The sequence below is a fragment of the Paramisgurnus dabryanus genome, chromosome 10 (genome assembly GCF_030506205.2).
Source record: "Paramisgurnus dabryanus chromosome 10, PD_genome_1.1, whole genome shotgun sequence".
In the NCBI taxonomy this organism is placed as follows: domain Eukaryota; kingdom Metazoa; phylum Chordata; class Actinopteri; order Cypriniformes; family Cobitidae; genus Paramisgurnus; species Paramisgurnus dabryanus.
The window spans coordinates 6743249-6804196 of NC_133346.1; the positions used below are offsets into that span (position 1 = coordinate 6743249).

The 60948-nt window shown below is 35.0% G+C and overlaps 5 protein-coding genes across 5 annotated transcripts; all 5 read right to left on the bottom strand.

Annotated features, from left to right (window-relative positions):
- Positions 1-2580: 2580 nt before the first annotated feature.
- Positions 2581-4292, bottom strand: LOC135746726 (stromelysin-2-like). The gene is made up of 7 exons (XM_065265396.1): positions 4191-4292; positions 4064-4094; positions 3786-3933; positions 3369-3496; positions 3132-3291; positions 2905-3002; positions 2581-2810 (listed from the first exon to the last, which is right to left on the bottom strand). The coding sequence occupies exons 1-7, from the start codon at positions 4290-4292 to the stop codon at positions 2707-2709; spliced, it is 771 nt and encodes a 256-aa protein (XP_065121468.1). The 3' UTR covers positions 2581-2706.
- A 15564-nt stretch (positions 4293-19856) lies between these two features.
- On the bottom strand, positions 19857-28884 carry LOC135743266 (stromelysin-1-like). The gene is made up of 18 exons (XM_065260887.2): positions 28528-28884; positions 26384-26532; positions 26169-26294; positions 25924-26085; positions 25638-25782; positions 25324-25448; positions 25087-25246; positions 24887-24988; positions 22710-22752; positions 22385-22629; positions 21930-22078; positions 21729-21854; positions 21489-21650; positions 21155-21374; positions 20745-20872; positions 20503-20662; positions 20298-20395; positions 19857-20194 (listed from the first exon to the last, which is right to left on the bottom strand). The coding sequence occupies exons 1-18, from the start codon at positions 28791-28793 to the stop codon at positions 20091-20093; spliced, it is 2670 nt and encodes an 889-aa protein (XP_065116959.2). The 5' UTR covers positions 28794-28884; the 3' UTR covers positions 19857-20090.
- Positions 28885-33074: 4190 nt separating this feature from the next.
- On the bottom strand, positions 33075-36999 carry LOC135743274 (collagenase 3-like). Its single transcript, XM_065260900.2, has 10 exons — positions 36848-36999; positions 36502-36743; positions 36269-36417; positions 36059-36187; positions 34341-34502; positions 34134-34263; positions 33920-34047; positions 33671-33830; positions 33468-33571; positions 33075-33366 (listed from the first exon to the last, which is right to left on the bottom strand). Exons 1-10 carry the CDS (start codon positions 36962-36964, stop codon positions 33254-33256), a joined length of 1434 nt encoding a protein of 477 aa, XP_065116972.1. The 5' UTR covers positions 36965-36999; the 3' UTR covers positions 33075-33253.
- Positions 37000-40240: 3241 nt separating this feature from the next.
- Positions 40241-43451, bottom strand: LOC135743280 (collagenase 3). Its single transcript, XM_065260915.1, has 10 exons — positions 43322-43451; positions 42980-43218; positions 42587-42735; positions 41878-42003; positions 41621-41782; positions 41405-41531; positions 41174-41307; positions 40934-41093; positions 40744-40847; positions 40241-40650 (listed from the first exon to the last, which is right to left on the bottom strand). The coding sequence occupies exons 1-10, from the start codon at positions 43421-43423 to the stop codon at positions 40550-40552; spliced, it is 1404 nt and encodes a 467-aa protein (XP_065116987.1). The 5' UTR covers positions 43424-43451; the 3' UTR covers positions 40241-40549.
- Positions 43452-46945: 3494 nt separating this feature from the next.
- LOC135743287 (collagenase 3-like) lies at positions 46946-51791 on the bottom strand. The gene is made up of 10 exons (XM_065260926.1): positions 51686-51791; positions 51333-51571; positions 49188-49336; positions 48491-48616; positions 48240-48401; positions 48028-48154; positions 47797-47930; positions 47550-47709; positions 47363-47466; positions 46946-47261 (listed from the first exon to the last, which is right to left on the bottom strand). The coding sequence occupies exons 1-10, from the start codon at positions 51785-51787 to the stop codon at positions 47161-47163; spliced, it is 1404 nt and encodes a 467-aa protein (XP_065116998.1). The 5' UTR covers positions 51788-51791; the 3' UTR covers positions 46946-47160.
- Between the last annotated feature and the right edge of the window lie 9157 nt (positions 51792-60948).

Below are 60948 nucleotides of genomic sequence, written 5' to 3' on the forward strand. Positions count from 1 at the left end.
AAACAATGCAATCTTTTTTTTTTTGAATTAGGTTTGTTAAAAGTGTGATTGAATGATGTTGGTTCATTTGTGCAAACATGTATTTGCTATGACAATGAAAATATTTGAAAAACAGTTATAAACAAATATTAATGCAATACTAGTTTAAATCTTAACTCCTGAGTGTAGCAGAATTAAATTACTATTTTACTGTATGAAGACACATAAATGACAGCTTAATGATTTTTTTTCTTTTTAACAACCTGTTGTTACGTTTTAAGGTTTTAGCCTTATACATCAGATTAGACACATTTAATTTTATGAATTTGTAAATGTAGAAAAGTTTTTTATAAACATTTATGGTTTTAAAGATATTTTGGAGCGTCTAACCCCACCCTCACCCTTACCCTAAACCCAACCACTTCTCAACCATATAAAACACAACACGCAAGTAAAAGTACATTCAGGTATTTATTGCATAAAACAGTATAAAAGTATTACAAACCATTCGCATTGCAAACCTTTCGCACTGAAGCCATACGATTACTTTATATGAAGAACGCACAGTCAGATCTCATTCAAACCAAGCGTGCCGCACAAGCCCTGAAAAGTGAAGCCAAAACGTCTCGATCGCCCCCCAGTGACTGGTCCCAGTATAGGTCATAAACCCCGCCTCCCCATGTTATTCAATGGGACTTGGGACCAACAAAAAAAATTAATTACACTTCAATTATCTTTTTTCCGAAGCTGGTTTCTGTCATTTACTGTAGTTTTTATCACGCTGATGTAAATTCAAATGTTTGTTTTTAAAATAGGTTTGTGTTTAGTTAGTTATTTAATGATATAAAAACGGTGGTGTCACGTCATGATTGACAGCTGTGATATCGTGTGATATGCGCATTCTACGAGACCGAGGGCGGGGTTTTGACTTCGCGGCTTCCCTTCCTGCTCACTAGTGCGCATGACTGGTCCCGAAATCGCTAGTGCGCAGACTCAAGACCCAAGATGTCAGCGCCATATCGGGACACTTGCGGCTTCACTTTTCACCAATGGAAGAGAGTGAACAGGCGTCGTCCATCTTTTTTTACAGTCTATTGATTCAAACATAGACCAGCATGATATACTGTAGTCGATCACAAGAGCCAATAGCACTTCACATTCTTAGCTAACGATGACACATGAGAGCCAATGCCTTTTCACAATCATAGATGACGTATCAGTGCTTCTTCTAGCGGCAGTTTTTGAATCAGTCTACACCAGATCTGATATTTACAGCGGATTGTCATCACTTTTGCATCTTTTCTTCAAATAAATCGATTGTTTGACCTCGGTACACTTGGTACATTTTGGTAAATTTTTAAGTTGTGACTGGTTTTGTATGCTGTGTTTATATTGTATAATAAATAAATGGGTATGTTACTTGCCTTAAATGCCTAAATAGTGTAATGTGTAATAAAATACCATTAATCCTGGCAGTTTAAATGGAAAATCTTAACCCAGTACATGTCATCATTACAAAATGATACCCCAAAATATAATTTTATACCCTAATATATTAAGTTTCACCTGCTGCCGGTAGAGGCGCTAATTTACTAAATGCATCTATTGGACGTATTTGATGAAATGGACAAACGGCCAAAGCAATCGTATGTGTTGGAGGATATGTTGGAAAATTAACATTTTCATAAAACTACCCAAATCTGGAAGGTGAAATTTCTTCATAATTAACTCTTATTTACAATAAACATGAATTTTGTAATAATATCATACAGGCTGGGTCAGAATAACTGTCCATGTCATTATAAATAAACAAGCTTATAAATGAAAAAGCCACTTAATTAATTCAGATGAGTTACAATCAAATTACAATTTAGAAAAGTCATACAAGGAACCTTACAACAAATGGACTTACTAAAATTTAGATGAGTCATATTATGTTTAGATAGATAATTAATTCAAGTCAAGTTTATTCAAGCTGATTTTTTACAATGTTTCATTGTTCTAAATCAGCTTTATATAGAGACGAAAAAAGAAACCACAAAAAAATGGGAAATATATAGAATAATATATAATCGCAAATTGTATTGTCCTCATAAACTATAATCTAATAAAATTACATATTATTTTTCTTTTATTATGAAACATTTAATGATGAATTCATAATTTAATATAATGTATAACAGGCGTCATATTAAACTAAATATGCCTTAATACACAATAGTTTGCAATAATAACATGAACAGCAGTGTTGATTTTAACAGCCCTTAATTTACTTTCAATAGCTGTGTTTACATTGTAAGGATCATCTTTTACCCTGTTTACATTTTTTTAAGAGTGACTTACTAGTCACTAGTAAGCACTACATGTATTCATCATGAGGATTCAGTAACAACAAATGTTTAATTGATCAAAAAGTGTTTCATTTATTTCTTAATTGGTAAAGATTTTCATAGATTTTTCCACAATGAACAGAAACTTTAAGGAGTGCTTAAACATTTCCTGGACAAGGCTTTAAGCCCCAGACTAAATGCTTACATGAGAACAACTTAACATATCTTTCACTGACATAAGTTATACCAATGCCATTGTTTTGTCTGTTTGTAAAATCTACTTAAATGTGATAATATACAGTAACTAAAGCCTACAGACCCTGTCCAGAAAACCACCCATAAATCATAGTATAAAGATATATAAAGTTAGAATGTATATATTTTCTGTTATTTATGTTTAGTAGCAGTTCAACCAATCATAATTCAACAGAACACGATTCACTCGTTTTGCGCTGAAGTCATACTCAAATTGGCGTGCACCGTTTGAGAAATACAGGTAACCTAAATAAAGAATAGAAAACAATTTATCAAAAAGGGTCTCATAAATAAATAAATATATGGAAATTGTACATTTTTTGTGTAATGTTAAGCTTACCACCATTTTCAAACGCAGCATCCACACGTGACCCAATTCCAGGTATATGAAGCTGAATGTTTTTAGGAAAGTCCGGTATACCTATCTGTTCATTGAAGCTATGCAGTGTTTAAATAGTGTTAGTTTTGATGCAATTGTTTTTAAACACGATTATTAAATAAAACAAGCACAGCAATTATTACAGACAATGTAATGCCACCATTATGTTTACTTTGGTTTTCTCTTACCTCCAATAGTTGCTTCCAACAAAGAAAAGTGTTTCGTCAGTGGATGCCACATATACGGCTGCATCAATCTTTTTCACATAAGAGGGAAACCCAAAGTTGGAAATGGGTTGGGGATATCCAGGATAGACTTCGCTGCCTTTGACAACCCAGTACTGCTGACCTGCAAGCAGATGATCACACAACCCCATTCAATAAAGTCTTATTATACACACAGCTTTAATGAAGTGTGACTTTTACCTTTAAAGAGGACGGTAGTGGTTGTGTCCTTCAATGTATAAGCAGCATCAACAGAATAAATACAGGGCCACAAAGAGCTTATTTTATGCTGTGAAAGTCCACTGTAATATCCTTTCTTCCAGTAGTATCTGATAGAGAGAAAGACAAAGTCAGTTTGAAGATAATATGGGTAAATGTTTTGTAAAATTATGTACTAAAGAAATTAAATATTCATGCGTAATTTTCATATTTCACTTTTATTTATTTGTGTTCCTGTAGCTCAGCTGTTAAAGCATTACATTAGCAGGGTTTATATACATAATCTTACACCTTGCAATGCACTTGTAGGACACTTCAAAACACTTTTATCCAAATCGTTTTATGATGCATTAACATTCTATACATCTATCCCATTTTAAAAGAAGTACAGAAGTATACCTATTTTTAAAGAAGTACAGTTCTCCCAAAATGCTGGTTGCTGCATCAAACACTAAGTCAGGATTGCATGGCTCAGGTGCGTCGTTCAGTCCAGAAAATGGTTTTGGCTCAGACTTTGGCTCAGGTTTATCTTCAGATTCTCCAACCCCTTATACATAATACAAAGAAGAAAAATACTGTTGTATTAATTTACATGGTTTCAAAATCTAATACAAATATAAATCATGATATAATATTGCTATAATATAAAAGCTCAATAGTATCACAAAAGGGCATACCATTCAGAGCCGGGATCCCGAGTCGGTCATCCTGGGGAAGTGTATAGCCATTTGAAAAAAGCAATGATTTTTGACTATTCTACACAAACATCATACATAAGTGTTATAAGGTAATATTGGTATTCACCTCTGCTATTTGACGGTCATCTGGCGTTGTCATCAGTGGGGAAGCGTCACAAAGAGCTAAGCAAACGGCAATTGCCAGAGCGAGAACTGTCAGGTGCTCCATATCTCAGCGCTCTTTTCACAAAAATTCTCAACTTGCAATTCACGTTAATGAGTGGTCTTCCAAACACACAAGAAAGTACAGCAGTCTCTCCTTAGCTTTATCTGCTCTGACGGTCTGGGATGAAGCTTTGGTGTCTTCCAAACCCTTAACTCTTGTGACAAGCTTTTATACTGTAAGAGTACGTCATAAATAAAGAATTACAGCACTTTCGTTAGAATCTGATCACAGCAGGTGTTTCTTAGTCAGGAGAGGTAATTCTCTTACAAAACAACATGAATGATTCCTGGACCAGCCTTAAACTGGGAGTTGTCCCGTGTTCACAGTGTTGTTGTCATGGACGAAACTACATGCTACATGCGCTCCAAGCATAATGATTCATGTCATTGAATTGTTTTTTTTTCAATGAGAAGTCCATATAAAGTTTTAATCTTGTCTGTAAATCGGTCATTCTACAGAAATGTCAATTTTTGGAATGGCAAGATGTCTTACAATGAACTATAAGTTACTAACATTTAAACCTAGACCACATTATTAGATTTTAAATGGTTTTTGACTTAATAAACAATTTTTCCTCATAATTATGGGTACGAGCACTTCTGTGGTGCTTGGAATTCTATATAATTAATTAAAAAGCAAATAATGTCACACTGATGACCCAAGAAAGTGTAATTGTTCAAATAACATTGTTTTTTATTTTAAAACATAAATTGCCCTGACATGGGGCGTTATTGACATTTCAGACCTCTGTGAAATGTGATTCTTATTTGATGATTGTTCTACCGTCATATATGACTGGACATCTGATGTGAACATGTGATACATGTTTTGTGATGTAGAAGTTACTGGCATTCATGTAAGCTATTTTGGAGGACCTACAAATGACCTTACTATACTGTATGAAAACTTTCACAAACTGATTTTCTAGCATGTGAACTGTTCACCTGTCACACACTGAAATTTAAAATTGGATTGGGTAAGAGCTTATTAGAAAATAAATAACGTGAATTGTTATTATAAGTAGAGAATGATCTCATAAATTGTGGTATACATTTATAATAAATGTGGTATAATACATTTTTAATGTGTGATAACTTTGAGACAATGAATTAATGTGTACATAGAGAAACAGTACAGATATTTCTTAGAAAAATTCTTAGACTCATCACACTCCAACTCAATTCACAAAGTCATTAATCATAACCACACCTGGTTTTTAGTATAGTGCTGAGATTGAGTCTCCTCTGTCCCCCTCCTGCTCCACTCACTTCCTCATTGTTATTGTTAGCTGATGACCAATTTTCTATACCACAAACCTGCAGGACACACAACACTAATATCCCACATCCATTTTTTTTCTTTTTTCCACTGACTGACACTGAAGTTATTAAGTAACGGGATTTTACAGCATTTTTGGCTAGATAGCCTATTTCCATTTGTATCTGTCTCTAGCCTTTACAAAAATATTACACTTGAAAAACATTTAAGGTTTAAATATATACAGTAAGGTCGTTTGTAGGTCCTCCAAAAATAGCTTACATGAATGCCAGTAACTTCTGCATCACAAAAATCCCATGACCTCACAAATGTCCAGTCATGTTTGACGGTATAGAACAATCACCAAATAGGAAGCACATTTCACAGAAGTCTGAAATAAATAAAAAACGCCCCACATCAGGGCAATTTAGCCTACTTTATATTTTGAAATGAGACTATGTTATTTGAACAACTTTCCTGGGTCATCAATGTGACATTATTTGCTTTTTAATAAATTATATAGAATTCCAAGCACCACAAAAGTGCTCGTAACCATAATCATGAGGGAAAATGGTTTATTAAGTCAAAAAACATTTCCACCATTTAAAATCTAATAATACACAACTATGAAATATATGATCTAAATGGCATAAAAAGTTGAATAAATATTAATAAAAGAAGATGTTGTATCACTGGTGTTACTTTTAACAAATATCTCTTGTTTTGAAATAAAAATCACACTGATAGCATCACTTGACTTCATTCTTTCCATTTCCTAAAGGTTGATTAAAAAAGGCCCATGTTTCAATGTCTCTTTTCAGTTAGAAGTTAGACTTTTCTCATTGTCCTCATGAGGTCAACCATGGGGTATCTCATGATTTTATAAACTGTTTCAGCAGTAACAACATAAACAAGCATATTTCGTGGTAAACACGTAACTTCCGGTAAACCCTGCTAAGAATAAATAACAACAAATTCTTTTAAAGTAGTTTATTTATATAACAAGCAAAATAAACTACACGTAGATTACCTAGCCTCTTCAACCCTGAGGACCCTGTCCCGGGTCCAGAATTTCGTATTTTGACTTAATATAAAATATTCTTTTAATCTTTGATGCTCCGTCATGGACCCCAGTAACACATATGAGATACTGTTTGAAAGCTTAGAGTCTCTACTTTCTGCAGATATGCATCACTTTGACACATCTTTTACTGTAAGAAAGTTATTTACACTTAATTTACACTATCACCCCCCCATATTTTTTTATATCATTTAATATTCACATATTTCATATTTGTCAAATATGACAAACATGGGCAAGTCTTATATCAAATGAAAGCTCTCATTCTCAGGAATAATGCTACAGCGTTATTTTTGTTCTATTAGCAACACATATCCAACAATCATCGAATGAATAATAAGGTAAAAAATGGTCTTTTGTAAACATATGTGAAACTTGAGCGTGAGCTGCCTCAGATAGCACATATAGCCACAAATTATACACCATCTTTTATTTTAGGTCCTACTCTAAACAATGAGTCCATTCACAGCATTTTCTTTGGTTGTGTGCATAATTAATCCCTTGCTATTTATTATAGCCTATGTGCAAAACAAAAAATTAATATTTATATGAAAAATGTATTTTCACACCCGTCAGTAAAATAAGAATAACTTTTGAATGCGACATGCTAAAGAGATCATTCTTTTTTTGGGTGTTTACTGTCTGCTGCTGATAACAACCAGGGCCCGGTTCCCCGATAACGTTCACTCTTAGCATGCTAAGAAGACTCAAAAAGATATATCTTACCAAAGTTGTTGATGTTCCTAAGTGTGTTCCCCGAAGTGTCTCTTAAGAAGCTTCTTAACACGCTGCCTCTAAGTTCGACATACAATGGCGCTGTCCCAAGTGAAGGTGCTGAATTATTTGCGATCGATCACTCAGGGATTGATTTTCCACTTCACGCGAAGGTGCATTGCATTTTTTTTAACATAGTTTAAGTTATCCGTAAAATATAGACTATTAATTAAATGATCAAATTGTCAGTAATACGGGTAGACGAATCGGGTATCCCTCGCTATTTATCCACCCTCCTTATCCCGTTGTGCCACTTGTGCAGCTTCTTGACATGGGTTTTGACTTTAAACAAATATGTAATACACTTTGATACGAATGTTAAGGTACTTAACAATCAGAATTGATTGGCAAGCAGCTGCAGTATTTCTGTTTAATGCGGTATTGCTTACCATTAATGTTTTCAATATAAAGCAACCTAGTTAGATAGAGAATATGGTCTGGGAAGATCTAGCAGCTCCATAATGATTTGTCTTGGAAGGCGATTTTTTTATATAGCCACGTCAAGCAAAATGTCAAAGATTTAAGGGTTGACGAATAAAAAAATTGGCATGGACTAAACAGTTACGCGGCCGGTGTTGTGTGGAAGTCTGTTCCCCCTATGTTTCCCTTTAGTGTAGTGGTTTTATAGCATTTTTTTCACATTATACGTTTATTCTTTATAAAGTTTTAATGGCTACTGAGATGTGTGCATTTATGTAATGTATCTTGACTGTTCTTGATTGTAAGTCAATTATTTTTACAGTTTGAATCATATTATATGTATAATATATATTTATTATGTTTGGAAACATAACAGTTTTAAAACAAACAGTAGAGAAAAAAAGAAAAGAAAAAGACACGCTATATGTTAAAAGACATAAAACTGTCAAATATGAAATATTTAATAAATTGTATAATAGAATACATGATATTATTGCTTTTTAGTATAACCAATTGAAATCTTTAATCTTTCTAAATAAATTATAAATGTAACGTGATGAAAACGCTATAAACATAGAGGAAACAGACTTCAATGAGGAACAAACACCGGCGCCGTCTTTGATTCATTAGTTCTGATACCAAATAAAGTCAACTGCATAAATAGTCCTGTATGCATTGCAAACATATTTTATTATAAGTCTTAAAAATGTCCATAACATAAAATCATTGTCTGCATACCATAGTTTGACTTGTACTGCGCTGCGCTGATTTCTAAAGACTGCGGCGATAGCGTTTTGCACTCAAACAACGCTAAGAGAGAGCTTACGAATGGTCCAGACCAACCTTACGAAAGTGTGACTTACAGAAGATATACTTAGCGTACGAACATTTTGGGAATTGTGCCATAGAGTTAAGAGAGAGGTTAAGGAATAGGTTAAGAACTACTTAGCGATAAGAACGTTTTGGGGAACCGGGCCCAGAACTGTCTGCAGTCTGCTAGAGCACCCAGAACCAGAGTTATACACTATCAAAGACAGTGTTTACAACATCTGAAAAACAACATAAATAACAAAATTTGTCACAAACAGCAGCTTTTTATGTAACTTCAAAGGGTTTTCTTTAAAATGATATAAAGAAATTGCATTTATTGCACTGTATGTGGTTATGGGGACACTTCAAATGTTTTTAGGCAGAACTTGTATACAAAAAGCGTATTATTCCTCCCATCAGTTGGAGTAAAATAACTTTTGCAAAGATTATGATAGAGAAAAAAATTCCTTTTTCCTCTGTAAGCTGACAATTGCTGAATAAAACAAAACTGTCTGCAGGGACCTGAGATACCCAGGGCCAGAGTTATACACTTTCAAATAAAAACTTTAGAAAAAAACATCAAAAAGCACCTATTTATTTTTGTGTTTATTAGAGGACTGATATCACATACAACCATGTTTAGCACTTTCAACAGTGTTTTATGTAAATTCAAAGGGTTACCTGCAAAATGATACCAAACTTTTGTATGTAAACCTCTGCATGTGGGTATGGGATGCTTTTGAAATTGGGTAGGCCAAATCCAAGCGAAAATCCACAAAATAGCTTCAGGGTGTAAGAAGCTAGAAAACCAAAACATTTGTTATTTTTGATGAGATATTTGTTTAAAATTTCAGTCAGTTAAAGTTTCAGTTAAAGTCACTGCATGACCTACTTTATTGTTAGGGAATTGTACAAAAAATAGAATACAAATGGATTAAACTACTTAATTTAGTTAGAATATTATGATTGACAACATGTGGTTTGATACCTTGCAGTACCAATTTTGAAAAATGTTACCTTCCTAATCAAGATCAGTAACACCAGTGACTCCACTTAAAAATGTGAGTGGCATGAGTATTGCAATATTATGTGTTTATAACTGTTTTAAAATATTTTCATTGTTATAGCAAATACATGGTTGCGCAAATGAACCAACAACATTCAATCACACTTTTAACAAACCTAATTAAAATAAAAAAACATTATCGCATTATTTATTGCATTGTTCTTGTTTTCTGTAATCCAAATACATGTGCTATAAGATTTCATAAAACCTTTAATATTGCCAAATAAGTAAGGTAAAACCAGTGACAAATATTTTTTTATATGCGGTGTTCAAATAAATGTCCAAAAAGACAAACATTAAGCTGTCATTTATGTGTATTCATAAAGTCAAAGGGTAATCTAATAATAGTCTAAGTTTAAATGTTAGAAACTTTTAATTCATTTTAAGACATCTTACCATACCAAAAATAGACATTTCTGTAGAATGACCAATTTCCAGACATACAGTTACAAGATTAAAACTTTATTTGGACTTCTCATAGAAAAAAACAATTCAATGACATGAATCATTATGCTTGGAGCGCATGTAGCATGTAGTTTTGTCCATGACAACAACACTGTGAACACGGGACAACTCCCAGTTTAAGGCTGGTCCAGGAATCATTCATGTTGTTTTGTAAGAGAATTACTTCTCCTGACTAAGAAACACCTGTTTTGATCAGATGCTAACGAATGTGCTGTAATTCTTTATTTATGACGTACTCTTACAGTATATAAGCTTGTCACAAGAGTTAAGGGTTTGGAAGACACCAAAGCTTCATCCAAGACCGTCAGAGCAGATAAAGCTGAGGAGAGACTGCTGTACTTTCTTGTGTGTTTGGAAGACCACTCATTCGTGTGAATTGCAAGTTGAAAATTTTTGTGAAAAGAGCGCTGAGATATGGAGCACCTGACAGTTCTCGCTCTGGCAATTGCTGTGTGCTTAGCTCTTTGTGACGCTTCCCCACTGATGACATCGCCAGATGACCGTCGAATAGCAGAGGTGAATACCCATCTTACCTTATAACACTTATGTAATGTTTGTGAAGAAAAGTCAAAAATCATTACTTTTTTAATGACTATAAACATCCCTAGGATGACCGACTCGGGATCCAGGCACTGTATGGTAAATGCCTTTTTGTGATACTATTGAGCTTTTATATTATAGCAATATTTATTATATTTATATTTGTATTAGATTATGACACCATGTGAATTAATACACCAGCATTTTGTCTTTTTGTTTTGTATTATGTATAAGGGGTTGGAGAATCTGCAGATAAACCTGAGCCAAAGTCTGAGCCAAAACCATTTTCTGGCCTGAGCAACGCACCTGAGCCATGCAATCCTGACTTAGTGTTTGATGCAGCAACCAGCATTTTGGGAGAACTGTACTTCTTTAAAAATGGGTATACTTCTGTACTTCTTTTAAGGGTACTTCTTTTAAATAGGATAGATGTATAGCATGTTAATGCATCATAAAACGATTTGGATAAAAGTGTTTTGAAGTGTCCTACAAGTGCATTGCAAGGTGTAAGATTATGTATATAAACCCTGCTAATGTAATGCTTTAACAGCTGAGCTACAGGAACACAAATAAATAAAAGTGAAATATGAAAATTAAGCATGAATATTTAATTTCTTTAGTACATAATTTTACAAAACATTTACCCATATTATCTTTAAACTGACTTTGTCTTTCTCTCTATCAGATACTACTGGAAGAAAGGATATTACAGTGGACTTTCACAGCATAAAATAACCTCTTTGTGGCCCTGTATTTATTCTGTTGATGCTGCTTACACATTGAAGGACACAACCACTACCGTCCTCTTTAAAGGTACAAGTCACACTTCATTAAAGCTGTGTGTATAATAAGACTTTATTGAATGGGGTTGTGTGATCATCTGAATCCAGGTCAGCAGTACTGGGTTGTCAAAGGCAGCGAAGTCTATCCTGGATATCCCCAACCCATTTCCAACTTTGGGTTTCCCTCTTATGTGAAAAAGATTGATGCAGCCGTATATGTGGCATCCACTGACGAAACTCTTTTCTTTGTTGGAAGCAACTATTGGAGGTAAGAGAAAACCAAAGTAAACATAATGGCGGCATTATATTGTCTGTAATAATTGCTGTGCTTGTTTTATTTTATAATCGTGTTTAAAAACAATTGCATCAGAACTAACACTATTTAAACACTGCATAGCTTCAATGAACAGACAGGTATACTGGACTTTCCTGGAAGCATTCAGCTTCATATACCTGGAATTGGGTCACGTGTGGATGCTGCGTTTGAAAATCGTGGTAAGCTTAACATTACACAAAACAATTACAATTTCCATATATTTATTTATTTATGAGAACCTTTTTGATAAATTGTTTTCTTTTCTTTATTTAGGTTACCTGTATTTCTCAAATGGTGCACAGCAATTTGAGTATGACTTCAGCGCAAAACGAGTGAATCGTGTTTTGTTGAATTATGGATGGTTGAACTGCTACTAAACATAAATAACAGAAAATATATACATTCTATCTTTATATGATTTATGGGTGGTTTTCTGGACAGGGTTTAGATTAAGCTGGGACTAGCCTTAGATATATTAGCACATTTAAGTAGGCTTTACAAACATACCTTACAAAAACATTCATTATTGGTGTGCATCAAGCATGCATTTAGTCTAGGCCTTAAAGCCTTGTCCAGGAAATGTTTAAGCTCTCTTTAAAGTTTCTGTTCATTATGTAAAAATTTATGAAAATTTAAGAAATAAATAAAACACTTTCTTATCTATTAAACATGAATCTCAATGACTCACTCATTAACAGTGACTTGCTGCCTCCTACTCCTACATGTTTTAAATCATTTCAAATATAAATATTTTAAAATGTATTTTTAAATCAACAAAATATTATTTATGTCTGTCTAAAAGCATATAAATGCCACTTCAAATGCAGCTTCTGTGTTTCCTCTCCATTGCAAATATTTTGTTGATACAGTCCTTTTGTGTCTTATTATAATTTAATTTGATTACATTTATGAAATTTACACAAAACTTTAAAAGTTACGTTGAAAACTTGAAGTAATAACTTATTTTTATTTTATATTTTATTCTCTGTCTTGTCTATACTGATCTCACTATACAGTTGTGTGAGGGTGTATTTCTAAAAGAGTGTAGACATGCCTTTATTTGCTAGGCATGGTAAGTGTTTTTGTATGTTTTAATTATAAATGTTTTAACTTCTTACACCCTGAAGCTATTTTGGGGATTTTCGCCTGGATTTGGCCTACCCAATTTCAAAAGCATCCCATACCCACATGCAGAGGTTTACATACAAAAGTTTGGTATCATTTTGCAGGAAACCCTTTGAAATTACATAAAACACTGTTGAAAGTGCTAAACATGGTTGTATGTGATATCAGTCCTCTAATAAACACAAAAATAAATAGGCGCTTTTTGATGTTTTTTTCTAAAGTTTTTATTTGAAAGTACATAACTCTGGCCCTGGGTATCTCAGGTCCCTGCAGACAGTTTTGTTTGATTCAGCAATTGTCAGCTTACAGAGGAAAAAAGAATTTTTTCTCTATCATAATCTTTGCAAAAGTAATTTTACTCCAACTGAAGGGAGGATTAATACCCTTTTTGTATACAATTTCTGCCTAAAAACATTTGAAGTGTCCCCATAACCACATACAGTGGAATAAATACAATTTCTTTATATCATTTTAAAGAAAACCCTTTGAAGTTACATAAAAAGCTGCTGTTTGTGACAAATTTTGTTATTTATGTTGTTTTTCATATGATGAAACACCAAATTTTCTTTTTTATGTTGTAAACACTGTCTTTGATAGTGTATAACTCTGGTTCTGGGTGCTCTAGCAGACTGCAGACAGTTCTGGGCCTGGTTCCCCGATAACGTTCACTCTTAGCGTGCTAAGAAGACTCAAAAAGATATATCTTACCAAAGTTGTTGATGTTTCTAAGTGTGTTCCCCGAAGTGTCTCTTAAGAAGCTTCTTAACACGCTGCCTCTAAGAACGACGTACAATGGCGCTGTCCCAAGTGAAGGTGCTGAATTATTTGCGATCGATCACTCAGGGATCGATTTTCCACTTCACGCGAAGGTGCATTACGACGTTAAGAAAGACAACATGTTATATACAAATGGAACATTACTCAAATTATTCCAGTCACATTTATTTTAACATAGTTTAAGTTATCCGTAAAATATAGACTATTAATTAAATTATCAAATTGTCAGTAATACGGGTAGACGAACCGGGTATCCCTCGCTCTTTATCCACCCTCCTTATCCCGTTGTGCCACTTGTGCCGCTTCTTGACATAGGTTTTGACTTTAAAAAAATATGTAATACACTTTTATATGACTGTTAAGGTACTTAACAATCAGAATTGATTGCAGTATTTCTGTTTAATGCGGTAGGCTATTGCTTACCATTAATGTTTTCAATAAAAAGCAACCTAGGTAGAGAATATGGTCTGAGAAGATCAAGCAGCTCCATAATGAGTTGTCTTGGAAGGCGATTTTTTTATTTAGCCTCGTCAGGCAAAATGTCAAAAGGTTTAAGGGTTGACGAATAAATAAATTGGCATGGACTTAACAGTTACGCGGCCGGTGTTGTGTGGAAGTCTGTTTCCCCTATGTTTCCCTTTAGTGTAGTGTTTTTATAGCATTTTTATCACATTATACGTTTATTATTTATATACATTGAAAGTTTTAATGGCTACTGAGATGTATATGTGTGCATTTATGTAATGTATCTTGACTGTTCTTGATTTTAAGTCATTTATTTTTACAGTATGAATCATATTATATGTATAATATATATTTATTATGTTTGGAAACATAACAGTTTTAAAACAAACAGTAGAGAAAAAAAGAAAAGAAAAGAAAAAGACAGGCTATGTTAAAAGACATAAAACTGTCACATATGAAATATTTAATAAATTGTATAATAGAATACATGATATTATTGCTTTTTAGTATAACCAATTGAAATCTTTAATCTTTCTAAATAAATTATAAATGTAACGTGATGAAAACGCTATAAACATAGAGGGAACAGACTTCAATGAGGAACAAACACCGGCGCCGTCTTTGATTCATTAGTTCTGATACCAAATAAAGTCAACTGCATAAATAGTCCTGTATCCATTGCAAACATATTTTATTACAAGTCTTAAAAATGTCCATAACATAAAATCATTGTCAGCATACCATAGTTTGACTTGCACTGCCCTGCGCTGATTTCTAAAGACTGCAACGATAGCGTTTTGCGCTCAAACAACGCTAAGAGAGAGCTTACGAATGGTCCAGACCAACCTTACGAAAGTGTGACTTACAGAAGATATACTTAGCATACGAACGTTTTGGGAATCATGCCATAGAGTTAAGAGAGAGGTTAAGGAATAGGTTAAGAACTACTTAGCGATAAGAACGTTTTGGGGAACCGGGCCCTGGTTGTTACCAGCAGCAGACAGTAAACACCCAAAAAAAGAATGAACTCTTTAGCATGTCGCATTCAAAAGTTATTCTTATTTTACTGAAGGGTGCGAAAAGACATTTTTCATATAAATATTAATTTTTTGTTTTGCACATATAATAAATAGCAAGGGATTATTCATGCACACAACCAAAGAAAATGCTGTGAATGGACTCATTGTTTAGAGTAGGACCTAAAATAAAAGATGGTGTATCATTTGTGGCAATATGTGAAATCTGAGGCAGCTCACAATCAAGTTTCACATATGTTTACAAAAGACCATTTTTTACCTTATTATTCATTCGATGATTGTTGGATATGTGTTGATAATAGAACAAAAAGCATTATTCCTGAGAATGAGAGCTTTCATTTGATATAAGACTTGCCCATGTTTGTCATATTTGACAAATATGAAATATGTGAATATTAAATGATATAAAAAAATATGGGGGGGGGTGATAGTGTAAATTAAGTGTAAATAACTTTCTTACAGTAAAAGATGTGTCAAAGTGATGCATATCTGCAGAAAGTAGAGACTCTAAGCTTTCAAACAGTATCTCATATGTGTTACTGGGGTCCATCACGGAGCATCAAAGATTAAAAGAATATTTTATATTAAGTCAAAATACGAAATTCTGGACCCGGGACAGGGTCCTCAGGGTTGACGTTAATTAAACAATGTTGCTACTAAATCCGCTATATAAATAAATGTTGATGTTAAGTTCAAATTCCATTGTATTTTGGTGGGTTGACTGTCCAAACAACTTAAAAAACATTGCAATAAAAATGTTTATGATTTTGAAGATTTTTTTTGTCAATTTAGTCAGCTTTTCCATTGAACCAGAAAGAAACTTTGAGAAGGATAATGGAATGGTCTCCATGCTACACTAAGAATAGTAAAGCTTTTCTCTCTGTACACATTTCCTTGCAAGTACAATTTTGCCTGTATTATTGGTGTCCCCTTCAAAAATTGTTCTTGAAAAATGTTATGTTTATTGTCCCCCCCCCAACATTTAGATGATATGTTCGCCCCTGCATGGCTGGAACATGTGCAAGGGAAGCATGTGCTAAGCAAGGCCAGCCGCTACAGGGCTCGTTTGTGGCCAATACCCCATGAGAATTGGCCGAAGGGCGCTTTATTGTACATAGCCAACACCAAAAAATCATGTCTACTCAAAAGCAACTGCATTTCATACTTAAACTAATCCGATTTAAGCTAATCTCTGTTGGGGAAACCACCCTTTAATTCAACGTTCAACATTCTTTGCAATAGTAACATGAACATTAGTGTTGATTTTATATCTCACAGCCCATAATTCACTCTCAAAAGCTGCGTTCACACTGTAAGGCTCATTGCACAGATATTTTAACCTTATCTACCTGTTTACATTTAATTAGAGTTACTATTAACTTAACCCTTTAGGTGGCACAAATACCCTTTGATTGGGGGGGTGGAAATCTGATATACATCTTCAAATTAATATAACTCCGGCCTTTTTTGGTCTAGAAGCCTAATCTTGGTCTTTAAAGAAGACACTTTAAATAAATAAATTGTTATAGCAGTTTACATTTATTTTAAAGGTATAGCGGAAGATTTTCCCGAATTATTTAAAAGAACCGCACCTCGATATTTAAAAAAAAATGCTCCCGAAAGGGAACGCCTGTTAAACCCGTGCACGAGACAGAGAGAGAGCATGCAGGAGCTCAGTTCTTCTCTTCGCTCTGTCTGTGCGGTTCGTGACTTGTGCCAGGGCTAGCATCGCAAATCATAGCTTACATCAACTTTTACTAGCAGTGATTTTAAATGGATTTCTCCAAATAGCATTCCAGTAGAAACTTCGCGTGGGAAGCCCAACCTGTCCTTTTAGCTCACGCCAGCGTGTGAAATAGTCTCACATAAACATTCTGGTCTTGTTTCTTTATTTATAGTCCTTTCTCTTCTTGTCATTCGTAGACACTTTTTCTCTTGCGACCCTCAGACATTTTGAAAAAAACACAGTGAGAACGCGACCTTCAATGAATGGTTGAAACCGTAGCACAACACGCATACACGTGAAAGTGCGCATGTGCAGAAAGCGAACGTAGAGGCGAGCACGTCCGACGGTTGTACGTCAACATATAATCAGAATGATTGACATCTGGGATGACCAATAACAGTGGTGATCCACCCGGAAAACGAAAATCTTCCACTATACCTTTAATAAATAAAAATAATGCAATGTAATAATGCAAACATGAAGCCATAAGTCTCAAGTAGTTCTGCTCCAAAGTTAAAATCACAAAAAAATGAGGTTTGTGTCACACTTTTAGTGGTTTTACCAACAACGGCCACTAGGTGTCAACGGTTTGCAGCATACTCTTGTCACAAATTATTCAATTACTGCCACTGCATTGTTATTACTGCAAAAAGGTTTTGAAATATGAAAACTACAGGGAGTGCAGAATTATTAGGCAAGTTGTATTTTTGAGGATTAATTTTATTAATATCTTATACGATACAGGCAGGCAGGCACAGACAGGTATTATTAAAGATGAGCTTGTTGGACCTTTTTGGGTTGAAAATGGAAATAAAAAACAACTCTCAGACCTACTGCCAATTTTTAGAAGACACTTTCTTCAAGCAGTGGTACAGGAAAAAGTTTGCATCTTTCAAGAAGACTGATTATTTTGCAAGACAACGCTCCATCACACACATCAAAGTACTCCACTGCATGGCTGGCAAGTAAAGGCCTTAGAGATGAAAAACTAATGACATGGCCCCCTTTTTCACCTGACTTAAACCCTATTGAGATCCTTTGAGCCCTTCTTAAGCAGAACATTTACAGTGAAGGTAAACCGTACACCTCTCTGAACAGTGTCTGGGGGGCTGTGGTTGCGTCTGCACAAAATGTTGGTTCAGATCAGATCAAGAAACTGCCTGAATCCGTGAATGGAAGGCTTCTGACTGTTATCGAAAAGAAGGGTGGCTATATTGGTCACTGAGTTTATATATATTTTTATTTTTTATTGTTTTATTAATTGTTTTTGTAAATGTAGAGTTTGTTTATTATTCTCAATTTAACAGGTGAAAAAAACAAGTGAGATGGTAAAATCTTTGTTTTTCATTTAGTTGACTAATAATTCTGCACACTAATAGTTGCCTAATAATGATGTACATAGAAATATTCTCTTAAGAAAGCCAAAATTTTACTTTTACTACTTAAATGTTCACGTTTGAGGGTTTGTTAACATTTTTAATTGACCAAGAGCACTGTAGTTGTACAATAATAAAATTAATCCTCAAAAATACAACTTGCCTAATAATTCTGCATTCCCTGTACATTCTTAGAGCTTTCCAACAATATATAGTTTGTACACATTCTCAAATATTTATAATAGGATAGTTTTATGAATATTTAATAATTAATATGCATTCCCATGCATTGTGGGCGGCAGTGGCCTAGTGGTTCATGTAGGTTGTCTACAAACCGGAAGGTTGGTGGTTCAATCCCCGGCTCCACTGGACCAAGTGTCGAGGTGTCCTTGAGCAAGACACCTAACCCCAGCTGCTCCCGACGAGCTGGCTGGCGCCTTGCATGGCTGACACCGCCGTCGGTGAATGTGAGGCTAATTGTAAAGTGCTTTGGATAAAAAAACAAACGGTGCTATATAGCACCAAAACTGTTGATTTGAATCGTAACCATAGAAGAACCGTTTTTAGTGCCATATAGAACCGGTGAAGCACCTGTGTAGAACCATATAGGGGCCATATAGCACCACATTTGGTTCTACATAGCACTATATGGTTCTACACAGGTGCTTCACCGGTGCTTCACCGATGCTATATGGCACTAAAAACGGTTCTTCTATGATTACGAGCAAAGAACCACTTTTGGTGCTATATAGCACTGTTTGTTTTTAGAGTGTAGGTCTGTTAAAAGCGCTATATAAATGCAGTCCATTTACCATTTACCCCCCCATGGGGGGGGTCATGTAACAAAAAAAACTGTCACTACATTATTTCTATCAACAGATGACCTTGAACTATGAAAACAACATTCTGAGAGCTTTCCAACAATATATAGTTTTTCAAGATTGTTTAGGTTTAGAACAGGGTATTAGTGCTATACATAAAAACAAATTGAGTCCACCTGTATACCCGTGGCATTTTAGAAACTGTCTCTCACTATGTCATTCCTTTACCAAAATGGTGATGATAAATGAAATCTACACTCTCAGAGCTTTCAAATGATATATAGTTTGTCAATATTGGATAAGAATTCACATGCAAAACACTGAAGTAAACGTAGGCATCCCGCTGGCGGGACAGTGACATTTTGCAGGACATAAATGTTTTGAGGCGCACTCTCTTTATAATTGAATCAATTTCTCTCCCTACATAATATATTTTATAAAACATTGTGAAATATGAATTCTAGAGGCTTAGACCTTTCCAACAATATACAGTTTGTTGTGATATAGATAAAATTTATATGAAAAATACTGAAGTAAACTTAGGTGTCCTGTTCACGGGACAGCGCCACTTGTTTTAATATAAAGCACTAGAAGTATTCATCATTCAGTCAGTAACAAGTATACATGTTTAATAGATCAGAAAGTGTTTTATTTATTTCTTAAGAAGTACAAAATTTCATAGATTTTTCCATAATGAACAGAAACTTTAAGGAGTGCTTAAACATTTCCTGGACAGGGCTTTAAGCCCCAGACTAAATGCATGCTTGATCTGCCTTATGAGAAAACTTAACTTATCTTTCACTTACATATAAGTACCAATGCCATACATGTTTTGTCTCAAGATGCACACCAATAATGTTTTTTAAGGTACGTTTGTAAAACCTACTTAAATGTCACTAAGGCCTATAGTCCTAGCTTAATCTAAAGATAAAATGTATACATTTTCCGTTATTTACTGTATGTTTAGTAGCAGTTCAACCATCCGTAATTCAACAGAACACGATTCACTCGTTTTGCGCTGAAGTCATACTCAATTTGCCGTTCACGGTTTGAGAAATACAGGTAACCTAAATAAAAAAATAAAAACAATTTATAAAAAAGGGTCGCATAAATCAATGAATATATATGGAAATGGTACGTTTTTTTGTGTGTGTGTAATGTTAAGCTCACCAGCATTTTCAAAAGCAGCATCCACATGTGACCCAATTCCAGGGAAATTATGCTGAATGCTTTTAGGAAAGTCCAGTTTACCCGTCTTTTCATTGTAGCTATGCAGTGTTTGAATACTGTAGTGTTAGTTCTGATGCAATTGTTTTTTAAATAAACACAGCAATTTTTACAGACAACCATTATATTCTCTTTGGTTTTCTCTTACCTCCAATATTTGCTTTCGACAAAAAATAGAGTTTCATCAGTGGATGCCACATATACGGCCGCATCAATCTTTTTCACAGATGGGATAAACCCAATGTTGGAAATGGGTTTGGGATATCCAGGTAAGATTTTGCCGTCTCTGACACCCCAGTACTGCTGACCTGCATACAGATGATCACACAACCACATTCACTGAAGTCTTGTTATACACACAGCTTTAATGAAGTGTGACTTTTACAGTACCTTTAAAGAGGAAGGCAGTTTTTTTGTCCTTCGCCGTATAAGCAGCATCAACAGAATCGATAGACGGCCACAAAGAGCTTATTTTTTGCTGTGAAAGTCCACTGTAATATCCTTTCTTCCAGTAGTATCTGAGATAGAGAAAGACGAGGTAAATTTAAAGTTAATAAAGGTAATTGATAAATAAAATAAATTAAATATTCATGTGTATAATTTTCACATTTCACTTTTATTCATTTGTGTTCCTGTAGCTCAGCTGTTAAAGCATTGCATTAGCAGGGTTTAATTTATGCAATCTTAAATAAACACCTTGCTATGCACTTGACACTTCAAAACACTTTTATCAAAATTGTTTTATGATGCATTAACATTCTATACATCTATCCAATTTAAAAAGAAGTACAGAAGTATACCCATTTTTAAAGAAGTACAGATCTCCCCAAATGCTGGTTGCTGCATCAAAAACTAAGTCACGCTTGCATGGCTCAGGTGCGTTGCTCAGGCCAGGATCTGGTTTTGGCTCAGGCTTTGGCTTAGGCTTAGGCTTTGGCTCAGGCTTTGGCTTTGGATCAGGCTTTGGCTCAGGCTTTGGTTCAGGCTTTGGGGCAGGTTTATCTGTAGATCCTCGAACGCCTTGTACATAGTACAAAGAGGAAAAATACTGTTGTATTAATTTATGTAGTGCCAAAATTGTGATATAATATGCTATAATATAAAAGCTCAATAATATCACAAAAAGGCATTTACCATACAGAGCCTGGACTCCGAGTCTGTCATCCAGGGGAAGTTTATAGCCATTTGTGTTGACATATTGGTAATTTGGAAACATGAGAGCCGATCGGTCTTTAGAGTGATCTAATCCTAGCGCGTGACCAAATTCATGGGCAGCCACCAAAAGCAGGTTCACACCTAAAGCAAATTTATTGAATATAAAAATTCACCATACTGTCCGAGAAGGAAAACTCTTTATGTTATTTGTGTACTCACCTTGTTGACTTAATGTCCATTTCTCATCCTCATCGAAGTGTGTATCTCCTCCTTGTTCAGGACCAGGAGAGTTGGCGTGAGCCAGAACCTGACCGGGTCCATCAAATGGGTAGAAATCTCCATGATCTAAAAGCAAACATATTATAAGGTAAAAAGTCACATGAGTGTTTTGTATGACACAAATTTACTGATCAAACCCACATCTTGCTTTGAAGAGAATCATGATATCGGCTGTGCCACTTTGGATCTGTTTGAAATCGAGAGGAATGACATCACTATACAGCTTGAAGGCTTTAGCGATAGTGGCGTCTACTTCGCTCCTGCTTAACTGTGGCGTGTATTCAGTTATTCTAAGAGAAACAAAAAATTATTCAGTATTTAAATCCACTTATGACTCTCAATAAGCATTGATTGTAAAAGCTGCACTGGATCAAATTCATTCCAGTATCAAATGCAAAAATAAGTGTTTCCAATACAAATGTCTTCCGTTGTTCTAACAAACTGATAGTCCCACATCAACAATTTTACATGAACAAAGCAAAATTTTGATATATGCACTTTTAAATGCACAACTTTTAGCCATCTTTGCATATTAATTCCAGTTGGAAGAAAGCATTGCGACATCAAAAACAAGGTCTTAAAGGAGCTATACATACCTGTATGTCACAACACTTTGCCTCCACCTGGGGTTCCCATCGAAGTGTCCGTATCTCGCCAAATCAGTGACACCACAGCGTGGTTTTTTCATCACCTCCACAGTGTTTGTGTCCAGCTTGCCTGTGACCTCCAGTCCAAAAAACTCCTGCATGGCTTTCAGATCTTTCTCAAAATTGGGAAGGAACATATTTCTGCCACGGGGTTGAACAGCCTCTTGGTTCTTGTAGAACTGTGCTAAATATTCCTGAGAAAAGAGAAGCATTGATTTTGGATCACTGATTGCAGAACATTATAAAAAAGTTATAAGATGACACAAATATTGACCTCTGCGATGTGCTGGTCATCTGGCGATGCGGCCGTGGGAGCAGCATCACAAAGAGTCAAACACACAGCAAGTGTCAGGGAGAGAACTGTCAGGCGATCCATACTTCAGTGCTCTTCCTCTGCAGGGAAAGAAAGCAACGTGAAGCCACTCTTCTTCTTTCTTTTATATGTTTTTCAGCAGGGCTGGGAAAGTGCTTATCATGTTCAATCTGTGACCTTTCAGGTGGGCGAGACGACGATGAAGGCTTAATTCATAGCTTGAGGTGGTTCAGTCTGTGTCTTAACATGTCTGACAGATGTTTGTGATCCTATAGATGATATATTCCTTTGGAGAATGTCATGAGATGCAATTATTTCTATTCACAAAAGCATTGCCTGTAAAGTCATTGGTTTGTCTACATTGTGTGATATTAATCTACACTCTGTAACTCATAATGACAGAGTGAAAACAGAATTTTAGAAATGTCTGTAAATTTATTAAAAATATAAAAATGACATTACTATGGACATTACTATTGTGCTTTAGTAATTACTATTATTACTATACTATCATCCTATATAGCATTGCTATTAGCATTACTATTAGCTTTGTTGTTATTATTATTATTATTATACATACTTTTATTACTTAAATACCTATTATTATTTGTTTATAATTTTTGCTTATTATCATTGCTTTATAAAATTATAATTATCATAATTGCTGTCTTTTTCTTGTTTTCTGTTTTGTGTTTTTTGTTTTGTGTTGTGTTTAGTCATGTGTTGTATGTTTTGCACTTTTAATGCAAAAACATAGAAATATCACATTGGCATAAGTATTCAGACCCGTTGCAACAGCTCTGGTGCCTCATATTTTTCTTGCTTTTATTATTGCTGAGATGAAATCATAATTTTTAATTATAATCTAATGACTTTATTCTCCTGAAAAGATTTATTTTTAGTGCCAAGACACTAAATACTGACTTTTCTGAAAATGTATTTTTACATTTATGTTTTATGTACATATTTCTTATATTTTCAGTTCGTATCTTAACAAACACAAATAGTCACGAATGACTTTAGCTCTCGAAAATTGCCTTAGAGACAATTTTTGTTTAATATGTACATAATATGAAACATGTTAATCAGCCAAAATCACATCAAGATGAAAACATTGCCAACCATTTAAAACTTAAAATGAAAATAAGCTGAGGGCAGAAAGGGTTGAATAAGATTGCTTTAATTCAAATAAAGCAAAAATTTGATAGGGTTGTCCATATAAACAGAACATTTATTTGGAATGCTTGAACACTGGATCATGAAGGTAAAATGTATACACTTTTAGTTACAGTACATGTTTAGTAGCAATTCAACCATCTATAATTCAATAGAACACGTTTCACTTGTTTCGAACTGAAATCATATTCAGTTTGCCGTGCACCGTCTGAGAAATATAGGTAACCTAAAAAAAAGAGTATAAAATGTATTAAAAGCAATCATATTTAATATTTTACATATACAGCGGGGGATTTGACACATCAGCATTTTTATCAGTAAGGGGATTACTAAGTGGGCTATTCACACAAAATTTCCACCAGATATAGCCAAGCCAAATGTGGAATTCATACAAAGAAATTAGAACATTTAAGTATACAAGTTGAGTCATAATAAATAAAGTAAAATGACACAGGGAATAAGCATGGAACACACTTTATTTAATAATTTGGTGAAAAGCTTTTGTTGGTGATTACAGCTTCTAGACACCTCTTGTATGAAGAGACCAGTCGTCTGCATTGCTCAGGAGTGACTCTGGCCCATTCTTCCACACAAATGGTCTTTAAATCTTGAAGGTTCCTTGGGCCTCTTTTATGAATTTTGCGCTTCAGTTCTCGCCATAGATTTTCTATGGGATTTAGGTCAGGTGATTGACTGACCACTTTATTGTTTCCTTGGCCTTGTGTTTGGGATCATTGCCTTGCTGAAATGTCCATCCTCTTTTCATCTATGCTATTTTGCACCTTGTTCTCTTCATGTTTTCAATACTTATTCCCTGTGTCATTTCACTTTATTTATTATGACTCAACTTGTATACTTAAATGTTCTAATTAGAAATCCCCTTACTGATAAAAATGCCGATGTGTCAAATACTTTTTTCCCCCGCTGTATGGTAAAGGTTTTGTGTAATGTTAAGCTCACCATCATTTTCAAAAGCAGCATCTACATGTGATCCAATTCCAGGGATGTTATGCCGAATGTTTTTAGGAAAGTCTTGGTCCATTTTACCTGTCCTTTCATTGAAGCTAATTAAAGTGTTTAAGTTAGTACTGATTTTATTTGAACAACAATGATTATGATTATACAACAGAATGAAAACTTCAGACAATGTGATAAAACTTACCTCCAGTATTTGCTTTTAACAAAAAATAGAGTTTTGCCGGTGGACTCCACATGCACGGCTGCATTAATCTTTTTCACAGAAGAGGAAAACCCAAAGTTGGAAATGGGTTTAGGATAACCAGGCAAAGTTGTGCTGCCTCTGACGACCCAGTACTGCTGATCTGTTAACCACACAACCACATTAACTGAAGTTTTGTAATACATACAGCATAGATATTTTAATGAACTATGACTTCACCTTTGAAGAGGAAGGTGATGTCTCGGTTCTTGAATTCATAAGCAGCATCAACAGAATCGATAGACGGCCACAAAGAGTTTATTTTATCCAGTGAAAGTGCACTGTATACTTTCTTCCAGTAGTATCTAGTAAAATATAAAGTTGATTTGGATGAATAATTTACACTTTATAATTACAGAAATTATATATTTATGTGTAATTTCTATATTTCACCTTTATTCACACACACAATGCATTGTTAGTGCAAATGTCATTGGTTTGATCCACATACTGATCAAATGTAAATACAGACATTTTAAAAGTAAAATGCATACCCATTTTTAAAGAAATACAATTCTCCTCGAATTCTGGTTGCTGCATCAAAAACTAAGTCACGCTTGCATGCTTCTGGTGGGTTGCTTGGTCCAGGATCTGGTTTTGGTTCAGGCTTTGGGGCAGGTTTATATGATGATCGAACCCCTTAAACATATACAAAAGAGAAAAAATGTTATCTGTCACAAAATATGGTGATACTGTATATTTCACCTAAAATATAAATATAAAACATGATATAAAATACTAAAAGCTCAACTGCATTTCATAAAAAGGCATTTACTGTACCATACAGGGCCTGGATCCCGATTCGGTCATCCCAAGGAAGACTATAACCATTCGTGTCGATATATTGGTAATTTGGATACATGAGAGCCGATCGGTCTTTAGAGTGATCTAGTCCCAGCGCGTGACCAAATTCATGGGCAGCCACCAAAAGCAGATTGATACCTAAAACAAATCTCATTATATAAGCATAAAAACAATCATTATACAAGGAAAGCTGAAAGCCCCTCTGTGTCGTGTGCATTCACCTTGTGCATTTAGTGCCCATTTTTCATCCTCATCAAAATGTGTATCTCCTCCTTGTCCAGGACCAGGAGAGTTGGCATGAGCCAGAACCTTGCTCGGTCCATCAAATGGGTAGAAATCTCCATGAACTAGAAGAAAATGCACAGTTAGTTTAAATCAGTTAATGTTCATGTCACACAAGTGTTTTTATATTAATTTACTGATGCATCAAACCCACATCCAGCTTTGAAGAGAATCATGATATCGGCTGTGCCGCTGTCGATCTGTTTAAAATCAAGAGGAATGACATCACTGTACAGCTTGAAGGCTTTAGCGATAGTGACGTCTACTTCACTCCTGCTCAACTGTGATGTGTATTCTGTTATTCTAGAAAAAAAGAGAAAAATTATTTTTTTAATCCACCGACTAAATAAACCAGTCTCTCACAAAAATATGTTTTTAAAAATTTGATCACTATCCGTGTCCATGTCACAGAATTCTGATTTTTTTCCGTGCAGGGAGCACTGATGTCTTTTCCATTCACTTCCACGGATTTCTCGTTTCATTTTATGTATTGTTTTCTAATTGTTTTTTCCTATTTTCTTACCATTTTCGATTGAGGTTAGAATCACTTAGACATCCCAAACCCCAACTCTAACCCCAACCCCAAGCGACAATGATTTGAAAATAGGAAAAAACTATGAGAAAATAATACATAAAATTACACGAGAAAAACGGGGGAGTAAAGCCCGATTTATTGTCGTGCGTAGGTTCTACGCCGTAGCTACGGCCTGTGAAAAGCTCTGCGTAGCCTGACGTGCACCTCGCAAAATTTTCAATACCGCGTCAGTTCTACGCGGACCGCAAACGCTGTGATTGGTCCACCAGAACCCCTCCCGTCAGGTAAAAAACTGCGTCATAGGTATTTCCGTTTGCGACGATGTAAACAAAGATGGACCAAGTTGAGGAGTCAAAAGTCGCTGTTTATTTACTTCCATCAATGCTGGTCTTCTCAAATCATACACAACAGGTTGCTGTTTCTTCTTCGTTTGTGGGTTAACTTGCCCAGCTTCTTCTTCTTTGATGGCCGCGCTGCTACTGTGATTACACGCGTGGATACTGCCTACAAGCGTTCTGCGCGCATGTTTGCACGTCGACGCGGACAACGGTGCAAAAGTATAAATGAAAACCGACGCGGAACCTACGCCATCGCGGCTACGCCGTAGGACCTACGCACAACTATAACGAGCCCTTATAGGTATAGCGAAAGATTTTCGTTTTCCGGGTGGATCACCACTGTTATTGGTCATCCCAGATGTCAATCATTCTGATTATATGTTGACGTATAACCGTCGTACGTGCTCGCCTCTACGTTCGCTTTCTGCACATGCGCACTTTCACGTGTATGTGTGTTGTGCTACGGTTTCAACCATTCATTGAAGGTTGCGTTCTCACTGTGTTTTTTTTCAAAATGTCTGAGGGTCGCAAGAGAAAAAGTGTCTACGAATTGTATGACAAGAAGAGAAAGGACTATAAATAAAGAAACAAGACCAGAATGTTTATGTGAGACTATTTCACACGCTGGCGTGAGCTAAAAGGTTGGGCTTCCCACGCGAAGTTTCTACTGGAAAGGTACATTTTGTCATGCTATTTGGAGAAATCCGTTTAAAATCACTGCTAGTAAAAGTTGATGTAAGCTATGATTTGCGATGCTAGCCCTGGCACAAGTCACGAACCGCACAGACACGGTAAACATGCCGACAGAAACTTGTAAACAGAGCGAAGAGAAGAACTGAGCTCCTGCATGCTGTCTCTCTGTCTCGTGCACGCGTTTAACAGGCGTTCCCTCTAGGGAGCATTTTTTTAAAAATATCGAGGGGCGGTTCTTTTAAATAATTCGGGAAAATCTTCCGCTATACCTTTAACACGGAAAAGACATCAGTGCTCCCGTCACGAAAAAAGCTGAATTTAGTGACATGGACACTGATAAAGTAATCAAATTTTCCGACTAAAACACGAATTTCCATGAAATCATGTTGAATATATTTGTTATAGCATTAGAGTTAAAATATGTAAGTTTTGCATGTTAAATAGTACATTGGTTTTAATATATCTTCCACTATTTGGATAAACACATAGGGGCAGTTTTTTGGACAGGGCTTATCTTAGTCCCAGACTAAATGCATGACATATTTTAACATATATCAATACCATTGTTTAGTCTCAGGATGGACATCAGTTTAACTACTTAGATGTCCTAAAATAAGGCCTGGATTAATTTAAACCCTGCTGGGAAACCGTCCCATACTTGGACCCAATCCAATGTAAAAAAAACATTTTAACATCAAGAACGTGATCTTAAAGGAGCTATACTGTACATACCTGTATGTTACAACACTTTGCTTCCACTTGGGCTTCCCATCGAAGTGTCCGTATCTTGCCAAATCAGTGACACCGCAGCGTGGTTGTTTCATCACCTCCAGAGTGTTTGTGTCCAGCTTGCCTGTGACCTCCAGTCCGAAAAACTCCTGCATGGCTTTCAGATTTTTCTCAAAATCTGTGTGGAACATATTTCTGCCACGCGACTCAGTCTTGGCCTGGTCCCCATAGTATTGTGCCAAGTATTCCTGAAGAAAGAGAAGTAGCATTTACTACATGCTTATGGCTCACAAAACATTATACAAATTTTAAGATACTGTATGTAGGACACCTCAGCTACTTGACGGTCATCTGATGGTGTCAACGTAGGAGCAGCATCACAAAGAACCAAACACAGCAAAAGTGTTAGAAAGAGAACTGTTTGCTGCTTCATACTTGCAGGGAAAGAAAGCAATTTGAATCACACCTTCATCTTCTGTCTTTTATGTGTCTGGTTGGGTGCTTATCATTTCCAATCAGTGACCATTCAGGTGGGGGAGATACAGTAGGGGCTAAATTCAGAGCTGGAGGGGGTTCAGCACGTGCCTCAACAACATGTCAGACAGAAGTTTTGTTGCCAGTTACGTCAATCTGAATGCAGCTTAGTGAAGGATTTCAGAGAGTTGGATTTCTTTCACCCATAAGCTTTATTAGTGAAACTAGGAAATAACGCAAATGCAACTTGGAAAGCTTTTGGGAAAATGTGGAAAGGCCAATTATGTTCTCCTACAGTGCACACACACAGGCAACACATACTGTAGACGAATATAAACATAAAAATAGTTACACAACACAGAACAGCCTGATCTCACAAATTTCCGTGGTATATTCACGAAATATTTTGCTCATTTATCCGTGTCATTGTCGGATCTCCGACTTTCTTTTCCGTGTCAGTTTCATGTATTGGTTACGATTGTTTCTCCTATTTTCTTACCATTGTCGCTTGGGTTTGGGGTTAGAACGACTTTATGTTACATAAAATGACATCCTAAACCAAACCAAAACTAGGCGGCAACAGCACAAATGTTAAATACAAACACATAACTAAAATGACAAACCTAATGACAAAAATACAAGTACTTTTGAACTGTATTTTTACTTTCCTGACAAATTTATTTAACGTTTCGGGTCCTTTTGGCTATTTTTTCCCCGTAATAAACAAAACACATCCCTGCGCCAAATCGGACATCACCATGTTTTTATATTTGATCTGCTAATCTTCATCATAAAAAATTAGAAAATAAAATCATCTCATTCTTACATGAATTTGATTGACAGCTCACCTCACAGCAGCAAAGTTACTGTAACAGTTACATAATCTAAAAAAATTTCTGCAAAGCACATGTACCAATGCAATAGACATCATGTCTTAATCCTTATAAATTAGGGTGAAAATACACATGATCCCTGACCCTGAGGGAGTCAGCACAGATAACAAAGACTTTGCTTTATGCTTTTAACAAACCTAAGGTGTTGTCAAGACATGCACTCATGCATTTCCAAGAAGCCCAGAAAAACACATTTCACACTGGCAGTAAGTGACATTAAAAGTAAACTAATGATAACAAATAGAAAATTATTGTAAATTATTAACAATATTTTAATACCAATTTTTTCATACCAAAATGAAAATTATTATTATTTGAAAATACAAACATTTTTAATTTATAATGCTACAACATTTATATAAGCAGTTCAATATAGGCTTAAAAAGATGCAAAAATCATTCATAGCTTTTAATGAGTTTTTAACACACATACATACTTTAAAATGCTTGTAAGCTCTTTAAAAATACTTTAGTTTTAAGACTTTACATTTCATTCATTTTGTTGGAAAACTAGCTTGTCAGGGAAGGAATAAACTGTTTTGAAGCCATCTTCCATTTCTAAACTTATACATTTTTGCCCCACTGTACAGATATGTATTAACCTCATAAAATAAATAAAAGAATCAGTTCATGTAAAGAATCACTAAACTTTATAAATTTTACCTTTCTTTAGGTTATTGCAGATCAGAAATTATAAGTATAGGCTACATATACCTCTAAAATGATGGGCTGCTGTAACAACTCCAGTGATCCATAATCCACTCATCGATGGTGTTCATCCTGCTCTTTCTTTCCTCAATGCTATAAAAAGGAAGGGAGTCTTACAATTCTGATGGACTTTTTGAGAAAAACTCAATAACATCCTAAAAGCTTTAAAAAAGCAACCTCCGAGCAATGCATTATTTCTTATTTACGATGCAACCACCTACAGTAATATTTTTCTAGAGAGATTTTGGATAGCCCCTCTTAACTTTGTAGCCGGAAAATCCCAGGCAAGTTTACCTGCAAGCAAATCCAGGCCACACTAAGACATTTCCCTAGGCATAGATACAAAGATTGTGGGTTGTAAAGAGTGGAATGGTTAGTATTCACAGATTCTTGGAATAGATATCTTTGAAAAGAATGACTTTATTTTGAACGGGACTCTCATAAGCTGCATCTATGTTATCTGGGATGATGGGCCAGATGTTTTTGATGTGTTGTTGTTTCACTTAGCTTTGGGAACCATGCCAGATGTAACTGCAATAATAAAGTAATAAAATCTTTCAGCAGGACTGGTTAAAAGCAACCTAGTTCATTTATAATAATTGATATTAAACCTATATTTAGTTCACATCAGAAAATACAGATACATTTGGTGTTATACTCTTGTTGACAACATGGCTAAATAATTTGAACAAAGACACAATGACTAGTCATACGGTTGGCACAGACATGTTCACTGATGTAAAAAGTTTGTACAAATTGTCTTGAGAAATGCACTTACTATTTTGCACATTTGGTGCAAGCTGAATAAAAAAATATTCTACTAATGTATGGTTTGTTAGGATTATAGGACAATATTTGGCCAAGATACAATAATTTGATAATCTGGAATCTGAGGGTGAAAAAAATCTAAATATAGAGAAAATCGCCTTTAAAGTTGTCCAAATGAAGTCCTTAGCAACACATCACTAATGATAAATACAGTTTTGTTTTGTTATGTATTCATGGGAAAATTTCTAAATATCTTCATGCATGATCTTTAATTAATACCCTAATTATTTTTGCCATTATTTTTATTACCCATAAAATATATTTTTCACTATTGCTACAAATACCCGTGCTACTTATGACTGGTTTTGTGGTCCAGGGTCACAAATGTTAACACACTGTCACTTTTTTATACCACTATCAATATAGTTGTCTGGTTGTTTTACTAATTTGTGTACTAATATAGTCCATGCTTCATTTTGTTATAATACCATATATCCAGTAGCATAGCGTCTGGGCATGCAGGGTATGCACGTGCAAATGGGCCCGGGCCAATAGGGGGCCCGGCCCTGGGCCCGCCCCAGCTTTTAATAAAACATTTTTTTTTCAATTTAATTTTTTTTTGTGGCCGCAATAAATATATTTTTGTACGCATATCATGTGTAGTGATTTCTTATTTCTCCATAATGTGTAATTTCTTTGTCATTTCTTGTTTGCGTTTATTATTTTTTTTTTGTACTACTGCGCCATCATTTTTTTACATGACGCATCGCCGCGCCAAAAAAAAGAAAACACAGTGTGAGAGGTTACTGTAGCGGCTATCTACATGAACATTAAGGATGGACAAATATGAACATAAAAGTGGGGCCTTTAAGAGAAAAGAGAAGGCGGAGAAGTTAGTCATGAGTCAAAAACTACCCAAAACATTTTGTTTTTCTGTATTTAAATCTACCATTTAAAGTAAAAAAGTAAAGTAAAAATATTTGACTACCTTATTAAAAGTATATGTTGTTAACAGACCTGCGCGCCACAGTTAACAGTGCCAACAGGCAAGGTTGGGGGGGCTTTGGCTTAAGGGGGCCCATAATTTTTTTTTTGCATATGGGGCCGGGACTGATTTGCTACGCCACTGCATATATCCTATACATTTTACAACAGTCTTACATCTCATCTTTGTTTTTTTGAGAAGCTGCTAAAAAAATGTGAAATGCACTATATACAACTTTGAATTTACCTAAATCATAGGGTAAAATAAAACTGATTTCAGTAAATAAAACTGGCACCAACTTTTTTCTAGTCGTCATCTGAATTGCCTCATTCTGATATTTAATTTAATTGTCACCTTATTTTAACCCCAGCAGTTAGTACAAGTCTTACATAACCTACAGTATATGCAAATGCCTACGCAATAGCTATTTGTTTAAATCCTGGCATAAAGGAAGGGGAGAATACAAGCATTCCCTGAGGCAGTTTAGGAAAGGAATGCAACACTCCCTATACAGTATGTTAAGTGGTCTGTATGTCACAACAAACATAACAAAAGCTTTGCTTTTGGTTATACAAAGCTAAGGTGCTGCCAAGACATGTCGTCTGCAGTCTTCATTCATTTTCAGACAAAAAACATTTAACAGTAATATTAATACTTTTATTAATGTTAATATTTTCACATCAAAATATATGTTTGATCCCAAAATGAAAAAATTCTCATGTCTTAAGTTATTAAAAAAATCAAGTTTATTTAAAAAGCAACACAATTGCATTTTATAATGTTACATGTAACATTTACAGTAGGCAGTTCAATGGCAAGTTAAATACAGTAGATGCAAAGAAATGTATACATTTATGCTACAGTTTTTAAAATAGTTTAGTTTGACATCTTTCACATTTCATTCATTTTGGAGAATTAGCCCTACAGGGCAGCAAGGACGTGCTTTGAAGCACCTGGTACAGCCGCCTTCTGTAGAACTCAAACACATTTGTCCCGCTGTAAAGATATATGTAACCTGATAAAAGAAAGAAAGAAATAGTCCATTTAATGAAATCTTTAAGGTTTTGATGTTTTGATATATCTTTATATGAGATTATTATAATATGATGCACATACCTCTGTCATAATGGGCTGCTGTGACAACTCCAATCATCCCTGGAAATCCAGCATCCACTCTTTTGGGATACCATGAGTCCATCTTGCCCGTTCTCTCATCAAAACTATAAAAATAAAGATGATTTGAATTTTTCAGAGCAAAAAGAGAACTCAATAACATCCTTTAAAAGCTATAATATAGTAACTTCTTGCACTCGACTCACCTATAGTAATAGTTGTCAGCGAAGAGCAATGCTCTTTGAGACTCTTGGTCATAGACAGCAGCAGTGATTTTTCTCACAGATCGTGGCAGACCCAGTGCGGTGAGGGATTTGGGATATCCCTTCTCAACGTTAAAGCCAGAAAGTGCCCAGAAATATTGACCTGCAATCAAATACAGGCACATTTTTCTTTATCCAGGCATAGATACAAAGATTATGGGTTGCAGATGAAATGATTCTTTAAATAAATACCTTTGAAAATAAAGACTTTATTATTTGGACTCTCATAAGCTGCATCTATGTTATTTAGGATGTTTGGCAGGAAGCTTTTGATGAGATGTTGCTCCACACCTCTGTATTGGGAACTACGCCACACGTAACTGCACAAAGAGATCATGAAAGGTCATAAAACACTCCATAATCAATATTTTAATAAGTTAGTCTCCATACATTCGTGAATAGTTACCGGTCCTTGAAGTACAATGTTTCTCCACGCATAGTTGTAACTGCATCCAGGATCAATTTAGGATCACAGGCGTCAGGAGCCGTCGGCGGTTGGGGATCAGGAATAATGCGGGTTCCATCAGTGTTTGGACCTGAAGTAATATTTCATAATATTAATTTCTTAAGGAATTAAAACCTTAAAGGTTCTTTATACTCATCGTATGCTTACCATAAATAGACTGAATTCCTTTGATGTCATCGGATGAAAGAGAGAAGCTATTTATATCCCTAAAGCTGTACGTGGGGTACATGAGAGCGCCGCCAACATTTGAATGAGAAAGACCCAGGGAGTGACCAAACTCATGGGCGGCCACCAGGAAGAGGACAAACCCTGCAGGAACATCAGAAAAGTTTGAAAAGATAGTTATTTATCAACACGATCTCATGGAAAGTCGTGTTATAGTCACGAAAAATGTGATTTATTTATTTGTGTCCATTGCATGAAATTTAGCTTTATTTCGTGCCCTGAACACAAACCTCTTTTTCGTGTCACTTGCACGAATTTTTATGAATAGTGTTTTCGTGACCGTGGCACGACTTTCTTTTTCGTTTCATTATACACTGCAAAAAAATGATTTTCAAGAAGAAAAAAAACTTAGTATTTTTGTCTTGTTTTCAGTAAAAATATCAAAAAATTATTAGATTAAGATGCCTTTTCTTGATGAGCAAAACGACCCAAGAAAAGAAGTCTAGTTTTTAGACCAAAAATATAAAATTTTAGTGATTTTGTGCATAAAACAAGCAAAAAAATCTGCCAATGGGGTAAGCAAAAAAATCTTGAACACTAAATTCTTAAACACTAAATTCAAGAAAAATTCAAGAAAAATTTGCTTATCCCATTGGCAGATTTTTTTTTTGCTTGTTTTATGCACAAAATCACTTAAATTTGATATTTTTGGTTTAAAAAGTAGACTTATTTTCTTGGGTCGTTTTGCTCATGCAGAAAAAGCATCTTAATGTAAGAATTGTTAAATTTTATTTTTGAAAATCATTTTTTGCAGTGTATGTATTATTTTCTCACCCCCCCCCCCCCCATTTTTAAATCATTGTCGCTTTGCAGTTAGAGTTGGGGTTTGGGTTAGGATGTCTAAAAATGTAACAGAAAGTGATTCTAACCCCAACCCCAAGCGACAATGGTAAGTAAATAGGAAAACACAATGAGAAAACAATACATAAAATGATGCGAAAAAGAAACTTGTGCCACGGACACGAAAAACAATTTAAAGAAATTGTGTGCCAGTGACACGAAAAAGACATTCGTGTTCAAGGGACACAAAAAAGCTGAATTTCGGACATGAAAAACTTTATAAAAACCTTAAATAGACATGAAATCAGTCTGTTATTTATGGTCACACTGCAAAAAAAATTGTCAAGAAAAAAATGTCTTAGTAAAGTGTCTGACTTTGTTTTCAGTAAAAATATCTAAAAATTCTTAAATTAAGATGTTTTTTCTTGATGAGCAAACCGACCCAAGAAAATAAGTAGTTTTTATACCAAAAATATCAAATATAAGTGATTTTGTGAATAAAACAAGCAAAAAAAATCTGCCAATAGGGTAAGCAAATTTTTCTTGAATTTTGTGTTTAAGAAAATTTTTCAAGATTTTTTTTGCTTACTGTACCCCACTGGCAGATTTTTTTTTTTTTTTTTTTTTTTGCTTGTTTTATTCACATAATCACTTAAATTTGATATTTTTGGTCTAAAAACTAGACTTATTTTCTTGGGTCGTTTTATTCATCAAGAAAAAGCATCTTAATTTAAAAAATTAGACATTTTTACAGAAAACAAGACAAAAATACTAAGATTTTTTTCTTGAAAATAATTTTTTGCGTGCATAACCTGAGTTTGCGGTCTACTCATAGGCTGGATATCTTTAGCAAAAATTACCCCTTGATGAACTGAAAGTGAACGTTTCGGCTTCATCGAAATGTGCGTCTCCGCCAATTCCAGCACCAGGAGCAAAAGCATGAGCAAGAGTCCCTCCCGATCCATCAAATGGGTAAAAATCACCATGATCTAGAGAAAAAATTGGCTTTTACTGTTAGTGATTAACAGGCAGACAGACAGACAGACAGACAGATAGATAGATAGACTCACTATCTGATCCAAAGGAGATCATGATGTCAGCTACACCGTTGTTGATACGTGTAAATTTCAGAGGAGTGACTTTGGCCCAGACCTGCAGTGCTCTCTCGATGCTTTTATCCACCTCAGCTACCGACATATCAGGGGTGTAATTTACAATCCTGAGAAAAAGAAGAATTTAGTTTTTTATCTGCTCTGTGTTTTATTCCCATTAGTGATACAAAGAGACTTAGGACTAAACTCACTTGTATGTAAGCTTGTTGGTTTTCCATTTGGCACCCTCTCCAAATGTGGAGTATGCAGCAACGTCTGGAACTCCACAGCGAGGTTTCGTCATCACCTTTAGCGTCTCCTGGTCCACCTTTCCAGTCACCTTAAGGCCAAAAAACGCCTGCATCTCTTTCACCTTTTCCTTCATTTGACTAAATCCATGGCGAAATACACCAGGAGTTTCTTCCGTTAGATTGTAGAACCTCTTCAGGTACTTCTAAACAATTAAAGCAGAAATTATTAGAGGATTTATTGATTGTTATTAAGTAAAATACATAACAAATATTATAAAAAAGTTAAAAGAGACTAAGCATACTGTACCTCCACAACATCATCATCTGTGGCAGCAGGTTGTGTGGCAGCGGGTTGTGATATCGGTCCTGCATGAACCGCAAGGACCAAACATGTAAGAAAACACAGCTGATAAGAAAACCTCATGTTGTGAGATGCTTCTTAATAGCTCTTCTGCTTGACACGATTGCAGATGGATGTTTATATACACTTAAGGCTGTGACGTATTGAGCAACATTTGAAATCACCAGGCACAAGTTTCTATGAGTAATCTTTAACCTGACATGTCAATAATTCAAGATTCTTCCCGGACACAACCTCTTCCTTTCTGATATAAATTTTTCCTCTTCCTCATACGTTTATATTCAAATTCAGTGTTTCTAAAAAAATTTAAATATATATATATAACTGCTGATGTTAAGTATATATATACTGTATGGGATACACAAGCAAGAGCTTTTTTTTGGGTTATTTAAAGCTATATGGCAACAAACCACAAATACAGAAGTAAAGCTTAATATTATTAAATCTGATTCCACCCACATAATGCAACTATTGTTCCCGTTTTAGACTCAGCTTAAAGATGCAATATGTCACATCAGACAACAAAAGAAGAGGAAGTTTCGTCTGATTCTTCATCACTATGGTTTATGATTCACTGCTCCGACATCACTAAGCCCACATTGTTAACTATTATGTTGACAGTATCCTTTTAGAAAATATCCTAAAAAGGAAATTGGTTTCCCAAGAATGACTTTCAAATAATTCAAATAGAGTTGCTTAATAACTTACAACCCAATAACTATTGTTTAAACTATACAATGGGATTGCAAAAGTTAGAACTGCCATTAAGCTTGATTTATAAATGGTCACACGTTAAAGATACAAACTATTTAATTTTGTTTTATCTGTCTGGGTGGTCGATTTAATTTCAAAGTTCAGGTTTATTCTTCTCATCGAATTAACCTCCAGAGAAAAGTGGATGTTTATTTATAACATTGTTAAATTACAATGTTAAATTTGGATTTTAATTTTATAATGTTTGGTAACCAAAAATAATTAATCTCTAATTTTTCATAAATTTCTATTAATGTTTTAATTCATTTGAATAAATAATAATTATTTTACTCATTTTATTAATGCAACTGGATAAACGAAAGCTGAATGGTAATTTCACAAAAAGTTGTCTTGTTAAAAACTAATTTATGTATTTATTTATTTATTTATTTATATTATTAACTCACTGGTTACACTTTACAATAAGGTTGTATTTGTTAACATTAGTTAATGCATTAGCTAACATGAACTAACAATGAAAAATACTTCTACAGCATTTTTTAAATCTTAGTTTATGTTAATTCCAGCATTTACATTTTTAAAATCAAAAGTTAACGTAATTGTTAACATAACTTAATGCACAATCTATAACACGGACGATTGTATTGACAATAACAACGATTTATAAATGCTTACAAAATATATTGCTCATTGCTAGTTCATGTTACCTAATGCATTTACTAATATTACCAAATACAACCTACAGTAAATGTTACCTACTCATTTCAGCATCTTGACCAGCTGACGTTAATGCATTTTTGTTATGGCACATTTATATTTCTTGCTTTTTTAATGTGTTGATGAATAATTTACTATAGTATACAATTTTACACTGCAAGGTGCAGTTTACATATACAGCATTGTTTAAATCATAGACTGTATAGCATTTTGCAGTTTGTTTTTGTGTTTATCTACTGGAGGACTGCGGTTTATAGTATTGCAGCACTGTTGCTTTGATTCGGGAACAGCATTTCTACACCCATCAGTATTGCAGTACAAAGTGTAGAAATTTAGACACAGTATTTATGCAAGTTTTACTCTTGCAGTACATCCAGGATATTTTTGCGGTAAACTACTATTTCACTGATCGAACTTGCATTACAAATAAAACCCAGTATACTGTCAGAAAAAAATACAAAACTACCCATTTTTATTCTATTATTAATAGGGTTTAATATCCTTTCCAAAATGTTACATTTCAATAACTTTTCAATGTGTTGTATGTCCATAAAGGTACAAAAATGAACCACCACAGTGACAGAAAAGATACAGTTGTACAGTTTGTAAGGTATTTTGTACTCCTACAGAAGCTTACAACAGCTATTATTTTTTAATAATTGTCAGTAAATCAACATGACATATCCCTGAAGACTCATCATTCATGATGTAATCTCTGACATGCTACAGTTTTGCCCTTTTTAGGCATTTAATATGTTTTGTCTCTAACTTGTGGTCAGCATTCTTATGAGTAGATAAGTTTCCGATACATAAATGGATTTTTGGAGACATTTGTAACTATTTTAAAGGGGACATTTTTACAATTTTTTTAAGATGTAATATAGAGTACATACAGTATGTGAAGTTTTAAATCAAAATACCCCACAGATAATTTATAATAGCATTTTAAAATTGCCACTTTGTATGTTTGAGCAAAAATTTGCTGTTTTGGTGTGTCCTTTAACATGCAAATGAGTTGATCTCTGTACTAAATGGCACCGGCATGGTTGCATAGTGCAGATTAAGTGGCAGTATTATCCCCTTCTGACATCACAAGGTGAGACAAATTTAATGACCTATTAATTTGGGTTGTTGTTTTTCAAAATTTCTAGGTTGATAAAAGCCCAGGGGACCCAATTATAGCATTTAAACATAGAAAAAGTCAAATTTTCGTAATATGTCCCCTTTTCAGTTCAATTAAATTATCAGTAGTATTTTTTTATATGAGACTATCAATAAATAAATTTGTTAAAAATAAGTCATGCTTACCACGCTGTAGTTTACCACCAGACTGATCTCACGGAAAGTTGTGTTATAGTCACGCAAAATTTGATTAATTTATTCGTGTCCATGGCACAAAATTCTTTTTTTTCGTGCCTTGAGCACGAATGTCTTTTTTGTGTCACTCGCACAAATTTCTGTCGCTTGGTGTTGGGTTTAGAATAACTTTCTGTTACATTTTTAGACATCCTAACCCAAACCCCAACTCTAACTCCAACAACAATAGCGGAAGAAAAACATGTAGAAACCAATACATAAAAGTACATCCTAACCCAAAACCCAAATCTAACCCCAACCCCAAGTGACAATGATTTAAAAATAAAAACAATACATAAAATGACACGAAAATCAAAGTCGTGCCACGGACACGAAAAACAATTTATAGAAATTTGTGCGGGTGACACGAAAAAGACATTCGTGCTCAAGGCACGAAAAAGCTGAATTTCGTGCCATGGACACAAATAAATTTATGAAATTTTGCATGACTATAACATGACTTTCCGTGTGATCATGTTGGATATCACACCTAAGAACATTCAAATTAATTTAGTTCAGATTTTAAATAATAAATAAATAAGTCACATAATATTCAGATGAAGCAGTTTATTTTGATTAATTAATAAAGCTTTTAAATAAACACACACACACACACACACACACACACACACACACACAGTTTTGTTTTTCTGTAAACAACTTTTAAAGGCTACTATAGCTTACCCACAAACAACTTTCTAATAACTACCAATACATTACAATCTTTCAATCATTTTTTTTTAAATAAAATAAAAAATAAGTTAAGTTAAAAAAACTTAATAATTGACTTGAAAATACTGGTAGGTTCTGGATTTAATTCAGGCCGACAGAGCATTGCTGTGCTTTAAAAAACTCAACAGACTAACAGGGCAGAAAATAGCTGTTGTTCAGGACACGGTACAGCTTCTTGTCATAGGATTCAAACTCAAACATTTTGGGTCCACTAAAGAGATACGTGAAACCTGAAATAACAATAAAATACATAATGTAAATATAGGGTTGGATAAGTCATTATTTAATCACAGCTTTGTGATTTTTAGTTTTTAAAAATATACCTTTGTACTGGAAGGCCGCCGTCACCTTCCCTGTCATTCCTGGGAAGACATCTTGCACCTTTTTAGGATAGCCTTTATCCATTCTCCGTGTCATCTCATCGTAACTAAAAAAAAATAATTTCTCCTATTACCTAAAGATTCTTTAAAATGATTATTAGACTGACCTCCTCTGTTAAAGTGATTTACTTACCTATAAATCTTATTGTCAGCGAAAAACAGGATTTTGTAGGTTTGCTCATCATAGAGAACAGCGTCAACTTTCTTCACCTTCTTTGGCAAACCGAAGATGCTGAGATCCTTGGGATATCCTTGTGCCAAATCATAGCCATAGAGAGCCCAAACCTTTTCACCTGCATGACACATGACAACATGTCTAAATGATATGTCTTACATTTCCCAATGATTCATGTTATGGTTTTAAGGTTTATACCTTTAAAAAGGTAAACTTTGTCATCCGATGGGCTCTCGAATGCAGCATCAATGTTATCTGGAATCTCAGGCCAGAAGGCTTTGATGAGATGATGCTCAACTGTGTTACTCAATGGGTAACTGCGCCAGAAGAAGCTGTAACAAAAGCCCGACACCAGCAGTTCAGAAACGACTTGTCTAAGCTCATAAAGTCAGGCATTGGATATTGCAAATCATTTCTGTCTCTGTTTACCTGCCCTTGAAAAACATTATCTCTCCTCTGAACATGGTGACAGCATCAAGGACCAGTTTAGGACTACATATGTCTGGAGTGCTGGGTGCTGTGGGTTGGGTTTCATCAGTTTTATCAGGGTTAGGACCTGTTCGACAAAAACAATCGGCATGAGTGTAAGAAAAAAGTTTTAAATTTTATTTTGGATCACCATTAACTTATACATTTTATACGTACCATAAAGATACTGGATACCGTTGACATCATCTTGAGGAAGAGCGAAGGTGTCGACCTCTCTGTAAACATAGGTAGGATACATCAGCGCACCTGGATCCTGGGAATGTTGGAGACCCAATGAGTGTCCAAACTCATGGGCAGCCACCAGGAACAAATTGTACCCTGAGAAATATAAGAAGCAAAACATGTTTTTATTTTTTATTTTTGAGAAATTGGTGTATTGGTACAGTTAAAGGTTTATCAATAAAACTACTCACCTTTATAGGATTTGGTGAAGTCCTCATCATCATCAAAATGGGCATCACCACCAATACCAGCAAATGGAGGGAACGCATGAGCTAGTAAATTATTTGGTCCATCAAATGGGTAACCGTCACCATGGTCTGGAAACAAGCAGTGATTTGGTTTTAATTATCATGCTATAAAATATTTCTCTAGATGTAACTATGACAGTAACTATTGCGAAATACATTTGATATGTGCCACTGTGTTTTATCTAAATCATTTAAAACTTTCTTAAATATTATGCATGCAGATTTTTGACCTCATAATAATCGACTGATTTTCTGTACTATTTGAATTGTATAATTTGTACTGAAAATGGTAAAAAACTCAAATGAAATAGACATTATAAAAACCTTTTTTTTAATGCCAGGTTTTAAATTTTCACTTTAAATCATGATGTTAATAAAAATCATTGATGTGTTATGCATACAGTACTTATATCGTGTATTTTAAGATCAACATTAAATAAGTGTATAGTAAGTTTACATGAAGATAAAATAAAAAATTATAATTATCACTCCAAATTAATTATATTATTATTTTCTATGCACATGGAGTTTGGTTGGGTTTGTCCATAATTTACCCAACCATGATTTTAAACAACCCAACATTTTTTTAGACTGTAAGACATATGAAATTGTTATTATTTTAATGATAGGATGTTAAGATTAAGAAACTGACCTCCAACTGAAAAGGAGATCATGATATCAGCGGTTCCACTGAAGATACGAGTGAATCTGAGAGGAGTAACATCTGACCACACCTGCAGGGCTTTTTGAATTGCAGCATCCACATCAGCTTTCGTCATGTCGGGTGTGTAGTTCTCAATTCTAAAATAAAGACACCAACGTAAATGTTAACAAATGTTCCTTGCTTAAAAGACCAAAATAACTGGCCAACAGTACACAGTATGTTGTGTGTTGCATGCTGGGATGCTGATTCACCATTAAGCCTCCTTTTAACCATCATCACCAAAAATATTATGCTGGTAGAACAGCTTAACCAAGTCAGGATTACTGGTGATCCAGCAAAAACCGACTTGATAATTTTTAATTTAAATCAGGTGTTTCTTACCTGTAGGTCAGGTCGTTTTTTTTCCATTTGTAGTCCCCTTCAAAAACGGAATATGCCGCAACATCTGGAACACCACAGCGTGGCTTCTTCATCACCTCCAGTGTCTCTTCATTCAGCTTTCCTGTTACCTTAAGTCCAAAAAATGTTTGCATCTCCTTCAGCCTCAGACTCATTGAACTGGAGCGTTGAACACCATCCAAGGGCCCCTTCGGCAGGGGGTACAACTTGTTCAGAAAACTCTGTAAAAATATAGTTTTCAAACTGAATACAATGCACTTGCATCCAAGTATGCCATTAGAAGAACTAGATGATATGATAGTAATTTCAAAGTATGGGTATTACCTCAGCCATGGTCACATCTTCTTGATCAATAGGTGGCGGTATTGGGCTTGAGTAGCCAAAGACCACCAAAGAGATGAGAATGCAGAGCTTGTAGCAGATCATCCTGTTGTTTCTGATTCAAGAAACTGATGCTGGTCGTGTTGTGCTCCTGTCTTAAATACACAACAGATCCAGCGATTGTGCAAGACAAGAATGAATCACATTCACACCTAGCAACACAAAATCATGGAAATGACACTGTATGACCAAATAAGTTAACATATGAACACAGTTGGTGTGATTTTACCTATGAAAATAATAAATCAAATGAATTAAATTTATTAACACTTGACCCAGACTCTTAACTTACCCAAGGGTTCTCTAGTATAAATATAAATGTAATTTTTATTTATTTTCATGTATAACAGAAAAAAAAATATGTGATAAAACTTTATTTACAATATAAGATAATGTGTAATAGCTTTTATTTATGAAAAAAAACATGAAGATTGTGAAAAAGTTTATTTATAAAATGAAATGCTGCATAGTCACTTTTGTTTGTAACATAAAAATGCTGTGTAATTACTTTTATTAATAACAAAAACAAACCTAGACCTAGTTTCTGAAAAAACTGTGTAATCACTTTTATTTATAACTTTAGAAATGCTGTGTAATCCATTTTATTTATAACACAAACAAACATTGACCTACTTTCTGAAATAACTATCTTAACTGCAATGTCCTGAATTCTTTCTATTGACCATCAATAACAACAAATATACCATATATATGTTTTTAACACATTTCTGTATGTTTTATAAGTCTGTGCTTGGTGTGGAGCCATGAGCCCAACACCCTGATTTCTCATTTTATAAGGAGACTTCCCCATTTCTATTGCATGTTATTCAGTATGAAGATATTTGCCAACATAGTTACTACTCTAGTGTTACTTTATTAAACTAAGATGGATATTGTTCCTAGAATTTAATATTTTTGTCATTCAGCCATTTGTCTACACGATAATAACATACAGATGAGTTTGCTAAAACATCATTAGGGAATGCCCATTGAATTCACCACTTGCAGACATCTGTAGTGTGGCAATAAGACGTATTGCATGAGCAGATGGGTTATGACAGATCTGTGTTAGTCATATGTAAAAGGTACCAGAATGGACCGGTTTAAAGGTCTTTCATCAGTCCAATGTGAAATGCCAAATTGAATGTATCTATGCATCTTTCTAGAGATAATTTTGTTAATGGGGTAGATATTTTGACAATATTTTTCTGACAGTGTGCCATTTCATCACCCGCCTGTGTTGCATTGGCTTGAAGCTAGAATGTATTTCTCTTTCAGTACATAAATATGTCTTTAGTCCCTAATATTAAGAATCATTGTTACCAGTTTTCAGTTTTAAAGGCTTTGTTTATGTTTCAGCATCAGTTTTGGAAGCAACTGTTTGCACAAAACAATTAATGGGATTCACAAAAGAATTTAAACTTGGTTGTCAACGTTTCACAGCGCATTTGTGGTCATTTAGAGAGGTATTAACTCATTCCCAATTTGATGCAAGAAAAGAAAAACATGCACACTACAGTAATTAAATACAGATTTCAGGAAGTTGGAGTAAGTTCCCATGCACAAATGCCCGCTTTCATCATCACTCATTGAGGGTCGTTTCAGCAATACCGAGACAAATTTCCACATTAAACAGATGGTTACAGCAATATTACTGTACAACTCATGCAACAGGAAACCATTAAGTTGAACACAGGTGGTCAGAAAAAAACTGTGCAATTTGATTCCCATTGCCAAAGATGGTATTGATTAATCTGCACTGAAGACATGTGCCTGCTCCATTATCTTTGTTACTCGTCTGATTTTGGAGTCAAACCTCACTCGTTGAGCTTCTATATAAGGGATAATGTAGAGGCAGCCGGTAGTTATCGGGAAATAAGCACCGACAGTGTGATCAGGACCCGACGCGAAGCGGAGGGTCTTGTATCACACTGAAGGGGCTTATTTCCCAATAACTACCGGCTGCCTCTACATTATCCCGCTTATTACACGGCTACTTGCCACATAAGAAAAAAAACTGGACATGAATATGAATTTGAAACATTTTATTGGCATATTTGTTTTAAATTAACATTTTTATCCTTCCGCGAAACTTTGCACAGATGCATAAAATGATCGTAATACCTTATTAAGATCATCTGCTTCATACTTGTCTGTCTCCATTTTTTTCTCTTTAACCAGTCTTTGAGAAGTTTTAATGCCCATTCTGTATTTTTTTGTGTGTTGGCTTCGTAGCTGTCATGCTCTATTTTGTCAAGTTCAGTCTCAGTAAGCTGTCTGTGTCTTGTTGTGGTTGTCGAGTGTTTGTCACAAGATGGCGCCAAACAGTAATCTTTATTGATCTTTATTGGCGCGGAGCGATTTTACTCGTGCAAGTAGTCCGGCTATGCGTTATTATTTTGGAGCGGTTATTATTTGAAAAGAACGAACCTGCAAATGTCTCAACTGACCAATCAGAATCAAGCATTCCAGAGAGCCGTGTAATAAGAAGAAATAAAAACTTAAAAAGCTCTTTGATAGAGCAAGCCATAATTTACTTTGGCTAATGTTTATAATGTCAAATAAGTTTTTGGTGTCCCATGAGTACATACTGTATGTGAAGTTCTAGCTCAAAATACCCCATAGATCATTTATTATAGAATATTAAAATTGCCACTTTGTATGTCTGAGCAAAAGCGTGCTGTTTTGGTGTGTCCTTTAACATGCAAATTAGCTGATCTCTGTACTAAATGGAAGTGGCATGGTTCTATAGTGCAGATTAAGTGGCGATATTATTATCCCCTTCTGACATCACAAGGAGAGCCAAATTTTAATGACATATTTATCACATGCTTGTGGAGAATGGTTTACCAAGTTACTGGGTTGTTGTTTTTCAAATTTTCTAGGTTGATAAAAGCCCTGGGGACACAATTATAGCATTTAAACATAGAAAAAGTCACATTTTCGTGATATGTCCCCTTTTCAGTTCAATTAAATTGTCAGTAGTATTTTCTTATATGAGCCTATCAATAAACACATTTGTTAAAAGTACGTCATGCATACCAGGCTGTAGGATACCAGCAGACTGATATCACGGAAAGTTGTGTTATAGTCACACAAAATTTGATACATTTATTCATGTGCATGGCACAAAATTCAGCTTTTTTGTGCCTTGAGCACAATTTTTTTTTTTCGTGTCACTCGCACAATTTTCTGTCGCTTGGTGTTGGGGTTAGAATGACTTTCTGTTACATTTTTAGACATCCTAACCCAAACCCCAAGCCTAACCCCAACCCCAAGCAACAATGATTTAAAAATAGGGAGAAAAAAAAAGAAAACAATACAAAAAAGAAAGTCATGCCACGGGTACGAAAAACTATTTATAAAAATTCGACACGAAAAAAACGTGCCATGGCCACAAATAAATTAATCAAATTTTGCATGACTATATCACGACTTTCCGTGAGATAATGTTGGATACCACACCTAAGAACATTCAAATTAATTTAGTTCAGATTTTAAATAATAAATAAATGAGTCACATAATATTCAGATGAAGCAGTTTATTTTGATTAATTGAAATTGTTTTTCTGTAAACAACTTTTAAAGGCTACTATAGCTTACCCACAAACAACTTTCTAATAACTACCAATAAATTACAATCTTTTTCAATCATTTTTTTAAAATAAAATAAAAATATAAGTTAAGTTAAAAAAACTTAATAATTGACTTGAAAATACTGGTAGGTTCTGGATTTAATTCAGGCCCATAGAGAATTGCTGTGCTTTGAAAAACTCAACACACTAACAGGGCAGAAAATAGCTGTTGTTCAGGACACGGTACAGCTTCTTGTCATAGGATTCAAACTCAAACATTTTGGGTCCACTAAAGAGATAGATGAAACCTGAAATAACAGTAAAATACAAAATGTAAATATAGGGTTGGATTAGTCATTATTCAGGATTTGCTCAACAGATTTGTGATTTTCAGTTTTTTTATGTGTACCTTTGTACTGGAAGGCCGCCGTCACCTTCCCTGTCATTCCTGGGAACACATCTTTCACCTTTTTAGGATAGCCTTTATCCATTTTCCGTGTCATCTCATCGTAACTACAAAAAAAATCCTCCTATTACTTGAAGATTCTTAAAAGTGATTATTAGACTGACCTCCTCTGTTAAAGTGATTTACTTACCTATAAATCTTATTGTTAGCAAAAAACAGGATTTTGTAGGTTTGCTCATCATAGAGAACAGCGTCAACTTTCTTCACCTTCTTTGACAAACCAAAGCTGCTGATATGCTTAGGATATCCTCGTGCCAAATCATAGCCATAGAGAGCCCAAACCTTTTGACCTGCATGAGACATGACAACATTTCTAAATGATATATCTTACATTATCCAATGACAACTGATTCAGGTTATGGTTTTAAGGTTTATACCTTTAAAAAGGTAAACTTTGTCGTCCGATGGGCTCTCGAATGCAGCATCAATGTTATCTGGAATCTCAGGCCAGAAGGCTTTGATGAGATGATGCTCAACTGTGTTACTCAATGGATAACTGCGCCAGAAGAAGCTGTAACAAAAGCCAGACACCAGCAGTTTAGATCTGACTTGATTAAGCTCATAAAGTCAGGCATTGGATATTGCAAATCATTTCGGTCTCTGTTTACCTGCCCTTGAAAAACATTATCTCTTCTCTGAACATGGTGACAGCATCAAGGACAAGTTTAGGACTACATATGTCTGGAGTGCTGGGTGCTGTGGGTTGGGATTCATCAGTTTTATCAGGGTTAGGACCTGTTTGACAAAAACAATCGGCATGAGTGTAAGAAAAAAGTTTTTTTTCAATTTTGGATCACCACTGATGTTAATAAAAGCTTACCATAAAGATACTGGATACCGTTGACATCATCTTGAGGAAGAGCGAAGGTATCGACCTCTCTGTAAGCATAATTAGGATACATCAGCGCACCTGGATCCTGGGAATGTTGAAGGCCCAATGAGTGTCCAAACTCGTGGGCAGCCACCAGGAACAAATTGTACCCTGAGAAATATAAGAAGCAAAAAAAAATTTTTGTTCTAGAAGTTGGTGTATTGGTAAAGTTAAAGGTTTTATCAAATAAAACCACTCACCTTTATGGGAATTGGTAAAGTCCTCATCATCATCAAAATGGGCATCACCACCAATACCAGCAAATGGAGGGAACGCATGAGCTAGTAAATTATTTGGTCCATCAAATGGGTAACCATCACCATGGTCTGGAAACAAGCAGTGATTTGGTTTTAATTATCATGCTATAAAATATTTCTCTACATGTAACTATGACAGTAACTATTGCGAAATACATTTGATATGTGCAACTGTGTTTTATCTAAAACGTTTAAAACTTAAACGTTAAATATTATGCATGCAGATTTTTGACCTCATAATAATCGACTGATTTTCTGTACTATTTGTTTTGTTTAATTTGTACTGAAAATGGTAAAAAACTCAAACGAAATAGACATGATAAAAAAATGTAATGCCAGGTTTTAAATTTTCACTTTAAATCATGATGTTAATAAAGTTCATGGATATGTTATGCGTACAGTACTTATATCATGTATTTTCAGATCAACATTAAATAAGTGTATAGTAAGTTTACATGAAGATAAAATTATCACTCCTAATTAATTTTATTATTATCTTATATAAAACACATGGAGTTTGGTTGGGTTTGTCCATAATTTACCCAACCATGAGTTTAAACAACCCAACATTTTTTTAGACTGTAAGACATATGAAATTGTTGTCATTTTAGCGTTAGGATGTTAATATTAAGAAACTGACCTCCAACTGAAAATGAGATCATGATATCAGCGGTTCCACTGAAGATACGAGTGAATCTGAGGGGAGTAACATCTGACCACACCTGCAGGGCTTTTTGAATTGCAGCATCCACATCAGCTTTCCTCATGTCGGGTGTGTAGTTCTCAATTCTAAAATAAAGACACCAACATAAATATTAACAGATGTTCCTTGCTGAAAAGACCAAAATAACTGGCCACCAATATAGAGTATGTTATGTTTTGCATGCTGGAATACTGATTCACCATTAAGCCTTCTGTAAGATAATTTCCTGAATAAATATAGCACCTCCCCAAAGGACACTGCATGGGGGCAAAGTGAGTGCCCGGGAAGGCAACTCTCTACGATTCACAGTGGACTTCCGACACATTTGGGTTTCAAGACACACCTTTAGAGTGTCATACATTTGGATTCTTATTCTCTCATCTACCATTTGTATGGAGATGTGATGTTTGACAATCAAGGGTATCTATCTGTCTGCAGATCTACCATTTGTATGGAGATGTGATGTTTGACAATCGAGGGTAGCTCTTTTCTATTGAAATGTCTCATTGCAAGTGGTTACAATGGTCTCACTCATATAACAACAGAATTCAATGTTAAAGTATATGTGAAACTTCATTCGATGTTGATAGACAACTCCCATTCTAAGCATAAGCCAATCACCCACTGTATACAAATTAAGGACAGCCCGTAGTTTTACAACAACCAATCAGTACCAAATTCCTATATGCTTTGTTCTCTGGTTATTTAAGGAGATGTGTAGAAGATTTAGGCGGGACTTTCGATATCTAGAAATGCACCCCCATGATGCTGTATCTTTGATACAGCATCATGTTTCTTTTTATTTTATTTTGAGGAATCTGTAACCAGATCTTCATCTCCTTACCAGGTATGCAATGGTTTTTCGTTTGTTTCGTATTTGAATTGGAATGTAAATTGGCTTCTGAATTATGTTTTACCTACCTGGTTAATAAATTGTTACATTTGCATTCATTCTAATTTGCTCTGTATTATTGACTCTTCTAAGTTACTATAAAGTATTACGATATCCTTTGTTACCACATATCTTTGATCGGGGTTAATTCATGTGAATTAAGTTCTACCTCTAACTAAGTTGTTACGCAGTCGTGTTTATATGTGGGCCATCAGGGTGATGAGTCATAACCTCTAATCATTTCCTTTACTTTGATTAAGTTGTATATAGTAATATGATTTAACTATATTCGGCTAGACGGTGCTATGCCCGAACCTCTGATCATTGTAAGGCTTTGAATTAAGTTGTATATAACATATTGTGTGAGGCTATATGGATACGTTTTAATGAGAGTCCGTACACATGAAGCGGTATTGTTAAAATTGCTTTAGTCATGAACCTCTAGTTATTGTATGGTAGATTAATTATTTAACTTTCAATAAGTTGTTGGGTAATCGTATTTGTATGTGGGCTATCGGAGTGATAAGTCATAACCGCTGGTCATTATTTCTGCTATAATTAAGTTGTATATAGTAATATGATTTAACTATATTCGGCTAGATGGTGCTAAGCCCGAACCTCTGGTTATAGTGTGAATTTTGTACTAAGTTGTATACAAACGATTGCATGCAGCATGAGGCTATTTTGGGACATTTAGCAAGAGATTGCAGGAGCGGCATTGTTAAATTGTGTTAGTCATAACTTCTAGTACGGTCAAATATGTGTTCGGAATCTGCATAACGGCCGATGTGGACCGATACGACATGGGTAATCGAATATATGAGTTCAATGTTAACATGAGTTAAATAGAATGATCAACGTTTATCCAAATTCTATATTTACATCAATTTGATTCATATTACAATACGTTTCATATCTTTGGAGTCAGATAATAAGTTGCGTAATGTTAAATCTACAAGCACCGGAAAAGACCGAATGCGCTATAAACCAACCATGCCGTTTGGATTCCGTCGTTGGGCCAAACGGATGGGTGGGGTCATATTTGGACTCCTTACACTTCTTTTAAACATCATCACCAGAAATATTATGCTGGTAGAATAACTTTACCAAATCCAGATTACTGGTGACCCAGCAAAAACGGGCTTGATAATTTTTCATTCGGTTTTGTGTTTAAATCTGGTGCTTCTTACCTGTAGGTCAGGTCGTTTGTTTTCCATTTGTAGTCCCCTTCAAAAACGGAATATGCCGCAACATCTGGAACGCCACAGCGTGGCTTCTTCATCACGTCCAGTGTCTCTTCATTCAGCTTTCCTGTTACCTTAAGTCCAAAAAACGTTTGCATCTCTTTCAGCCTCAGACTCATTGAACTGGAGCGTTGAACACCATCCAAGGGCCCCTTCGGCAGGGGGTACAACTTGTTCAGAAAACTCTGTAAAATAAGATAGTTTTCAAACTGAATAAAATGCACTTTTATCCAAGTGTGCCATAGTGTAGATTAGAAGAACTAGATGATAGGATAGTAATTTCAAAGTATGGGTATTACCTCAGCCATGGTCACATCTTCTTTATCAATAGGTGGCCCTATTGGGTTGGAGTAGCCAACGACCACCAAAGAGATGAGAATGCAGAGCTTGAAGCAGATCATCCTGTCGGTTCTGATTCAAGAAACTGATGCTGGTCGTGTTGTGCTCCTGTTTTAAATACACAACAGATCCAGCGATTGTGCAAGACAAGAATGAGACACATTCACATTTACCACCACAAAATCATGGAAATGACACTGTATGACCAAATAAGTTAACATATGAACACAGGTCGTGTGATTTTTACTAAATAATAAATCAAATGAATCAAATTTATACACTAGACCCAGACTCTCAAGTTACCCAAGGGTCCTCTAATATAAATATAAATGTAATATTTATTACAATATGTAAAAACACTGTGTAATGACTTTCATGTACAACAAAAAAAGTGTGAAAAAACTTTTATTTAAGATACTGTGTAATTGCTTTTATTTATGGAAAAAAAACATGTATTTATGAAAAACATAAAAAGGAAAAGTTTATTTATAAACTAAAATGCTGTACAGTCATTTTTTTGTAACGTAAAATTTGTGTAATCACTTTTATTTATATAAAAATGCTGTCTAATCACTTTAGTTAATAACCAAAATAAACATTGACCTAGTTTCTGAAAAAAACTGTGTAATCACTTTTATTTTTTAAATTTACAAATGCTGTGTAATCACTTTTATTAATAAAAAAATAAACGTTGACCTAGTTTCTAAAATAACTACTTATATCTTCCTGAATTCATTGTAAGAGAGAACGTTTTTCTAGTGATCATCAATAACAGCAAATATACCATATATATGATTTTAACACATTTTTTATGTTTTATAAGTCTGTGCTCTAGACACATTTCTAAATTAAACAAATGGTTACAGCAATATTACTGTACAAATTATGCAACAGGAAACCATTAAGTTGGACAAATGTGGTCCGAACAGAAAGCTGTGCAATTTGATTCCCATCGCCAAATATGGTATTGATTAATTTGCACTGAAGACATGCGCCTGCTGCCATTATCTTTATTACTCATCTGATTTTGGAATCAAACCTCACTTGTTAAGCTTCTATGAAGAAATAAAAACACTTGATAGAGCAAGCCATAATTTACTATGGCTAATGTTTATAATGTATGTCCCCTCGATCAAATAATTCCTACATCATTTTGACATGACATACATTTTTTTTCCACTGAGGTTGTCTGAAATAGTGAATTTTTTTTCGTGTGCAGGAAACAGAATACTATGATTTGGCCAAATGCAAAATGTATACAAACCCAACCGTTGGCTCAAATTAACACACACAATGTTCATATTTGACCCAACCATGGATTGAAATAGCTCAGCATTTTTTAGAGTGTAATATAATAATCATCTCAATACCGGGATGCCTCAAGGCTCTGTGCTTGGACCACTGCTCTTTTCGATATTCATGACATCTCTGTGCTCTGTCATTCAAAAACATGGTTTTTCCTTCAGTTATGCTGTTATGTTGCAGCTTATAAGGCAAGATAATGGGTGTGCATACTGCATGCCATCTTACTTTTTCATATGAAAGAAAAAATTATTGTGTGTATATAGGCTATGTAAAGGCATGTAAGGTCTCTCACAGTAAGTTTATTCAGAAAGTGCACAGCATAACTGCTTGTCATATGGAGAAGCCCAATGGTTACTCTAAATGCGATCTACATTGATGGCTCAAAAAATTTGGGAACAGAGTTATGTAGTTTGTTTCTTTATAGGCAGTTTTGTTGCTGTGAATGGAAACTCCTAAAAAGTTGCATGACTGTGGTTTGAAAAAAGGGATACAAAGCACTGTGTGACTATTAGTCAGCTCCATAATTTTAGGTCTATATAGACCAGTGTTTCGCAACTAGGGGGCTGAGGCCCACAGGGCAGTCCCAACAGTTTTTCAAGATGACGGTTTCAGTGACAATAACATAAACAAACGGCTTTTGTGGCCCTAACTTCCGGTAGACGGTAAATAATCAATAACAACAGAGACCCTTTACAGTAGATTATTTTAAAGCAAAATACATAACCAGTCAATAACCTAAGTTAAAATCATAGCTAAAATATATCAACCATTACACTGAGCTAACATTACTGTGTAAAATGAATGTATTCAATGTGAACTACAGACAGGCCCAGTTCTTGCCAGCTATAAAAGAGTGGGCTGGCAGATATCCTGGGTGTGAAAAAGTGTTGGCCCCTTTTCAGTTTTTTGTTTTTTTGCCCCTAAACCTAATAACTGGTTGGGCCACTCTTAGCAGAAACAACTGCCATCAAGCATTTGCGATAGCGTGCAATGAGTCTGTTACAGTGCTCTGGAGGAATTTTGGCCAATTCATCTTTGCAGAATTGTTGTAATTCAGTCACATTGGAGGGTTTTCGAGTATGAACCGCCTTTTTAAGGTCATGCTACAGCATCTCAATAGGATTGAGGTCAGAACTTGACTAAGCCACTCCAAAGTCTTCATTTTGTTTTTCTTCAGCCATTCAGAGGTGGACTTGCTCGTGTGTTTTGGATCATTGTCCTTCTGCAGAACCCAAGTTTACAGATGTTTTTTGGTAGAGAGCAGAATCCATGTTTCCTTTTATCACAGCAAGTCTTCCAGGTGCTGAAGCAGCAAAACAGCCCCAGACCATCACACTACCACCACCATATTTTACTGTTGGTATGATGTCCTTTGTCTGAAATGCTGTGTTACTGTTATGCCAGACCTTATGGGACACACACCTTCCAAAAAGTTCAACTTTTGTCTTTTCAGTCCGCAGAGTATTTTCCCAAAAGTCCTTCATTTTTACAACATAAACACGAATGATACTTTAGATTATGAAGAAGTTCATAAAACCCGTCTTTTAGATAAAGATTTAGTGTAATTCTTCTATAGTCTGTATGCACGCATGTTTACTCACATTCTGACCTCTAGCCAACGTGTTCAGTCATGTTGAACAAACACAACGCCCTCATGAAGCCTTAGAATGAGCTATAATATATGTGCTGCTGTAAAGGTATGTTTGGCTTTTTTTAATCTCAAGGATTTAAAGGTTAATATTGTTTGTTTGAATGATATAATACTGTATTGCTGACAGAAAGATGCCTAGAGGGCTGTCTTAACCTTTTCATTAACCTAATGCAGGTGTTGTTTTTATTGTAAGATCTCTCGAAAAATATACCTGATGACATATAGACAAACAAAATGTACAGCCTAGGTTTTCCTAAATGGTACATACAGCATAAGGACCTTTTTAAAGGGCACTATACCTTTATTTAGACACTGTAGGTAGCGTCTCAAACCAAACTACTACATTCTGTTTCATCGGACGCACCCTCACAAAAATTTACCTTGTTTTTTTGTTAAAAGTGTAGTACTTTTTTTACAGTAACCATGGTTTAACTATGTTTTTTGAAACCATATCCCTTGCTTGTTATAAGAAATAAATTACTATAAAAGGACTGATTGTTGTGATTCAATATGGAAGTCTACCGGAAGTTGCGTTTAGTCCACAAAAGCCATATGTTTATGTTGTTGCAACCTCCTACACATCCCTAAAAATTTACAATGGCCACCAGATGATTTCATCAAAACATCTCATCCATTGTTCGCATGCATTGCCAGTGACGAAAGTCGCTGTTTACAAACAGATGTGCTGAAATAGTGGAAGTTCCCATGCATCAGACTTCCTCCTGTGTGTGAAGCTGAGATGTCACAAAGAACTTTTGAAACATCATGTGACATCACATCCAGCTTCTTGCTTGCACGAAACATTCAGCATTTTATAGATGATACTGTATAAAAAATATGCTTATTATAATGCAGTACGGTTCTGTAACTTTCCAGCAATTTCGATATCATATACAGTATATTATTGTTTGTCAGAAGTTTTGCACAGCCACTACAACCATTTTGATAACTCTATTTGTTAATATTAGTTAATGCATTAGTTGACATGAACTAAGAAAGACTAGCATTTGAAGACCCAACAACTGGTATTTCTGAATGGCTTGTGACTGGGATTAAGCAGATTTGAAGTGAAATATGTGTAGAAAGCAGAGGCGTCATGCCCATTCAAACTGAGGGGGCACCTGCCCCCTTGGTTTTTTTGAGCCAATGGATTTTGCATCCAACCTCTAAATCAAATAAGCGTCCATTAATCGGTTATTTGACTTTTAATCTGTTAATATGCACAATATTATACATTCTGTGCTGCATCCTTGTCACTTTTCGGAGATTTTCGCCGTTTTGATCGTGTTTTGATCATGTTACATTACTTTTATTCTGGCGGCAGCTGGCGCTGCAGTCAGAGCGCAGCCGCAGACGTCATCAGTGTCTGGGCGCGCTCACGAGCTCTCTGCTGTTGCTGGCTTGCTGCTGCATTTGGCTATCTGAGGAATTAAAACGTGTTAGAAACGCTCACAACATTTCCAAACCCCAGTACGGTAATGTGCAGTTAACCTTCTCTGTGTAGAAAATGTATGGTTTTAAATGCGACCGTCTCAACGTTATATTAGTAGAGATTCATCTTCTTGGCACAACGCCAAAGTTCGCCAAAGTTCACGCGGGCGCGGAATCTCACATGCTCACATGAGGTAAAATTTAATGCAAAAATCCGTTCCTCTAATAATTGTATCTAAACATATTTTTTAAAATCATTATTGAACATTAAAATCAATCACGTGGCTATAGCTGATGTCATTTTCGTTGTTTATATACTTTATGGATTTAAAATTACATAAATTTTATATGATAATGTAGTTGTTGTGCAAAATGCATTAATGACACAATTAAACAAGCCATTAAGACTTAAATAAAACATGCCGTTTCAGATGTGAATATGATGCAAATGTGTCATTATTCCGATTGAATAGTATTTGATATGAAAGTTAGTCATCACTTTTATTTTGGAGGTTTTTGCATGAAAGCAGGGGTTTTCAGATTGTTAGAAATGTAAGTGCCATGGAAAAGACTGAAAGCTCTATAATATTTCGTTTGATGTCTGTGTATACACAAATTTCTGGGAGCTGTTGACACTGTGCCCCCTTAAAAAAAATTGGTGCATGACGCCCCTGCATTTGATTAATATCATTATCTTTTGATGGAGGTGGTGTTTAGAGGCTTTTAAATCTCAGCTCCTCATTTAGTTCATGTTAATCCTATTGCTAACAAATACAGCCTCATTTTTAAGGGATAGTTTACCCAAACATTCTTAAGGTTCTCATGTTGTTCTAAACCTGTATGAATTTCTTTTTTCTTATAAACACAAAAAGACGATATTTTGATAAAATGATGATAAGCTGATTGTAACCATTGACTTCCATAGTAGGGAAGACAAATATTATCAAAGTATTGTGGTATATAAAATATTTTGATAAAAGATGATAGACACACAGTTGACACACCCATTGAATTTCATTGTATTTGTTTTTCCCACTATGGAAGTCAATGGTTACAATAATCTTCTTTTGTGTTCATCCAAAAAATACAAGAAATTCACACCTACATGCTATAGTAAATTATCTATATGGTATTTTTAGCTAAAACTTCACATATGTACTCTGGGGACACCAAAGATTTATTTGACATCTTAAAAAAGTCTTGTGAAATGTCCCCTTTAATGTTCTGGCTAATGCCTAAAATGAAATCTGCAACAAATACCTTGTCGAAAATAACAAATGTTTTTGTTTCCTAAAGACGAGAAGAAATGGAGATCATGGATTAGCGTTACACTGTAAAACGTGAAAAGTTGGATCAATTAAAAAAATATGTTTAAATTGGTAACACCTAAAAAAATTACGTTTTTTCAACTTAAAATTTCACTTTAGTTTAGTTGAATAAATAAAAAAATAGGTGTCACGAATTGAAGTAATTTTTTAACCCTTGTGAACCCATGGGGTCAAATTTGGCCACTGTTAATTGTTGCTACACAAAAGGGTTCTCCAGGGTTTAGTTGAAACAACTTTTCACTTTTTCCAGTGTATGAAAATGGAGGTTTGGCATCTTATCTGTAGTAAATTATGGGTAGTAAATTATTGATTGAATAAATTATGGGGCGGTTTACCGGACAGGGATTAGACTAGTCCTAGACTAAAATAAATGTAAGAGCTGTCCAAACTGAATACAACTTGCACTGACATATCTTAAAATACATCAGTGCCCTTTGTTTTGCCTCAAAATGCACGCAATTTTTTAGTAAGACATGTTTGTTAAAACTAGTTATATTTCATAATTAAACTAAGGCCTAGTCCTGGCTTAAGCTAATCTAATTAAGCTAATTAAGCCACCCCATCTCACGAATTTCTGTGGGAGTCACTGAATTTTTTGCTCATTTTTCCGTAGCATTCTTACGAATCTCCGCATTTTCTGTGACTCTGCTACGGACTGTCTTTTTCCGTGACATTCTCACGGATTGGTTACTCAACTGTTTTGTTCTATTTTCTTACCATTTTCGCTTCGGTTTAGGGTTGGATTTACATAAAATGACATCTCTACCCAAACCCAACTCTAACCCCAACGCCAGGCGTCAATTGTTTAAAGTTTACAAAAATAAAAGAGAATAAATCAGAAAAAATTGTATAAACCAATAGTTAAAGTGACAAACTAACGCAAACACCAAATCTAACCCTAAACCGACGCGAAAATGGTTTAAAAATAGGAAAAAGCAGTTGAGTAACCAGTCCATGAGAATGCCACGGAAAAAGACAGTCCGTAGCAGGGCTGCGGAGATCCGTGAGAATGCCACGGAAAAATGAGCAAAAAATTCTGTGACTATCCCATTGAACTTTGTGAGATCATGTTGTTATAGTATACATTTTAATGTTATAGCTCAATGTAGTTTTTAATACGCTTTAGCTATGATTTGAACTAGGGTTATGTACTTGTTATTTATTTAGCTTGTTATCATAAATAAACTACTCTAAAATTACTTTGATGTTTGATTCTTTGCTAAACTTTACAGGAAGTAATTTTTTTCTACGAAAGCTGTTTGTTTATATTGTTACTACTGAAACACATACAACTGTTGACTGACAAACCAGAAACAAGAGTCTAGACAAGACCAAACAAGAAAGCATTGATTTATTGCAGACTGTTAAGGTATTATCAATCATATGACTAATATTACAGTAATTATTAACAGTAATAACAGTTACAGAGTGTATGCCAATATCGCTCTCATGCTTTTAGATTAATGATTGCTTAGTTAAACCCATATATTGTTTTTTATGCTTTGTGTCTATTCTTTTACAGTTGTGTATTTAAAATTCTGATGCAGTGCATTAAAAACAGACTTTAGTTTGTAAATGTATCACTGTACAGAATGTTTGTTTTAAATCATTTTTATTTTTCTGCATTATAAATAAAATTATTTTAATGCATTAAGACCCATATTTGTCATGCAATATGTGTTGTCCCCCTGTTTCGCACATACTGACATGGGTAGAGACTTTTGAGTATGAACAAACCTGAATCACTCAATAACTTTTAATGGATTGTATGTCACTTCCTGTAAGTCTCACCCCCTGGCTGTGGGTGCAGTACTGTTCTTCACAGAAATTAGCAACACCACTATTGTTTGTACTGTATGTCATCCGTGTTATCAGTAATGGTTCAGGATGTGAAGTCGGGGAATTTTTCTTTTTGCAGTGTCGACTGACAGGGTTTAGCCTTGTTAAAGTGCTGAGACATGCCAATATCACCAACTTTATACTTACTGATTAGATTGTGGTAATGTATGTTAATGGTTAAACAATTGTCTCAAGCTTTTACTGGGGTAGTACCCTTTACAAAGGTCCTAATTAGTACAGATATATTAGGTACCATATTTATCTTTGAGGTACTAATATTCACTCTTTGGTAACATACAAAATGTACCTCTAAGGTGATATGAACTCTTTAGGTTCAAAGGTGCATGTCACTTCAAACATAATGTCATTATATATTATTTTGGACATTTTGCCTTTATTTAACAGGGAGAAGAGAGGGTTATGGGATCGAACTTGGAATGCCGAAAAGCACCATCGTGTCGGAGCGCTGCCCAATACACCATCGGCTCCAACAAACGTAATGTAATTTTAAGTGCTATAAAAATACTTAAGTAGTGTTCGCCTCTGACAAACCTACAGCTGCCAATGAGTCATGTCAGACAGCGATGTCTCTGACTCATTTCCCACCCGCCAATTTACCATGTTTGAACCTTTGAACCTACGGAAGAGGTAAGATTGGGAATTCTCTCCTATGTCACAGGTGGCAGGTTAGGTGAGTGTAAACGTCCTCTGACTTGGCAACAAAATAAACCTTTTCTCTACAGACTGTGACACCTTAAGACATTTGAAGAGTTTTGTTGCAAAACGAGATAACTCCATTTTTTTTTTTTTTTACGGAAATCTAGTTTTTTGGTTGTGCATTCCAATTAATATCAATTCAACTGTAAAAGTAAATTTTCATGTATTCGTATTTTATCAGTGTTTTTCTTTGTAAAACATACATTCAAAAGCATATTATCATAATTTTTACTCCACTACATTTCATAATTCAAGTTTTTGGTTTATATTTAATATACATTAACATCTAGGGTTTTTTTTACTTTTACTTAAGAAAAAAGTACTTTTGTCCTTTTACGCAAGAAAGTAAAAAAACACAATTTTTATGTAATTAGGTATTAAATAATTATTATGCAATGTAAAAGGAATACACACTATGATTCTATGCTTTAGAATGTAGTGAACATTTTTTTAGTAAAGTAAAGTAAATTTTTTCCCAAGACAAACACTCTGATAAAGCACAGATGCTTGGAAAATTTACTCAAAGTACTCTTAGGGGCGGTTTCCCGGACAGGGATTAGCTTAATCCAGGACTAGGCCTTAGTTTAATTAGGAAATATAACTAGTTTTAACAAACATGCCTTACTAAAAACATTACCTGTGTGCATTTTGAGGCAAAACAGAGGGCACTGATGTATTTTAAGTAATGTCAGTGCAAGTTGTTTTTAGTTTGGACAGAGTCTAGGACTAGTCTAATCCCTGTCCGGGAAACCGCCCCATAGTGTCCGCCTCTGAGGTTTGTACAGGTGTGCACAAAGAAGTCAGTAGTGGCGCCCTCTGTTGTTAAAATAAAGACTTGCAACCTGATTCGTTCAAACAAAATAGGAAATCTCATTTTTCCTAACTTGACGTAATAAAAAACGTTTGTACGGAGATTGTTTTATGAGTGCAGTATGCAAATCCATCAACCACC

Excerpts from the sequence above, each read along its gene's own strand:
- LOC135743280 (XM_065260915.1), bottom strand. The coding sequence starts at position 43,423 with ATGATCTGCTACAAGCTCTGCATTCTCATCTCTTTGGTGGTCTTTGGC. Across the intron at positions 42,004-42,586 it reads GATCTCCTTTTCAGTTGGAG|ACCATGGTGACGGTTACCCA; the intron begins GTCAGTTTCTTA and ends GCTTGTTTCCAG. Across the intron at positions 41,532-41,620 it reads CGGTATCCAGTATCTTTATG|GTCCTAACCCTGATAAAACT; the intron begins GTACGTATAAAA and ends TTTGTCGAACAG.
- LOC135746726 (XM_065265396.1), bottom strand. The coding sequence starts at position 4,292 with ATGGAGCACCTGACAGTTCTCGCTCTGGCAATTGCCGTTTGCTTAGCT. Across the intron at positions 4,095-4,190 it reads ATGACCGTCAAATAGCAGAG|GATGACCGACTCGGGATCCC; the intron begins GTGAATACCAAT and ends ACACTTCCCCAG. Across the intron at positions 3,934-4,063 it reads CGGGATCCCGGCTCTGAATG|GGGTTGGAGAATCTGAAGAT; the intron begins GTATGCCCTTTT and ends ATTATGTATAAG.
- LOC135743266 (XM_065260887.2), bottom strand. The coding sequence starts at position 28,793 with ATGCTACTTCTCTTTCTTCAGGAATACTTGGCACAATACTATGGGGAC. Across the intron at positions 26,295-26,383 it reads GATTCTCTTCAAAGCTGGAT|TTCATGGAGATTTCTACCCA; the intron begins GTGGGTTTGATG and ends ATTTTCTTCTAG. Across the intron at positions 21,651-21,728 it reads ATGGACATTAAGTCAACAAG|GTGTGAACCTGCTTTTGGTG; the intron begins GTGAGTACACAA and ends AATTTGCTTTAG.
- LOC135743287 (XM_065260926.1), bottom strand. The coding sequence starts at position 51,787 with ATGATCTGCTTCAAGCTCTGCATTCTCATCTCTTTGGTGGTCGTTGGC. Across the intron at positions 49,337-51,332 it reads ACAAACGACCTGACCTACAG|AATTGAGAACTACACACCCG; the intron begins GTAAGAAGCACC and ends TCTTTATTTTAG. Across the intron at positions 47,931-48,027 it reads ATAATGTTTTTCAAGGGCAG|CTTCTTCTGGCGCAGTTATC; the intron begins GTAAACAGAGAC and ends CTTTTGTTACAG.
- LOC135743274 (XM_065260900.2), bottom strand. The coding sequence starts at position 36,964 with ATGAGGTTTTCTTATCAGCTGTGTTTTCTTACATGTTTGGTCCTTGCG. Across the intron at positions 34,503-36,058 it reads CACTTTCAGTTCATCAAGGG|GGTTTGTCCTCTTCCTGGTG; the intron begins GTAATTTTTGCT and ends ATGTTCCTGCAG. Across the intron at positions 33,572-33,670 it reads GCTGACAACTATTACTATAG|TTTTGATGAGAGAACGGGCA; the intron begins GTGAGTCGAGTG and ends TTATTTTTATAG.